The following is a 67,898-nucleotide window of genomic DNA, read 5'->3' on the forward strand; positions in this document are numbered from 1 at the left end:
GAAGGCGCTTATCTCAGTTCGGCAATCGAATCACCAACCAAGAAGGTCCTGAAAGTCCAGTCCATATGAGTGTAGCTTCGAGTATCAACCAACTTCAGTCGGAACCAAAGCCAGCCATCTCGCTACTTTCTAAAAGGCCAAAGTCAAGTTCGACTAAGGTTCTAAGGGCGAATTAGTGCTTAATGACACCACACGGCAGCCAAGCATTTCCTCAGGTCGGATCCCAAGGAACACCAGGACAAACCAATGTGCCACACTAACGATGGCCATCAGATCAACCACATCAGTATACGCTGTGCAGTCTCCTTGATCTCATGCCATATACCTAAGGTACTCAGATCCGGGTTAGGATCTTTCACACAACAGAATACCCAAAACAGCCCTGCAAAATTAAATCAAACAAAGCAAACAATAGAAAACATTTAAATGAATCCTAAACTTTTAAGGTAACCCCTCTTTTATTCGAAAGCATCCCCAGCAGAGTCGCCAGTTCTGTAATACGGTGAACTGACTTTTTATTAATCGGAATGTCGCGGTAAGCAAGAGTCGCCACCGACTTTTATTTTATCCAAACAAATTCGGAAAGGCAAAAAGAAACAGAAAAAAACATTTTTAAAGAAATCTAAGTTCGGGGGGTAATTTATGCAAAGGGAAGGTGTAAGGCACCCTTTGCATCCATGGTTTTCCATGGGCTCTTAATTGCTTTGCTTGCTCGTTTGTCTTTAGAAAAAGTAGATGAAAGAAAAAAGTGGACTTTAGCTCGTAAATGAGCGTAGCCAGTTTTCGAAGAATTGTGAGAAAGAATATTAAAGATGAGCATTGCAAGGCAATTAGGGGCAATTACCTTAAACTTAGATGATAGGTCTCTTTTTAGCCTTTCAGAATGAAAGGGTCTATCCTTGCCATAAGAGGGCAGGAAGCCTTTCGTTTGGAGGTTGAAGGGTCGTCGAAGCATCCTTTGCCATAAGACTGTCCCATGCCATAGAAGGGCAGGTAGTCTAAGGCAAGGATCAGAATAAGCCATTTTTCGTTAGGCAACCAGAAGATACCTCAGCCTTTTTCCGTAGGCAACTTCCGAGGGTCGAGGTCATATTGTGTATCGAAGGCAGCATCATTTAGGGTCGTGACCTTTTTATCGAGGCAACATGGTTGAGGTATCCTCGTATTCGAGGGACTTGGCTTATTCTGCAAAAAACACAAGGCAACAGGCAACAAGGCAACAGGCAACAAGGCAACAGAGAGGTTACCCAAAAGCGTGCGTGTGTGCACCAATCACGTGATTCAATTCAGTTATTTATTATCTTATAAATTAGTGATTCTAGTTAATTCAGAGTTGCACTCCCTAAATTACTAACCACGCAATAATATAAAGCAATAAAGGGGGGCGGGAAATTGTAACCAGCGGATCCCTTATCAGGGTTTGACACAAGTAATAATAATAAAAGGCATAAAATAAAATGAGGTTTAGGGTTACCAACGACGTAGCTTTGGCAATTGATAAACCTGAAAAGGAAAAAGACAAGACAGAAAATATATAGTGAGTGCACTATCAAATTCGAGGGCAAACTTTATTGACTACAGAAAAAAATAGGATAATGAATTAAAAATAGAATAGGGAGAATGTACTTAGCTTGGCATTTGCCTGACAAGGTTGAGGGCAAGGGTTTACTAGAAGTATCGGCTCTGATCATTAGAATAAGCAAAGAAACAAACAAGGCGTGAGTGTATAGGCAGTTCATTGATATTTAATTTTATCCCTAATTTATTAAGAAAACAAAATAAAATAAAAACGATTATTTGAATTAGATACGAGATAATACTTAGCTTTTGAATTTGATTTGATATGGTTGCTAAGGCGCCTTTAGGGTTGATCCTGAAAAAGGCAAGGCAGAAAGGATGAATGCAAAGCAAACCCTAAAAGTAAAATAATCTAAATATAATTTAAATTGAATTAGAATTAAATTACTTAACTTCAAGGTTTGTTAAAGGCGCGCGCTCGGGACGAATCATGTTGCTAACCCTAATAATGCACAGAAAAGAAAATAAAATCAGTGTAGGGCATGATCTTCGTGAACCCTGATTAGGGTACGAAATTAAATAAAAGAAAATGGATGATTTAATTAATTATTGGTCTCGCGACCTAATTAATTAAATTAGAAAATTAAAACGAATATGAAAATATTTTTTTTGGAAAATTTTTTGGAGTTTAAATAAAACAATTATGATTTTCTAAAGATTTAAAGGTAAAATAAATACAAAAAGAAACAAGTATATATGAATTTATTAATTAAAAAAATAAATAAATAAATAGATTAAATAATAAAATAAACATGTAAAAAGTATTATATAATTTTTATATAGTTTTTATATATTAAGAATAACTTTTATTAAAAAAAAAAAGTGTGTAAATATATAAAAATAAAAACAAAAGGCTGTATAATTAAAAATAAAAAAAATTTGCAAAATACTTAGCTTGTGATTCAGTGTGGTGCGCTTGAAGAGTCTATGGTAGACTTGCATATTTGAGCCTTTTGATCTGGCTTTGATGTGAATCTCATGGCCCAGAATTGAAGGTGCTCCGTAGGCGCGATGGAGGTGAGCGCGTTGGATCTGCAGAAGAGAAAAACAAGGGGAAAAAAATATGTGTCGCAGGCAAGTGTTGAACCCACGCACTGCACTTCATAGTGAACGCCCTTACCACTACACCAACTTTGCTTCGTTGTTTACGTATTAACCACCACGTAATATATAAAAAAACATTCAGAATTTAAAATAAAAGAAACGCGCCTTTTACTGTTCACCATCGTCCCCAATTCCCTTCACACGAACCAGGTTTTTACCCACGCTTTTTCCGTCGTAGCCATAGCCCTTTGTGATTCAATCCTGCAAATTAACAACAAAAAACACAAAGAAACAGCCCAGATCGAGTATATATCCCCTCACGGATTGAATGATGTCATTTATGGGATCTAATTTTGCTTAGAACAGAAAACCCTAATTCAAAGCTTTTTACCCCATTCATGGCAAAAACTCAAACCTGCACTCAAAACACATACTAACAACCCAGAAGGCTTGCAAATATAACCAAGAACACATATATGCCATAATAATGCGTTTATGATTCGTGAATTAATGCAATCGACTCTTGAAAGAATAAGACAAACCGTGAGCTATTGAGGATGATTCTGGACGCGGCAACCTTGGAGATTGATCGGGATTGCTTCAAAAGTAAGCCAGGAACGTATTGGAGTACCTTAAATGGCTGGAATCGCACTGTAATGTGGAAACCGAGTTTGGTTGCTTCTAGGATTTTGGAGGTGTGATGCGAGTTCTTAGGCTGCCCCAAAAAATCCCCTTGTGATCTGAATTGCTTGTGTATATATACTAGAAGGATTTAGGTCAACAATTATAGAAGGAATCGAATTGAATCAAAGATTGCCATTAGGGAAAATTTGATTGAGAATTTTGTTCAAGAAGTTTCCAAATTTGGTTCTAATCTCCATCTTTTCTCTTTTCACTTATTTTGCACGAAAATATATATATAAATGAGCATGATTGTGATTTGGATTTGATTCAAAAAAAAATTTCAAATCTTTTTAATTTTCCTTAATTTTATTGAATTTTAAGTGAATGAAATTCTTATAAAATTAATTAAAATCAAATAAATTCGTGGCAAATCATTTATAGGTTCTAGATGGATTATGGATCAAAATTGAATCAAAGTTTCTTAGGCCCATTTGCAAAAATATTTGGATTCCTTCATATTTTTCCCTCCAAAATAACCTAACTTTGACAAGGTCTATCTCCTTCAATTTTTGAGGTATGGAAGTGTTCTAAGACATTTTGGAAACCTTAGAGAGTCCTCTAACCAATGTCTTTGGTCTCACATCAAAATCTTTTTCCATTCTTATTTTATGCCCTTTTGAAAAAAGTATCTTTTTGTTGACTTTTGAAAAGGACCTATAATGTATGAAGCCATATCTCTTAAACCATTGACCTATGAGCTCTGATTCTTGGACCATTGGATAGAGGAATGAATTCCCTTCAAAATGAGCTTTGGTGGGAATTTTTCTGATGAAGTATGAATATTTGGTGAATTTTCAAAGTTTTGGTTGACTTTTTTAGTTCATGCCCAAAATAGTAACTCTTGACTTTTGACTTCTCTGATCTTTCCTTGCATCATCATGATCAACCCTTGCTCAAATGATGATTATTGACTTGAAATGACTGTTTTGCCCTTGGGAGTCGACTGTTGACCTAATCAGGATTTGAGGGACTAAATTTGCTCTGTTTGACTTGAAACTTTATATGGAGATGCTTTGAGATGTTAGTGACCCTATGGAACCATCTTGAGTCATTGATTCAATGATTTCCCATTGAATTAATCAAACCCTAGTTCAGAGCTTTTGTATAGGAGAGTGTGTTTTGGAGCTTTGTCTTTTGTTTTGATTTTATGTGTGGAAAATAACATGGGCAAATTTTAGGGTATGACAGGAAGAAGAAGTCAATTTTATTTTAACTTCCATATTGGAAGTCGTTGTACGTAAGACATTTCCTTGATGCTATGCATATTGAAAAAAATGTATTTGACAGCATTATAGGTACGTTACTCAATATACAAGGAAATTCTAAGGATGGCCTTAACATAAGGAAGGACATGGTAAACATGGGAATGAGAACTGAATTGGGACCCGTGACGAAAGAAAGACGAACATATCTGCCACCTGTTGTTTACACTCTATGAAGGGAATCGTCCGAGATAGAGACAAAGGATTAATATATAATTTGGAATGGAATTCTGAAAACCAAGCAATTGGCCCTAATTCTGCAAAGTTGACAAGCTATATTGGTACACTTGTTCGTTTGCATATTCCAGTCTCCGTAGCTAAATGGAATCTGAAAAGCAAAGAGTTGGACGAGAAAAAAACATGATTTGGGACGAGCTTAAGGTATCATATATGGTTGTTCTTATTATCTTGACGATAATTTGTTTAAATTACTTATACTAACACACTCTATGCGTATGTTTTTTCGTAGAGATCTTTTAACATACCAGATGAGCGTAAACGCTACATACTTTTTGCTTTGCCACCAATCACACTCTTCAATCTCACTTTAAAAACACAAATTTTAAAAAACCAAAACATCAGCGGTTCAGATTTCAAAACAGAGAAGGGATGAAAAAAACAAACAGCTAAGAACTTTTCCATAGGGACCAACGGAAGATTCAAGAACGAATCAAAACATAAAAAGGAAGGAACTTGCCAACAATACCTTGTGTCTAAAGAAGATGAAGATGGTTGTAGAGAAAAAAATTGTGTCTGGTAAAGGGAAGAAAGTGAAGTTGTTGATGAGTATGAGTACAACTGTTTAGGGTTTGATGGAAATGGGGTAGACCAGAAAGAGGGAGAAGTGATATTTGAAATTTTTTGAAAAATGAAATATAGAGGGAAACTTTTGTAAATGGGTTTTAGTTGCCACTTGGCAAAACCCTTAGTTTTTATTGGACACTAAGAGTGTATTTAGTCAATTACGTAAATGTACATTAATTAGTGTAAATGAAATTTGAATTAAAGGGTAATATAGGGTGTTTGGTGGCATGTTATAATCTTAGGTAGGTAGTTGATGTTTAATGTATTTTATTCACCTAATAATAATTTAGACTCATTAATATTACTCATTAATTTGTTAATAATATTTAAATTATTTATTAATATGTCACATAGATAATTAAATGATTTTTTTAATATAAACTTACACCGGTTTTTTAGTTTAAAATGAGTAATTGAGATTTGATTATAATAATATTTTTAAATTAAACCCGTTTTTAGAAAATAGGGTGTATATTGTCACATGATAATGCTTAAAATGATATTTTATTTATAAAATTGTCACCGCATTTCTCATTTACACCCGTTTTCAATATATTGGGTGTAAATTTTAAAATTGTATTAATCTTTTTGCACTAGTGCATTAATAATCATTAAAAAATATATAAAAATCCAATTAACTATCTCTTGTAATAGAATGGAAAAGTAATTGTTAAAAAATCCGTGGAGGTTGAAAAAGAGGTGGAAATAAAGATTGGGTGTAAAAATGTATTTATCTTCTCCTTTTTATTTAAATTGACTTTAAACCATTGATTAAATCATGTGGTGTAATTTTAAGGTCTCGCCGGTGAGGGATTTAATTGCACCCTCACCCTAGACTTCACCGTAAAAAATCTTAGTTTTATTTATTTTTAAATATAAAGAGTGAGAAAAAAAGGCGACAATGGTAAGGGAGGGGTAGTGATGGTGAGAGACAAGTGAGTGAAAGATATTGTTTATGAATTATATATTTAATTTTGTTATCTTTGTAAGTTGTAACTGTTACTTTTGAATGTAAATAGAGCTGAACGAATCTTAGAATGACCAATAAAGGGTGGTGTATTACAAACTCTAATGGAGTTTCCTTCAAACAGGTACTTTGTGGGTTTTTGGTCGATTCTCTATTATGGAAGCGGAAATGGAAGCGGAAGCGTTGGCGTTGAAGGAAGCTATCTAAGAAGCCATCCATTTGAGAATAAATAATATTATTTTTGAAAGTGACTCACTAGTGGTGGTTCATTCTATCAACACTAACTCTTACAATAACTTGGAGTTTAGTATGATTATTTCTAGCATTAAGCATATTCCTACTTCTTACAATGACTTTGAGGTCAAATTTATAAAACGTCAAGACAATTGTGTTGCTCATAATTTAGCAAATTCATTGTCTCGTCATATGATTCATAATTTGTGTCATTCGTATTGAATAATTTTTATTTAATGATATGAATTGAGTTAATGTTGATCAAAACAAATATTCAATATATCACTAGTCTCTTAAATAATACACATATATAATAAATTTGAAGTTTTTCAAATGTAATAAAAGAGATTCAATACATCATAATCACTTAAATAATACACGCGTATAATAAATTTGAAGTTTTTCATATTTTTTTACGGTAAAACTCTTAATTCATTTTCATAGTAATAAGGTGATGGATACATGTCGGTACATCGCTAAAATTTAAAATTATGGAAACTAGCAAAATTTGGAGTCGTCCGAGTTAAAGCGTGAGCAACTTCATTAGTTTGTCTCCTAGTGAACTTAACATGAGAGTTTCTATAACAATCACCTAATTAGCGTTTACACTCCCGAAAAATAGCACCACAATCTGTATAGTTAGAATGTTGACTATTAACACTATCAACTATGCTTTTAGCATCCATCTCAAATTCCACATTATCATAACTAAGCTCGTGCACCCAATTAATCGATGCTAATAGCCCTAAAGCTTCCCCAACAACGACTTCTGTGATGGACAATCTTTTTGATAAAATCGAAATCGCCCATTCCAATCTTTTTGAAACTGATTTTTCCATTTTATGAACCTGTCAACCGTTATAATCCACCCGTTTATTCAATTTTGGGAGGACGAGCGGTTCTTGTCCACCCCTACTATCCGTCATATTTGAATCATCATTCAAATCTGAAAAAATAATATAAAAAAGTAAAAATAGTAAATGTCATGATTTATTTACTCTGTTAAGAAGCTAACTCGTTCTGCAAGAGGCATAAGGCCAACTAAGCTTAAAGAAAAAACCTAAGGCTGGATCGAAAAAAACTTTAGTCAAATCATATCATCATAATAAAAAATATAATAGAAATAATAAGTTTGTTCTTTTAATACTACAAAATTGGTAAATTAGTAATTTAATTTTTAATTCTAATAAAAATCCAAATAATTTTAGTCTCTAGATTGATTATAATAGTACATGTTTATCTTCCTGTCAATAAACAAAGTTCAAAACATATATAGTTCAATTGACATCATATATTTATTTAATTTATATAGTTAAATTAATCCTTAATTTGATTGTTAATTGAACTAATCATCTACGATTGTATGAACAAAATTTTATTTTTAAAAATGGATGTCGAAACATTTTCCCTTTGATAGTGCTAGAAAAATACATAACATACAAATATAGTATGTTTGATTTGCTAAAGAGCGAGGAAATGGACATTACAATTATTTTTTTTTATGATGTTTGATGTAGAAACTGATTATGAGACCGAATAAAATTAATGGCAAAAGATATGACAATAACTTGAAATATTGTCTCTCACTAAAGTTTAGTAACAACTTTTTGTCAAAAAATACAAATTATCAAAAAAATCAAAAAATTATTTTTGAAAGATTTAAATGTATTTTTAATCTCCTATTTAGAATTTTTAATTTTTAACTTTTATTCTCAGTATTTGATATCGACGGATATAACAATCACAACATCAATACTAGATTAAAATACATACTATATTGTTCAAGGAATAAATTGTAACCAGGAGCAGAGATAATAAGCAAAAAGTTGGTTATTTTTTATCATACTTTGTTTCTGCGAATATTTCAACACACTTTGTTTAGCTAGACCGAAATTCGTTCACGAAGTTCTACACGAGTTTGATTCTCAATACATAAGGAAATGAGAAATAGTGAATAAGAAAGCACAATATTTACTTGAGGCAAGAGAGAGGAAATTTTTCTTGGATAACATTGAAAAGAAAATCAACTCCAATATTGATGAGGAAAAAAATGCTCAATATCTACATGTGCAGGGAAAAATTACGACCGGTTTTATTGATGTTTACGACAGTGGAACATCAGTGAGGTATTTAATGAGTTATTTAATTTGAAAAATATTTCTCAAACAAGTCTAGTTCACCGATTAGTAACAAAATCTCTTCACCATTTTGTCACTGACTATTTCTCAAATAACTCAGTTAAAAACCTCATTGAGGTTCCAATACTGTAAACATCAACAAAATCGATCATAATTTTCTGTAGCACATGTAGAACGAGCATTTTTGCCTCATAAATATCATAGTTGATACTTTTCAATGTTATCCAAGGAGAATTTCCTTGCTCTGGCCTCAAGTCAATGTTGTGATTTCTTCTGCACTATTTTTCTTTTCCTTCTGTAATTTGAATCTAACTCTTGTAGAACTTCGTCAACAAATTTCTATCTAGCTAAACAAAACGTGTTAGAAATATTCATAGAAATAAAGTGTAACAGGAAAAACTAAATTTTTGTTTTTTATTTCTCTTCCTAGAAACTATTTAATCCTTGAACAGTATGAATTTTTGTCTTGTATATTGAAATGATAATAATATTGAAATGAGATTACGATATTTGAACCCCAAATTTCATTTCATTTTATGTGTATAAACTAAGTAGTGTATGAAAGAGAAAATGAGTGAATGAGTTGATTTAATAATTAAACTTTGATATGATGAATCTGGGTCCTACTACGATTTAAAATGTTTTTTTTTCAATAAGCAATTGATATAAGAACTCGTACTAGGGGTGCAAGCCTTACAACAGAGGAACACTATAAAGAGTTGAAACAACCATAAGGATATTTATACCAATCATAAAAGCTAGACGAACAAACACGATTTAAAATTTAAAATGCGTTAATGTAACTTAAGGCACAGGCACAAAATTAATTTGGTAGTTAAAAATTAATTAAAAATGAAAGAATAATTAATTTGGTATGTAACTTACAATATAGTTTTAATTTGCATTTCGTTACAACAACAATATCAAAATATTTAAATTTTCTGTAAAACTGCAACGATATCATCGTACCTGCAATTTTATCGGCATTTTGTAGCAATATCAAAATTCGTAGAGAAACCGAGATCACAATTTAAAACTATATATAGGATTCATTCACATGAAACAAGTATAATGTATGATACTTACTTGGAATGAAGATGATTGATGATCATGATCATGTTGATGCTGAAGAGAACCCATTTTTGAAGTGAAGAAAAACAAAATCTATGTTGTTTTTTTGTTTTGTGGAGGAATAGAGCAAAAACGAGGAACTTGGATATGATGCATGTTTGAAAGGTTATTGTAATGAGAAATTTGTGTAGCGCAATTTATAAGAAGCTTTAGTTTTATATATTTCTATATATAATTTAAATGAAGAAAGTAAATTATGTTAAATATGGTATTGATATATCTGTTTCTTTATCATTTCAAAATGTTTATACAAACCAATAAAAATAGGAAAATACATCTAAAATGAGAATGAGATAAAGATGTTTAGGTAATATATATTATAAATTGATGATGTGATAAGAGAAAAATAAGAAATATGGTGTTTGTAGTATTAATATTATTTTCTCATTGAATATAAATATCATTCTTGATAAAAATAAATGTGTGTGTAATATGAAAAATAAATGTTCTAAAGTAGACACGAATACTTTTTATGTAATATATATTATACATTGATGATGTCATAAGAGAAAAATATATGGTAAAATAAGAAAACGGTGTTGTTGAATGAGTAAGAAGAAATTGTTAGTGCGTGAGGCACTTTAGTGAGGAGAGAAAGAGAAATAATAAAGAAAATAAGAATTATATTATTCATTTGAATTATATAAATAAAGATACGACGTATGACTATTTATATACAACTCTAATTGGATTTGGGCTTACACAACTTAGATTATATTTGATATTATTATATTAGATTATATTTGATATTATATTAATAATATCAATCCCACTAATATTATTATTGAAATTGTTAGAGTTCGCATTGAAAATGATAGGAAGCTAAGCATGTACTGTAATGTCTTGTAGGCATGTAGTTAGCTGTGATCTTTGTAGTCAATTTAGCTAACCTGGATCCTATGGATCGGTCTTGTACCTCATTGTTTTTGGAATGAATAAATTCTTTATTTTGCTCCAAAAAAAATCAATCCCACTAATATCTCAAGAAATCTAATAATATTTCAACACACCCCCTATAATCCAAGTTGTCGAACAACTCTAGTCATAGTCGAACTGAACTATTCCTAATTTCTTTCTCAAATTCAGGAATCTGTCGATCTTCAATCCTTTGGTGAAAATGTCGGCCAACTGTGCTTCACTTGAGCAATGCTTAACTTCAAGTTCACGTTGATTCACCTTCTCCCTTAAGAAGTGAAATCTAGCTTCGATATGCTTACTCCTTCCATGCATAACTGGATTCTTCGCCAGATTTATAGCAAACTTGTTGTCGATTTGCAACACAAACGGTTTCTTCACTTCGACTTCTATTTCTTCAAGTAAAGTTCTGATCCAAATTGCTTGACATGCAGCATAGGATCCTGCTATATATTCAGCTTCGCATGAAGACAATGCCACCACAGGTTGCTTCTTCAAAAACCATGAGATTGGGGCACCAAATACTTGAAAGAAATATCTAGTTGTGCTTCTTCGATCTTCCTCATCTCCACGCCAATCTCACATGCAATCACAAAGTTTCAAAATTTAGCTAAAAACAAAACAATTACTGAGTAAAACTGAAATGGGTTTGATGTTGTTTACCTTGTGGAGATGAGAGAGAGGAAAGAGATTCAAAGGCTTGTTTGAAACTCTATCTGATTATAGTTTTGTAGTAGAAATTGAAAACAAAGGAAAAATAGAGCCATACAATACATGAGTTAATAAATAGATACACATCAATTCAAAATATATGCACACATGAATCACATGGATTTAAAAAGAGATTGTTTGACTTATCTTTTACTTCTATATGATTCACATTATTCTGGTGTATCTTCTTCTGGTTCCACTCGTCAATTTCAGAATAATCGTTTCCCATGATTGATTATATGCGAGAGTGAGTCACCATCTCTGTCTTTTACTCGCTGAAATCATAACTTTTGCATATCGGTTTACTCGTCTTGTACAACCTCGGTTGCTGTTTCTTATTTGCTTATTGATAGCATTAAAATCCACAGATGAATAGCTTAACAAAAGGCTCACTATCTGTCAAAAGAACCAATTTTCCAGTAAAAGGCACCAAAAATACAAATAGAGAGAATATCGTTCAAGTGATTGAGTTTATCCTGTGACCGACCTTTCCTCGTAGCCATGTGAAGAGTTGTATTACCCTTCTTATTGCAGTTATTCAATATAGTTGGATCAGCTTGTAATATCTTTTCCACCATTGATGTACTCGGTCCTTTGACATCCATATGCAGTGCAGTTTGACCTTTTCTATCTTTGATGCGGATATTTCATGTATCACGGGCAATAAGCGCTTTAACAATTCGATCATCAACGTAGTTTGCACCTTTCTTAATTAGAATATCTTCTAATAATTACCTGGAACATTTAAATCATATATATAAACAAACCAACACAAATACAGCAAGCACAATATTATCTATGTAAGCCAACCCACCAGCTTTACCTGATATCACATTTTTATGTTATCAATAATGAAAGATACTTATACAATACAACCTTAGTACAATTTTCTCTGAAATGTTAAAATAGATAGTTCAAAGTTCAAACATAAAATTGAAGAGGTGATTAAAAGCTTAATTTGCAATAATACAAATTCAAATCTAACATTGAATCATCATCTGAAAAATTCATTAGATTCATTATCTGAACTGGACTTGCTTCCAATTCCACAGACTTGAAGTTTTAATTATCTCTTCCACCTCTTGATCTGCAACTATATTAACCTACACAAAAATAAAAGCATAAAAAAATCCAAAGTGTCTCACCTAAATCACTAAGAAAATTCAATTCGATATAAAATCAATATAAACATAAGAAAAAACATTTTTTTTTTAAATTAGAAGAAGCCAAACACGGAATAAGACATACACTTGAATCCCCAGAGTCCATCATCAACTTCGTCGTTTTCTTCTCTTCCATCACTTCCCAAACAGCTATATCCAAAACGTCGCATTGCATCACCTTGAATTCAGATTGGTGCGACGGTGAAACCAGAGAAGAGTCGATACCGTTCAAAACTATGTCGTTTAGTGCAAGCTTTGCCTCTCAGTTTCGTAGGGCCTTTTCCACGATTTTGAGATTCAAATCTTGATTGGCTTCTTCATCGTCATCATCGCTGCTGAACATGAGTGATGGCGGGGAAGCACCCTCGAGATTTTGGCTTGTTTCGTTGACTTGTTCGTACCCTGTTGCATTGCCGTTGAGAATCAAGGGAAGATTTGGGATTTCGATTAAGGGAATATTTGGGAAGACCTCATTTCAGAGAAGGTTAGGGTTTCAGTGTTTGAGAAGGAGAATGGAAGATTTGAGAAGAATAAACTCGGATGTAATATAAAATTTATGTTTTCATCGGTGAAAATTGTTGAAAACTGGGTTTAGAAAAGTTTATTGCATTTCACTCCTATGAAATTAGATTAAACGTTCAGCTTTCACAATTCCACAAGAGTTTTGTTCATTCCTATAAAATTAGATTACTCTATTCAGTCTAATAAATTAATATTTACTTATTAATTTGTTAATAATGTTTAAATTATTTTATTCACTTAAGAATTTTAGACTTATTAATTTGTTAATAATATTTAAATTATTTTTTTATATGTCATTTGAGTTATAAAATTAAATAATTTTTTTAATTTATATAAATTTACACCCGTTTTTTAGTTTAAAAGGAGTAATTGAGATTTGATTATAGTAATATTTTTAATTTAAACCCGTTTTTAGAAAATAGGGTGTATATTGTCACTTGATAATGCTTAAAATAACACTTTATTTATAAAATTGCCACCATGTATTTTATTTACACCCGTTTTTTATATATTGGGTGTAAATTTTAAAATTATATTAATCTTTTTGTACTAGTGGTACCTGCAATTTTATCGGCATTTTGTAGCAATATCAAAATTCGTAGAGAAACCGAGATCACAATTTAAAACTATATATAGGATTCATTCACATGAAACAAGTATAATGTATGATACTTACTTGGAATGAAGATGATTGATGATCATGATCATGTTGATGCTGAAGAGAACCCATTTTTGAAGTGAAGAAAAACAAAATCTATGTTGTTTTTTTGTTTTGTGGAGGAATAGAGCAAAAACGAGGAACTTGGATATGATGCATGTTTGAAAGGTTATTGTAATGAGAAATTTGTGTAGCGCAATTTATAAGAAGCTTTAGTTTTATATATTTCTATATATAATTTAAATGAAGAAAGTAAATTATGTTAAATATGGTATTGATATATCTGTTTCTTTATCATTTCAAAATGTTTATACAAACCAATAAAAATAGGAAAATACATCTAAAATGAGAATGAGATAAAGATGTTTAGGTAATATATATTATAAATTGATGATGTGATAAGAGAAAAATAAGAAATATGGTGTTTGTAGTATTAATATTATTTTCTCATTGAATATAAATATCATTCTTGATAAAAATAAATGTGTGTGTAATATGAAAAATAAATGTTCTAAAGTAGACACGAATACTTTTTATGTAATATATATTATATATTGATGATGTCATAAGAGAAAAATATATGGTAAAATAAGAAAACGGTGTTGTTGAATGAGTAAGAAGAAATTGTTAGTGCGTGAGGCACTTTAGTGAGGAGAGAAAGAGAAATAATAAAGAAAATAAGAATTATATTATTCATTTGAATTATATAAATAAAGATACGACGTATGACTATTTATATACAACTCTAATTGGATTTGGGCTTACACAACTTAGATTATATTTGATATTATTATATTAGATTATATTTGATATTATATTAATAATATCAATCCCACTAATATCTCAAGAAATCTAATAATATTTCAACACACCCCCTATAATCCAAGTTGTCGAACAACTCTAGTCATAGTCGAACTGAACTATTCCTAATTTCTTTCTCAAATTCAGGAATCTGTCGATCTTCAATCCTTTGGTGAAAATGTCGGCCAACTGTGCTTCACTTGAGCAATGCTTAACTTCAAGTTCACGTTGATTCACCTTCTCCCTTAAGAAGTGAAATCTAGCTTCGATATGCTTACTCCTTCCATGCATAACTGGATTCTTCGCCAGATTTATAGCAAACTTGTTGTCGATTTGCAACACAAACGGTTTCTTCACTTCGACTTCTATTTCTTCAAGTAAAGTTCTGATCCAAATTGCTTGACATGCAGCATAGGATCCTGCTATATATTCAGCTTCGCATGAAGACAATGCCACCACAGGTTGCTTCTTCAAAAACCATGAGATTGGGGCACCAAATACTTGAAAGAAATATCTAGTTGTGCTTCTTCGATCTTCCTTATCTCCACGCCAATCAGCATCTGAAAAACAATTTACTATTGCTTCTTTTCCTAAATCACATGGGATTCACCTGACTCATGGTGCGGTGGGCTTATGCGAGTCTCTTGACGCGATGTACAGGAGTAACTCACCGAGGGTGTGGTTTATGCAGCCTAGGTAGACAAGCGGATACTACTTCTGGATTCCTCGTACTGGTGTACGGGTCTGCATACTTGTTTGTAATGGCCTTGTGCCGGTTTGTTTGTTATAACCATTGATTAGTTATAGGACTAGTAATGGTGATGTTACCCATATGTGTACTTGTACCTAGCCGTAATGACAACTTGGATTCTTAGCGAATCCATTTTGTTGCATGTTCCCTGTAGAACTGAGCGAACCCGTAGGATAGGGAGACTCACTGAGATTTATTAATCTCACCCCATTCCAACTATTCTTTTACAGGTGGTTCGAGGCAGGATCGTGGAAAGAGTAAGATGACTTAGCTCTGAGTCAGTGTTTCTTGGCGACGTGTTCTTTTGTAGTCATGATCTTTTGTATCTTAATATTTTGTGCCTTGGATATGTATTTGTATTATGTTGGAACTCATGTATTTTGGCCATGACAGTTTGGGCTCTTGTACTCGTACTTATACATTATCCATTTTGCTGCTTATTATATGATTTTAGTTTACCATTTTAATGCCATATACGTATATCCTAGGAAATGTATGTATGGGGTGGTACACTAACATTGATGAAGCTTATAATAAATGCATCTTATTAAACTATTAATGGAGCTTAAGAAATCAGCAATGAAATAACGTGAATCACAATGAACATAAATCAAAATTTGATCTCGTTTACCCGTGTGTGTTCTTCTCTTTCTTCGCCTTTTCCCCTTTCTTCGCTTCTTGCAAGAGTTCTGAGATTTTCTTTTTCAGAGGTTTGCTCTTCAATGTGTAATGATTTTCTCGCGCTCTTATGATTTTATATTACTCATTTTTTTAAATATATTACCATTAATAATTATCACATGCATTATTATTTTTTTGGATAAATGTTATCAGATGTATTTTTTAAAAGAGAAAATCTCAACCCACCGCTTGAATCTCTTAGTCACTTGGTAAAATTTTAATCATGTCATCCGCTTTCGTAGATGCACATTCGGAAGCATTCTTTTTTTCAAAAAATTGTTTATTTTTGTAGGTGCATTTATGGAACAGTCAGCTATATTTTTAAATGTCATACATTTCACTTCTAAACTCAACTTTTATACCAACAATGAAAAACTCAATAACAGTAAATTAAAGTAATACAATTTATAGGCAATCATAAATAGCAGTGTTTTAAAAACCGGACTGGTCATCAAACCGGTAAGGATACTGGGTCACGGGTTCATTGGTTGAACCACTAGATCACTGGTCGAACCGCATGACTAAATCGAATTAAACCGGTCTCTATTGTGATACTATATACTTATTATATCGGTCGAACCAGATGACTTAATCTCTAAAAAATATCACAACATTCGCAAAATTTTAAAATTTTAAAATATCATAATTTCACATGTTTATTCTTTACATTCAGATTCTAAATATAATCATCACTCACAACAAAATATAAATTTAAATAAATTTTAAACCAGGTCTAATTGCAAACAGAGAAAAAATTGTTCCAAATAAAATTTGAATAAAGTCTAATTATATTTTAATTATACTTTTTTAAGAAAAAAATCATGAAAACAACTTCGTTTTGTGCAGAAAAAAGAGCATGCATTTGAACCAGCGGTTTTCTAAAACCGCTGGTTCACTAATTTTTTCCGGTTTTGGCTGGTTCTTACTGGTTCAATAGTATACCTGGTCTAACAATCAGACCAAACCGGTGTCCCCTCTGGTTCCCGATCTGATCGACTGGTTCGCCTTTTAAAATACTGGTAAATCGTACACCAAAAAAATGCATCGTATAAATCGTCAGTCAATAATGTCGAATACATATATCAAAAACTCGTACATAAATGAAATCAAAATACATATATCAAATAAATCACAAGCATCAATGTTGTGTGTGTCGGACATCATCTCGCGCCTCTCTGTTGCCTCTAGCCCCGCTTCCGCCTCTGTGTCCATCGCACCGTCTACTGGCTAATATGCCTCTACCTTTGATTGCCCCACCTGTACTGGCACAATTTCTACGATACAAAAATGCCTCCTCTGCCACCCTAATGATCCCCTCCACAAGACGCAGGCAAGCAAACCCCTTAGGGAATAAACCATCGGCAATGCATGCCCGCTCCATGTCAGCTATCTCACGACACTAAGGAAGAACATCCTGAGTGTGATCCATCTGAGTTTAATGAGTTTGCAAAATCTCCTCATTGGGCTGGTCTGGGCGGTGATCCAGGTGTGGTGGGAAGCATATATTGGTGCGACACTTTGTAGTACCAGGTGATGTACCCGTCGACGCAACTCTAGTCCCTTTCTAATGTGGGCGCCCGAGCCTCGGCAAGAACCACGGGGTGCTCCCTGTCTACAAAGACCTCATCTAGCTTCCGACGGGTCATGACGATAGGAGCGGAGTAAGAAGGATGGCGAGGTATTGTCTGCTAGTAGCTGAACTCACGCATGACGTGCTCCGAAAGATAACGAATAATGATGGTTGAACTGGCAGCCAACCGTTCAGAATATAGTACAATCTCATCAAACAGAACCGTCTTACAGTGATCAGCGTAGCAGTTGAAGTGGATGTTCTCAGCAGCCATGATGTCAAGACAGCGTAACCCGACACCTCTCCACAACCAATAATGTAAGGGAAGTGTTGTAGTATCCAATCTTGAAAAAAACACGGTGATCAAATTTACTATCATAAATATATAATAAATTTTAAGAAAATGTAGAAGGATATAAGATTGTTACCACTAGGAGGTTGCAGCTTCCAGCCATAGTCCTTGCCTTTCACATGCATCCCTCTCCGAGTCTGTGGTAGGTGTACTCTAGTGTAGCCGCTTGCCAGTTGTACTTATGGACACGTGCGATATCAGATAAGTACGTTAGCTAAACAACGTCTGTGTACGTCGAGCTCGTGTCCACAAAGAGGTGAGTGCCTGTCAAACATAATAAGTAACATCTCAACACCCTCTCTCTGTGTATATTCGCCTCTGCCTTGTCACCAGCAGCCTGATGTGTTGCAAAAAGCTCTGCATCATATATCCGCTGCAAGGTGTGAAACCTCACGTGCGCCCCGCGGATCCTCTCCACCTCCTCAAGCGTAACAGCAGGATCAACCCCCATCTCCTCAATCAGCATCCCCATCACTTCCTTCTTCGTCAACCTACCGTGACTAAGGATGGTACCCCTGATAGGTAGATGCGGGAGGCATGCAATTTCGTCCAGAGTGATGGGAATCTCACTGTGAAGAAGATGAAAGGACGAGGTCTCTGGTCGCCACCTCTCTACAAATGCCATCAACATCCCGTTATGAATCGTCTAGAAGCCTACCGTGCAAAGGTCCCTTATCCTAAAAGCTGTGAGTGCATCCCTGAACCACAACTCGTCAGGTTACGCGAGAGCGGAAATCTTCCGGCCGTGGTGGTAAAACCTATGGGAATCCCTATCCTAAAATTTTCCAAAAAAAAAATTGTTATGAATAAGCAAAATCAAAAAATTAAAGAAAAAAAAGTAATAACCAAAGAAAATTTACCCCCTCTCCCAGATATGCCTAACTGAATGATTTACATACCCTATTAACAAAGACGCATCTATAGGATCCCCCGGGTACTAGACATGCTCCGACACTGGATCATCCTCGTGCAGCTCAACAGATGGCGCTGAAGATCCTGCAGCGACCGTCACTAGCACATGTACAGAAGTAGAAGAATTGACCCGTAGACGTCTGCGGATGGTGGGCATCTGTGGCGAACCCTTAGCCTCACCCCGAGGCCTCCGTGATGCAGTAGTAGATGGAGAAGGCCTCTTAATTGGAACATGTATATAAGGCCCCTCAATTAGAACGGATGTAGAAGGCCTGACTGGAACGGGTGTAGCAGGTACATCAGCTCCATCAGTCACCTGTGATACTACATGCATTCGTTCACGCCGCACGGATGCATGTTATGCAGTTTTTCCATGTATAAGTCTTATAAATCTTTTCAAGTAATGGATCAATCCTATCTTAAACATTGCTTATTGAGGTTGATCATTCGGTTGTGGTTAATGCTCTCAACCAAAAAAACAGAGGCTTTCAGATTGGCAAGCTTCCATTAATCTTGTAGGATAATTGCAATAAATGTGTTGACTTCTTAGGCTCTCTGAAACCATTTAACTGAATTTTCTTGACTGAATTTTTATTCCTATTTATTTCATTAGATATCTTGTTAGGTGTCATTCAAACTCCTACCTCAAAATTGTTCATCCAAACATATCTAAAGTGAATATGACTAACAGTGTAGATACAACTAATTGAACTGAAGAAATATTTGATAGATTCACCTTGATATATAAAGCATTTAGAAAAGAGCTACCAACCAAAAAAAACTAGTTAAAATATTGAGATGTTAATCAAATCTTGTGATTCTTGTCATGCCAATTTCCTGTAATCTCTGGTTACGACCAACATATTCCAAAAAAAATAAAATAGTTCTACCTTAACAACCTTAAATTCCAATAAACATTCCCCACATTTTTTTGATAACTACTTCACAATTGTTGCATATATATTATATGTATGTGTTGGAATTTTTTGACTCAATCCTTTGAAAGGTATATATTATGTACACAAACAACTAGCTATCTTTCTAGGATATATGAGGAACAAAACAACAAATCCAATAAATTTTGTTTCATAAGTTTGGTTGCTGCAACTACTCTTCACCTCCAAAAGACGAAAATGCTCCAAAGCCTGCAATCAAGTTGATGGAGTTAGTTCCATAATAGTATATTTATGCAAGGAAAATATTGCTTACAAAACATGATAGCAAGCCACTATGGTTTTAAATAAAGGTCTACAACCGCGATCTGGACTTGGACATAACGTGTTTTTTGACGTTGTTGAAACCAAATAGGGTCAGGATTGAGGCTGCATCAGCCACATTTGATCATGATTCTCCATGCTATAAAAGATCGCGACCGCAATTGTTATCACAAGGTCACAATTGGCAAATGAACAATGTCTGATCAAGATTGGACGGCTCATGTTGACTTTAGTGAATATGATTCACAATATCAATGTTAAATATGAGTCGTCTGATCTTCATCTAACAATATTAATTTGATGACTACAACAACTCTGAGAAACTCGATCTGATAGTGTTACTCATTATGCATACCAGAGGGTGTTCTTTGTACGAAAAAGCATGCCCCGATAACAATATACAAGAGCAAGAGAATAAGGCCTTTCAAGTAGTGAGAAGTTCCATCCTATGAAAAAAGATTTACCAAGAATACTTAAATGTCATTGAACGATTAAATCAAGGTATAACTTAATGAAATCGTTATAGCATAAGTAATTATTATATAAGTGCTTATGTATAAGTTATTTCTATAACAGAAGACTCGGTATACCTGTAATGTGAAACCTGTTGTTATAATTGCCAAAGCAAGAGAACCTGTTTCTAGAAGGTTGAAGTTAAGGTCCATTTTGATGCCAAGAATCCAAGCAACAATTACACACAAGGGAACCTATATAGTAATTAAATTAAATTAATTTTACAATATAGATTTTTTTTATGTGGATGATAATATGGATTAATTCTTACCACAAACATTCCAATTTGAGTTGCAGAACCCAAAGCAACACCCAAAGAGATGTCCTATTGTAATATCAATAGATTAGTTTCAAGAAATTTTGTTTAAAAAAATTGGAAGGATAAAGTTTAATGAAAAAGAAACACTAAAAATTCCAACCAGCTTATTCTTGAAAGCAAATATGATAGCTCCTGCGTGTTCAGCTGCATTGCCAACTATTGGTAGCAAGATTATGGAGAGGAAGCTGATAGATAGACCCCATGAATCCGATGCATCCTGTTTCAAAAGTGTTATAGTCGTCACAATAGAAGCACTCAATTGTCTCCGATAAATAAAAATATGGTTAATTAAGTTGAATAGATAATCATTTCAATTCACATCATCGTTAATTCAGCTGAACAGATCATTAAGTCAATTCACCTTAAAAAATATGGTTAATTCATCGGATTGAATTAATCACAATTTTAAGTATGAATTGGTTTATTCATCTGATCAACTGAATTAACCACATTTTTGCACGTGATTAATTAACCAAGTGTTGCGCATATATATAAAAACTCAATTTAAAAAATAAAACAGTTACCTCAATAGTGTCAACCACATATTCGGACAAAATCGCAATAAACACCGTCATAAAAACAAGCCAAGCAAATCCACTCCAAAATCCAATAACTGCTTTTGAAGCATTTTCATTCTCTTCATCCTCTTCCTACAATAAATTAATGAAACTGACTATTACTAATAAAAAAATATACATAAACAAAGTTAAAGAAAAGTAGAAAACAAAACATACATCTCGAGCTTCAAATAATTGCCGATGCGTCCATAGTTGGAAGATAAGATATACCAAATATGCAATCACCATCAAAATGCTCGCAAATCTTGAGAACTGCAGAGATGAATCTGCATCGATAGCAACCGAAGCCCCACCATATTGGAACAATAAGGGCAGTAAGTGACACAACAATGCCAGAAGAAGCATAAGCAAGTTCATATCTGCCTGTCTCTACAAATCAAACAGCCAAGAAGAAAATTTCCGTAGTATCAAGCATTATGACATTACTACAACAGACAGGGTTTAAAATTTGTTACGGTTAAACCAAGACTAAATAGAGAATTATAAAATATTTGTCACGTTTAAGCCATTACTAAATATATCTCTATTTGTTTCGTCACTTAAACTACGACAGATCTACACAGGGTTTTCAAAAACCTAAGATGGTTTTGACAACGAAAACCTCAATATAGAAATGCAATTAAATGAAATGTAGGAAATTACTCTGTCGAATTTTTGCTCGGCTCGAATATTTGCAATGCCGCCACATAATAGAGAGGTTCCAAGAACAAGAAGAAGGTTGGAGAGGATGGAACCAAGGAGAGAATACTTGACCACATCAATTTTGTTATTGCTAAGTGCAAATATTGCAATGATGAGCTCTGTAGCATTCCCACAAGTTGCATTCAAAAGTCCTCCCACTATTATCCAAAAAACATAATGAAAAATTTCAGTAACAAAATCTAAACAAATTCGAAACCACAATTCCGAAGTTTTTTTTAAGGTCCTCTCCATCAAGGCGTTGTGAGAGTTTAATCTATTCTTTTAGACTTAATTGTCGTTTGTAAGAACTTTTATTTCTAATAGTACAAATTGACATATATAGAAGACCGTTAGTCTCAATAACCGTCTTTTTTTTGGGATTGCAATTTCGGCCGAAACATCATTTTTGCCACGATTCTTCACAATATCAAAGATTGCAACGTGAATAAAAAATAGTTTATAAAGCTTAGTTGTAGAATACCTGTAGGACCTGTGTAATAAGCTATCTCTCTTCCATATTTGAATCATCGCCATTTTTATAACAAAAGAACATAAATCAGAATCATCATTCTTGGCAGAAAAAAGTAATAATAATATTAATAAGTATCATGGTTTCCTTACTCTGTCAAGAAGCTGACTCTTTCTGCAAGAGGGATAAGGCCAAGTAAGCTCAAAGCAAAAACCAAAGGCTACATTGAAAAAAAAAGGCTTTACTTAAGATAAGAAATATAGAAGTAATAATTCTAATAAACTGTATTAAATGTGTTTTATAATACTACAAAATTGGTATGTTAATTATTTTATTTTGATTCTTATAAAAATCCAATTTTTTTTAATCTCTAGTTAATTATAAAAGCATATGATTAGCTTCTAGTCATCAGATAAAAAGTAGTTTGCAACAGACATTGATAAGATTTTTTATTACAATTCACCATTGCAGTACAGTTACATTGCAATTAAATAGTACCTCTTTCAATTAGTTCACCATGTCAAATTGTAATTATACAATTTGATTAGCAAGCAATTGCATGTGATTGTAAATCACAAAAAAAACCGCAATTGCCGCATCAACCCACATCGGACCGCATCACGCCGCAAGAGATTGTGCAATTCTCGTAAAAATTATTTGGTCTATCTTTCTTCTTATTTATATCATAAATTTAAAGTATGTTTTAAAAGGATTAAAATAGATATATTTAAAATGTGGAGTGTATATGAAAATTTATATAAGAAATAAAAGACATATGAAACATAAAATAAATGATAAAATATAATATTTTATATTCATAAAATATAAATTCACGGTGCAACGACCCAATTCGCATAGCAACATTCGCAATAGCTGCAACCACAGTGACCGCAACCGGAATCCAATTTTGCAATAAAAGAGACCTAATCTTTATAATTAGGTTCTTTCCCTTGAGACAACCAATATCCTTGGCATTGATGGCCTTCACTACTGATATTTCTAGAAAAGTGCATAACATGCAAATATAAAATTTGATCTGATGCATCTGGGTCCTACTACAATTTAAAACTCAGAATGCATTGTAACTTACGGCACAGGCACATAAATTAATTGTGTAGGTAAAAATTAATTAAAAATGAAAAAATAATTAATACACACATTTATTATACCGTTTTAATTTGCATTTCGCAACTGCAATTACAGCCACAGTATCAAAATCTTAGAATTTTATATCCAAGACTGCAACAATATCAAGTGTAATTGTGATCACAATTTAAAACTATATGATTCATACACATGCAAAAAGTATAGTGTATAGTATACTTACTTTTGAAAATCCATAGCATTGAGCAAAAATGGCAAAAGGAATCGCTACAAACAGAATAGAAAGCTTTGTTCCAAGAATAACCTCTTGAAAATTAGCCAAAACATTTCCATAACGAGGATTAGAGACAAGAGTGACATTGGATTTCCTACGCAATGAAGATGATGATATGTTATGTGCTGTTCTACCATGTTTCATACTTTCCTTGCTCAATGTTGTTGCCTTTATATTCTCTACATTCTCTATCAAACATGCTTCATAATCACGAACATGATCATGTTGATGGTGAAGAGAACTCATTTTTGAAGTGAAGAAGAACAAAATCTATGTTGTTGTTTGTTTTGGGGATGAATAGGACACAAAACGAGGAACTTGGATATGTTACAATTGCTGTGATACACGAGGGGTTTTGGTAATGTGGCATAGGAATTTGTGTAGTGCAATTTCTAAGAAGCTTTATACATTTAGTTTTATATATTTTCAAAATATAATTTAAATGGAGAAAGTAAATTATCATAAATATGGTATTAGTATATCTGATTCTTTACTATTTCAAAATATTTATGCAAGCCTATGAAAATAGGAAAATACATGTAAAAGAGATTAAGATATCATACACTCATACAATATAATAAAGCAAGATGAGTTATTTGGCAAGTTTGGCAAGTGTCATCTTCTTAGAAACCTTACCATTTCAATTTTTTTTTTGTAAGCAAATTATATTAAATGAGAACGAAAGTTCTACAAACTCGGTTACAAAAGGCGAAGACCGCCGAAACAGAAAATTAATCACCAAATTGAACCTAACTTAAGTAATACAAAGGGTTTTTGCAAAACTCATAGAAGTTGCAATTGGGATGATTAATTTTCCCTACAAAAGACCATCTCCACACAAGCAATTTACAAGACCAAACTAAATCATTAACATTGCAAGAGAAATTTTTGAAGATGATATCATTTCTGTTAAGCCAAAGACTCCACATAATAGTCAACCAAATGCAACCCTCTTTGCCTCTCCTTACTTTCTTTTTATGACAAAAACTACTCCAATTCCAATAACTCTCCATAAAGTCATAAGGTTTTTCAAAATTCATTCCTATCCAAAGAGCCATATTATGCCAAACCGCTTCGGCCATCCGACAATCCAACAACAAATGCTTAGAACTTTCGATAGTCTCTTCGCAAAACACGCAAACAAGATTCGAAGAAGATAGAGATATACCTCGTTTCAAAAGCAAATTTCTTCTTGGAATCCTATTCCTGAAACATCTCTACCCAAAAGCTTTAACTTTAAGGGGAACCTCCACCTTCCACACCTTGGAATAAATGAAATCATAACGGTTTACCGGACCAATCAGACAAGCTAACTTATGCATCTCGCTAAAACAAGAAGCAACCGAGAAGGAACCGCCAACCTCCGGTAGCCACTTAGGCGTATCCGGCCCAGCGCTCCAATAGGGAGAGCCGCTGGCAGCAGCAATCGATTTGTCTTTCTCAAATTACTGGTATTACGATGAATTTGTCTGAAATTGTGTGATTATATATGTTGCGTTTTATTGCTCCGGATTCATTTCGTTTATACTTTGCGTTTTGACAAAAACGCATTATACTGACATTATGATGTCTTATAATATGATCACATGCACCTACTTTTTATAACCACTTGATTTTAATATTTTGTTTAATGGTAAACTACAAACATAAACTATAGTCATGTTATCTACTTTCAAAGAATAAATGAAAGAGGCTCGAGAGCTTTGCTCATTATTTCGACATGTGGAATATTCTTGATGTCAATTTCGTTAATCGTTAAGTGATGAACTTACTAACTTTGTGAATTCGCTATAGGGGTTACTTGTGAAGAATGAAAGTTTGATCATTTTTGTTTAGCTTAATTAAGACATGGATAAGACATGGATGAATTTAAACTGATTTTCGAAAGAGTACGAGAAAGGGGTATGGGAATTCGTTAAGTTTTCGGCTGCGCACGCCGAAGACCCGATTCGAATGGTGTGTCCTTGCTTGGGTTGCTGTTATGGGGTAAGGTTGACGGGAATCAGTTGGCATCGCATTTACTACGGTTTGGAATTGATAGAAGTTATACATGTTGGACAATGCATGGTGAGAAAAGTAACGGGAATGTTGAGTCGAGGTGTAATACGAAGTATGCTTCAAATGACGATTGCACAAACATATATGATTATGATCGAGTCGAAGAGATTGCAGAAGCGCTTGAAGAAGATCTTGAGGATTGTCCTAAAATGTTTGAGAAGTTGGTAAGCGATGCAGAGAAACCGTTGTATGATGGTTGTACAAAATTCACAAGATTGTCTGCGGTGTTAAAGTTGTATAACTTAAAGGCGGACAATGGATGGTCGGATAAAAGTTTCACAGAGTTATTAGCCCTTGTGAAATATATGCTACCAGATGATAATGTTCTTCCCAATCGAACGTATGAGGCCAAAAAGATGTTGTCCTCTATTGGCATGAGCTATGATAAGATACATGCATGTCCAAACGATTGCGTTTTGTTTCGAAACGAGTATGCAGCGTTGAATGAGTGTCCTAAATGCGGTGCCCCTCGATATAAGAAAAAGTTGTCTCCGGCCAAAGTTTTATGGTATTTTCCTATAATTCCGAGATTTAGACGCATGTATCATAGTGAAAACGATTCAAGACACTTGACTTGGCATGCAGATGAAAGAATTATTGATGGAAAGTTGCGACATCCGGCAGACTCACCACCGTGGATGAAAATTGACAGTGATTATCCTGATTTTGAAAAAGAAGCAAGAAACCTTCGCTTGTCATTGTCTACTGATGGAATGAACCCACATCGCATGATATTCAAAGTATCTCGCATAGCACCTAGCCTGTAATTCTTATGGTTTATAACCTACCTCCGTGACTATGTATGAAGCGTAAGTACATGATGTTATCTATGTTAATTTCTGGGCCTAAACAACCAGGGAATGACATAGACGTATACTTGGCACCCTTAATCAAAGATTTAGAGTTTTTGTGGGAGAACGGTGTGGAGGTTTACGATGGGTATAGGAAAGAAAGTTTCAACTTGAGGGCGATGTTTTTTGGAACAATTAATGATTTTCCAGCATATGGAAATCTATCAGGGTACAACAATAAAGGTAAAAAATTGTGTCCTGTTTGTGAAGATGAAACCGATACGACACGATTGGATCTTTGTCAGAAGAATGTCTTTCTCGGTCATCGTAGATTCTTAAATTCTAATCATCACTACCGTGGGTAGAGAAAAGCATTCAATGGAAAGGCCGAACAACGTACAACCCCGCCTTTTTTGACAGGTGATCAAATTTTTGAAAAGGTGAAAGATGTGAGCACTCAGTTTGGCAAGCCTTTTGCACATTCACTTGTCAAGGGTGGGTGGAAGTGTAATACGGTGAACTGACTTTTTATTAATCGGAATGTCGCGGTAAGCAAGAGTCGCCACCGACTTTTATTTTATCCAAACAAATTCGGAAAGGCAAAAAGAAACAGAAAAAAACCTTTTTAAAGAAATCTAAGTTCGGGGGGTAATTTATGCAAAGGGAAGGTGTAAGGCACCCTTTGCATCCATGGTTTTCCATGGGCTCTTAATTGCTTTGCTTGCTCGTTTGTCTTTAGAAAAAGTAGATGAAACAAAAAAGTGGACTTTAGCTCGTAAATGAGCGTAGCCAGTTTTCGAAGAATTGTGAGAAAGAATATTAAAGATGAGCATTGCAAGGCAATTAGGGGCAATTACCTTAAACTTAGATGATAGGTCTCTTTTTAGCCTTTCAGAATGAAAGGGTCTATCCTTGCCATAAGAGGGCAGGAAGCCTTTCGTTTGGAGGTTGAAGGGTCGTCGAAGCATCCTTTGCCATAAGACTGTCCCATGCCATAGAAGGGCAGGCAGTCTAAGGCAAGGATCAGAATAAGCCATTTTTCGTTAGGCAACCAGAAGATACCTCAGCCTTTTTCCGTAGGCAACTTCCGAGGGTCGAGGTCATATTGTGTATCGAAGGCAGCATCATTTAGGGTCGTGACCTTTTTATCGAGGCAACATGGCTGAGGTATCCTCGTATTCGAGGGACTTGGCTTATTCTGCAAAAAACACAAGGCAACAGGCAACAAGGCAACAGGCAACAAGGCAACAGGCAACAAGGCAACAGAGAGGTTACCCAAAAGCGTGCGTGTGTGCACCAATCACGTGATTCAATTCAGTTATTTATTATCTTATAAATTAGTGATTCTAGTTAATTCAGAGTTGCACTCCCTAAATTACTAACCACGCAATAATATAAAGCAATAAAGGGGGGCGGAAAATTGTAACCAGCGGATCCCTTATCAGGGTTTGACACAAGTAATAATAATAAAAGGCATAAAATAAAATGAGGTTTAAGGTTACCAACGACGTAGCTTTGGCAATTGATAAACCTGAAAAGGAAAAAGACAAGACAGAAAATATATAGTGAGTGCACTATCAAATTCGAGGGCAAACTTTATTGACTACAGAAAAAAATAGGATAATGAATTAAAAATAGAATAGGGAGAATGTACTTAGCTTGGCATTTGCCTGACAAGGTTGAGGGCAAGGGTTTACTAGAAGTATCGGCTCTGATCATTAGAATAAGCAAAGAAACAAATAAGGCGTGAGTGTATAGGCAGTTCATTGATATTTAATTTTATCCCTAATTTATTAAGAAAACAAAATAAAATAAAAACGATTATTTGAATTAGATACGAGATAATACTTAGCTTTTGAATTTGATTTGATATGGTTGCTAAGGCGCCTTTAGGGTTGATCCTGAAAAAGGCAAGGCAGAAAGGATGAATGCAAAGCAAACCCTAAAAGTAAAATAATCTAAATATAATTTAAATTGAATTAGAATTAAATTACTTAACTTCAAGGTTTGTTAAAGGCGCGCGCTCGGGACGAATCATGTTGCTAACCCTGATAATGCACAGAAAAGAAAATAAAATCAGTGTAGGGCATGATCTTCGTGAACCCTGATTAGGGTGCGAAATTAAATAAAAGAAAATGGATGATTTAATTAATTATTGGTCTCGCGACCTAATTAATTAAATTAGAAAATTAAAACGAATATGAAAATATTTTTTTTGGAAATTTTTTTGGAGTTTAAATAAAACAATTATGATTTTCTAAAGATTTAAAGGTAAAATAAATACAAAAAGAAACGAGTATATATGAATTTATTAATTAAAAAAATAAATAAATAAATAGATTAAATAATAAAATAAACATGTAAAAAGTATTATATAATTTTTATATAGTTTTTATATATTAAGAATAACTTTTATTAAAAAAAAAAAGTGTGTAAATATATAAAAATAAAAACAAAAGGCTGTATAATTAAAAATAAAAAAAATTTGCAAAATACTTAGCTTGTGATTCAGTGTGGTGCGCTTGAAGAGTCTATGGTAGACTTGCATATTTGAGCCTTTTGATCTGGCTTTGATGTGAATCTCATGGCCCAGAATTGAAGGTGCTCCGTAGGCGCGATGGAGGTGAGCGCGTTGGATCTGCAGAAGAGAAAAACAAGGGGAAAAAAATATGTGTCGCAGGCAAGTGTTGAACCCACGCACTGCACTTCATAGTGAACGCCCTTACCACTACACCAACTTTGCTTCGTTGTTTACGTATTAACCACCACGTAATATATAAAAAAACATTCAGAATTTAAAATAAAAGAAACGCGCCTTTTACTGTTCACCATCGTCCCCAATTCCCTTCACACGAACCAGGTTTTTACCCACGCTTTTTCCGTCGTAGCCATAGCCCTTTGTGATTCAATCCTGCAAATTAACAACAAAAAACACAAAGAAACAGCCCAGATCGAGTATATATCCCCTCACGGATTGAATGATGTCATTTATGGGATCTAATTTTGCTTAGAACAGAAAACCCTAATTCAAAGCTTTTTACCCCATTCATGGCAAAAACTCAAACCTGCACTCAAAACACATACTAACAACCCAGAAGGCTTGCAAATATAACCAAGAACACATATATGCCATAATAATGCGTTTATGATTCGTGAATTAATGCAATCGACTCTTGAAAGAATAAGACAAACCGTGAGCTATTGAGGATGATTCTGGACGCGGCAACCTTGGAGATTGATCGGGATTGCTTCAAAAGTAAGCCAGGAACGTATTGGAGTACCTTAAATGGCTGGAATCGCACTGTAATGTGGAAACCGAGTTTGGTTGCTTCTAGGATTTTGGAGGTGTGATGCGAGTTCTTAGGCTGCCCCAAAAAATCCCCTTGTGATCTGAATTGCTTGTGTATATATACTAGAAGGATTTAGGTCAACAATTATAGAAGGAATCGAATTGAATCAAAGATTGCCATTAGGGAAAATTTGATTGAGAATTTTGTTCAAGAAGTTTCCAAATTTGGTTCTAATCTCCATCTTTTCTCTTTTCACTTATTTTGCACGAAAATATATATATATATATATATATATATATAAATGAGCATGATTGTGATTTGGATTTGATTCAAAAAAAATTTTTCAAATCTTTTTAATTTTCCTTAATTTTATTGAATTTTAAGTGAATGAAATTCTTATAAAATTAATTAAAATCAAATAAATTCGTGGCATATCATTTATAGGTTCTAGATGGATTATGGATCAAAATTGAATCAAAGTTTCTTAGGCCCATTTGCAAAAATATTTGGATTCCTTCATATTTTTCCCTCCAAAATAACCTAACTTTGACAAGGTCTATCTCCTTCAATTTTTGAGGTATGGAAGTGTTCTAAGACATTTTGGAAACCTTAGAGAGTCCTCTAACCAATGTCTTTGGTCTCACATCAAAATCTTTTTCCATTCTTATTTTATGCCCTTTTGAAAAAAGTATCTTTTTGTTGACTTTTGAAAAGGACCTATAATGTATGAAGCCATATCTCTTAAACCATTGACCTATGAGCTCTGATTCTTGGACCATTGGATAGAGGAATGAATTCCCTTCAAAATGAGCTTTGGTGGGAATTTTTCTGATGAAGTATGAATATTTGGTGAATTTTCAAAGTTTTGGTTGACTTTTTTAGTTCATGCCCAAAATAGTAACTCTTGACTTTTGACTTCTCTGATCTTTCCTTGCATCATCATGATCAACCCTTGCTCAAATGATGATTATTGACTTGAAATGACTGTTTTGCCCTTGGGAGTCGACTGTTGACCTAATCAGGATTTGAGGGACTAAATTTGCTCTGTTTGACTTGAAACTTTATATGGAGATGCTTTGAGATGTTAGTGACCCTATGGAACCATCTTGAGTCATTGATTCAATGATTTCCCATTGAATTAATCAAACCCTAGTTCAGAGCTTTTGTATAGGAGAGTGTGTTTTGGAGCTTTGTCTTTTGTTTTGATTTTATGTGTGGAAAATAACATGGGCAAATTTTAGGGTATGACAGCTGCCCCTGTTCAATTATCTTAAACCTGAAGATGTAGAGTGGTCTGTATGCCAGTCGGTATCTGAAGGTGGAAGATGATTGAACACTAGAATACCAAGAAATTTGCCCTATTTGCAGTAGGGACTTTTGTCGGAGATGGGCTTGTAGATGCCATCTAGTAGTTGTTGGAGTATGGATTGTTGCAAAATTTCTGCTTTTGTTGTCTTTTTTTTTTTGAATGTTGAGGAACCGTCAAAGGTGTCGACTCAAATCTGTGTTGGGTTATTTAAGAAACCGTCAAAGGTATCGACTTAAATTTGAAGCATATTGTTGAGGCACCGTCAAAGGTATCGACTCAGATATGCAGACAGATTGTATAAGGAACCGTCAAAGGTGTCGACTTATATCTGAAATGTGTTGTTAAGGAACCGTCAAAGGTGTCGACTTAACTCTTGATGTGGGTTGTTAAGGAACCGTCAAAGGTATCGACTTAACTCTGAAGCATATCATTGAGGCACCGTCAAAGGTATCGACTCAGATATGTAGATAGATTGTATAAGGAACCGTCAAAGGTGTCGACTTATATCTGAAGTATGTCGTTAAGGAACCGTCAAAGGTGTCGACTTAACTCTGAAGCATATCATTGAGGCACCGTCAAAGGTATCGACTCAGATATGTAGATAGATTGTATAAGGAACCGTCAAAGGTATCGACTTATATCTGAAGTGTGTTGTTAAGGAACCGTCAAAGGTGTCGACTTAACTCTTGCAGATAGAGATAGTAATATCCTGAAAAATAGAGGTTAGTTTTCTTATGTCATGATGCATGCGTTTATGTGATGAGTATCTCAAAATAAATGAGAAACTTCGTATGTTATGGATTTATTATATAGTGATGTATGCGATGTATGAATATGTTTGTGTCATATGGTATGCAAATATGATTTATGTTGTCTTATTCGAGAGAATAAATCTCCAGGTCTCTGTGATTTTGATGTTTGATTTCGTCTTGAGAGATGCTCAGCTGGGGATTTATAACTTCTGCTTGGGGATGATCAATAACTTGATGTACCCTGATTGGGTAAAGGGAAACCATGTTGGGGAGCCATGCCTTTGTCGGGGTAGGAGTGTTGGAAGACATCTTCTCAGGGATTACTCTGTGGGGATATGATCTTGCGAAATCAGCTTTGTGGGAAGACGCGGATGTCTTGAATGTTGCCCCTAGTATTATAGTACCTGTCGTTCCTGGACTTTAATTAGGGCACACCACTGAATGTTGATCAAGATGTCAAGCTGGACTTGTATAGATTTGCCCCGGTTAGTAGGAACTTTGGAAAGATTCGTCTCGCGAGGACTTTATGAGATATGAACCATGGGCGACATGCCCCTTAGTAACCATTGGTCCAGGACAATGCCCCATATTGATTGGAAATAGCTTAAGATTTATTTGGATGCATGCCCCTGATTGTTTTTGGCATCTTTGAGAGATTCTCGGAATCTTGACTTGATTTCCCCAGATTGACTGGGAAATAGTTTGACTTCCGCTTGGGATGTATGCTTTTGACTTTTTGGCATTTGAGAGATTCTTCGAATCTTGACTTGATTGCCCCAGATTGATTGGGAGAAACGTGTCATGCCCCTTGTATATGTAGGAGACGTTGCCTATCGGGATAACTTTCTAGTCATTAGTTGTACCCTGTGCAAGTTCTTTCTGATGCTAACATTTGAAATTATGTAGCAGAATCTGTTTAATAATGAATTCATGAGATGCAATGCATACATTTGTCTTGAGTTTTTTTGAAAAACATTAAAACCAAAGATGTAAACGTGTGATGTTTGTAAAAACGTGATATCAACTCGGCATTTTGGTAAACCTTAAGGAGTCGGGATACCTTTTGGTGACAGTATGCTTTCGAACTAACCATGCTTCAGTTAGGGCTTTCAAGGGTTGTAACGTGGCTTGGTTCACGATTTAAGAAACAAAGGATAATGGCTCAAAATTTATTTATACCCATCCCCTTCTCCGTGATGTTCTTCAGTCCTAAGCTCAGTTAATTCAACTTATGCATTCAGGTTCCAAGAGACTTTTGGATTTGCACCTTTGATAATGATGATGGTTCACAAGCAGAGAGAACTTTTGAGATGGCAGTCACTTCTTCCTTTTGGTAACCACAACTTTGAGTTGTTCAAGAATTTATTGACTTCTTTTTTCATCTTTTTGATATCCCTAACTTTTGCCTGAACTGTCTCTTTTGAGCTTACAGTCAGCGGGATGCCTTGATTTTTGCCTAAGTCTCTTTTTTTTTATTTTTGACTTAGCAGGCTTTTCTTTGTATATATGTTTTTTCCATTTTTCTCTTTTTGAAAGATAATGACTGCCTTGTTTGATGATTGATGAACCGTCATTGTCTTTTGATTGACATCTCCAACACTTCTTTGATGTGTGTGGATGAACGCTTGCGATTGAAACCTTTGTTGAAAGGTGTACCGAATGATTCTCTTAAAATAGAATGCATAGCCAAATTAACTGAGAACTACCCTGCCCCAGGTTATGATCAAGGGTTTCCATTAGTGCAAGAAAGAAACTTCTACTTCTTAGGCTCAAAGGGGGTTGACGAGGGATTAACATCCTTATATCTCCACTGTTTAGGAATTGAAACAATGCCTGTACATCGTCAGCATAATCCGTTCGAAAGCATATTGTATGAGATTGCGGTATCGTTTTCGTCATCCTCCCTCAAAAGGCATACAGCTTTAGTAGGAATTGAGTATCATAAAACATATGCAAAGTAAAGATGCAGTTTAGATGAGTGATAGTGAAGTAATTTATTCAAGACAAACATATGCAATGCACTGATGATGATTATTAAAACAGATAATGTCTATCATAAGACGACTGTTTAAACACACAGAAAAGAAACATGCAAATGCAAGTAGATCTAATGATCCAAAGTCCGTCCGTCTAGACGTCAATCAGTCTTGTCATGACTAGGCGTAGGAGCGGTGATTACCACAGGAGTTTCAGGAGAGTTGGATTTGATTCCTCCGTCATTGATCAGATCTTGATCCTTATTCCTTAATGTCCAGCAATTGTTTGTGTAATGTCCAAGACTGTTGAAACGGTACGCGCACCTCGTATTGAGTTTATAGTCAGGAGTGGAGGTGTTAGCATTCTTAGGAGGGTCCCTTAGAGTAATCAATTCGATCTTCAATGGATGTTGTAATGCTTGAGCCAATGACATATTGATCTCGGTGAATTGACGCTTAGGTACGTCTGGCTTTCTTCGTTGTTGTGGGACTTGGTGTAGAGATTCAGAGTATCCGGGGTTCGAGCTTCTGGAATGTGTATCTGATTGAGAAGACCAGAACGGGTCATGCTTTAGACCATATCTGTAGAGGAGTATCAGAACGAGTCATACATTAGACCATATCTGAGGAGGAATATCAGAACGAGCCATACATTAGACTATATCTGTTGAGGAATAGCAGAACGAGTCGTACGTTAGACCATATCTGTTGGAATGTTAGAACGAGTCATACATTGGACTATATCTGTTGAAGGATATCAGAACGAGTTATTCATTAAACCATATCTGAAGGGGAATGTCAGAACGAGTCATACATTAGACCATATCTGATGAATAATTCCAGAACGAGTCATACATTAGACCATATCTGACTGAAGATACCGGAACGGGTCATACATTGGACCATATATGATAGGGAATACCGGAACAGGTCGTACATTAGACCATATCTGATAGAGAATGCTTGCTTGTTAGAGTCGATGAGTTATTTGACGAGGATTTGGAATGTAAAAGGGCTTGTTAGAATGAATCTCCAGCTCGATTATATCTGAGAGGAATGATTGTCGAGGCGGAACCTGAAAACAAAGTTAGAAATATGCGATGTCATGAATGAAAATGCAATGTTTTCAGGGATCTTTAGGAGTTAAGTTAGCAACATTGGAAAGTGATTTGGTCGCATATTTGTTTGAAGAATTCTGACTCTTGTCTTTGAATATCCTTCTTTGAGAATCAAGCTCACCATATCGAGTGGGTCATCGCCTCTGATTCGGGACACTTCTGAATTTGAAGATACATGGCTAGAGGAAAATAAATCCTCTTGCCCCTTGATAGGTACTGAGTCTTTGAATTGGAAGGCATGCGGCTTGAGGAAAATAAATCCTCCTGCCCCTTGATTAGGAATTCAGTCCTTGATAAGAGCACCTGAAATAGTGCGTCCTAAATCCCTAAGATCCTTGAAAGGGTCAGTTAAATCATGTTATGCTTATGATGTCATGATGTCATGCAGATGCAATGCATTAAGTAAAGCATAAGGTCAAATTGTCCTACAGGCAAATCCTGCAAGAAAGTAGAAAGTTAAAGCGTAAGGCAATGAGGACGAAATGTCCTACAAGCAATCCTGCAAGGAAATAGAGAGTTAGAGCATAAGGTAATGAGGACGAAATGTCCTACAAGCAATCCTGCAAGGAAATAGAAAGTTAGATAACAAACAGGTCACACAAGAGTCCTTAGGTTTAAAGGCTTGCATGAAGTTGGTAGGTAAGTACCCCCCACTGAAGTTAAGTTGGTTCAACCTGTCCTATATAAAGATCGGGTTCTAGGGAGCTCATATCATTGACCTTTCTCGAAGGCGCTTATCTCAGTTCGGCAATCGAATCACCAACCAAGAAGGTCCTGAAAGTCCAGTCCATATGAGTGTAGCTTCGAGTATCAACCAACTTCAGTCGGAACCAAAGCCAGCCATCTCGCTACTTTCTAAAAGGCCAAAGTCAAGTTCGACTAAGGTTCTAAGGGCGAATTAGTGCTTAATGACACCACACGGCAGCCAAGCATTTCCTCAGGTCGGATCCCAAGGAACACCAGGACAAACCAATGTGCCACACTAACGATGGCCATCAGATCAACCACATCAGTATACGCTGTGCAGTCTCCTTGATCTCATGCCATATACCTAAGGTACTCAGATCCGGGTTAGGATCTTTCACACAACAGAATACCCAAAACAGCCCTGCAAAATTAAATCAAACAAAGCAAACAATAGAAAACATTTAAATGAATCCTAAACTTTTAAGGTAACCCCTCTTTTATTCGAAAGCATCCCCAGCAGAGTCGCCAGTTCTGTAATACGGTGAACTGACTTTTTATTAATCGGAATGTCGCGGTAAGCAAGAGTCGCCACCGACTTTTATTTTATCCAAACAAATTCGGAAAGGCAAAAAGAAACAGAAAAAAACATTTTTAAAGAAATCTAAGTTCGGGGGGTAATTTATGCAAAGGGAAGGTGTAAGGCACCCTTTGCATCCATGGTTTTCCATGGGCTCTTAATTGCTTTGCTTGCTCGTTTGTCTTTAGAAAAAGTAGATGAAAGAAAAAAGTGGACTTTAGCTCGTAAATGAGCGTAGCCAGTTTTCGAAGAATTGTGAGAAAGAATATTAAAGATGAGCATTGCAAGGCAATTAGGGGCAATTACCTTAAACTTAGATGATAGGTCTCTTTTTAGCCTTTCAGAATGAAAGGGTCTATCCTTGCCATAAGAGGGCAGGAAGCCTTTCGTTTGGAGGTTGAAGGGTCGTCGAAGCATCCTTTGCCATAAGACTGTCCCATGCCATAGAAGGGCAGGTAGTCTAAGGCAAGGATCAGAATAAGCCATTTTTCGTTAGGCAACCAGAAGATACCTCAGCCTTTTTCCGTAGGCAACTTCCGAGGGTCGAGGTCATATTGTGTATCGAAGGCAGCATCATTTAGGGTCGTGACCTTTTTATCGAGGCAACATGGTTGAGGTATCCTCGTATTCGAGGGACTTGGCTTATTCTGCAAAAAACACAAGGCAACAGGCAACAAGGCAACAGGCAACAAGGCAACAGAGAGGTTACCCAAAAGCGTGCGTGTGTGCACCAATCACGTGATTCAATTCAGTTATTTATTATCTTATAAATTAGTGATTCTAGTTAATTCAGAGTTGCACTCCCTAAATTACTAACCACGCAATAATATAAAGCAATAAAGGGGGGCGGGAAATTGTAACCAGCGGATCCCTTATCAGGGTTTGACACAAGTAATAATAATAAAAGGCATAAAATAAAATGAGGTTTAGGGTTACCAACGACGTAGCTTTGGCAATTGATAAACCTGAAAAGGAAAAAGACAAGACAGAAAATATATAGTGAGTGCACTATCAAATTCGAGGGCAAACTTTATTGACTACAGAAAAAAATAGGATAATGAATTAAAAATAGAATAGGGAGAATGTACTTAGCTTGGCATTTGCCTGACAAGGTTGAGGGCAAGGGTTTACTAGAAGTATCGGCTCTGATCATTAGAATAAGCAAAGAAACAAACAAGGCGTGAGTGTATAGGCAGTTCATTGATATTTAATTTTATCCCTAATTTATTAAGAAAACAAAATAAAATAAAAACGATTATTTGAATTAGATACGAGATAATACTTAGCTTTTGAATTTGATTTGATATGGTTGCTAAGGCGCCTTTAGGGTTGATCCTGAAAAAGGCAAGGCAGAAAGGATGAATGCAAAGCAAACCCTAAAAGTAAAATAATCTAAATATAATTTAAATTGAATTAGAATTAAATTACTTAACTTCAAGGTTTGTTAAAGGCGCGCGCTCGGGACGAATCATGTTGCTAACCCTAATAATGCACAGAAAAGAAAATAAAATCAGTGTAGGGCATGATCTTCGTGAACCCTGATTAGGGTACGAAATTAAATAAAAGAAAATGGATGATTTAATTAATTATTGGTCTCGCGACCTAATTAATTAAATTAGAAAATTAAAACGAATATGAAAATATTTTTTTTGGAAAATTTTTTGGAGTTTAAATAAAACAATTATGATTTTCTAAAGATTTAAAGGTAAAATAAATACAAAAAGAAACAAGTATATATGAATTTATTAATTAAAAAAATAAATAAATAAATAGATTAAATAATAAAATAAACATGTAAAAAGTATTATATAATTTTTATATAGTTTTTATATATTAAGAATAACTTTTATTAAAAAAAAAAAGTGTGTAAATATATAAAAATAAAAACAAAAGGCTGTATAATTAAAAATAAAAAAAATTTGCAAAATACTTAGCTTGTGATTCAGTGTGGTGCGCTTGAAGAGTCTATGGTAGACTTGCATATTTGAGCCTTTTGATCTGGCTTTGATGTGAATCTCATGGCCCAGAATTGAAGGTGCTCCGTAGGCGCGATGGAGGTGAGCGCGTTGGATCTGCAGAAGAGAAAAACAAGGGGAAAAAAATATGTGTCGCAGGCAAGTGTTGAACCCACGCACTGCACTTCATAGTGAACGCCCTTACCACTACACCAACTTTGCTTCGTTGTTTACGTATTAACCACCACGTAATATATAAAAAAACATTCAGAATTTAAAATAAAAGAAACGCGCCTTTTACTGTTCACCATCGTCCCCAATTCCCTTCACACGAACCAGGTTTTTACCCACGCTTTTTCCGTCGTAGCCATAGCCCTTTGTGATTCAATCCTGCAAATTAACAACAAAAAACACAAAGAAACAGCCCAGATCGAGTATATATCCCCTCACGGATTGAATGATGTCATTTATGGGATCTAATTTTGCTTAGAACAGAAAACCCTAATTCAAAGCTTTTTACCCCATTCATGGCAAAAACTCAAACCTGCACTCAAAACACATACTAACAACCCAGAAGGCTTGCAAATATAACCAAGAACACATATATGCCATAATAATGCGTTTATGATTCGTGAATTAATGCAATCGACTCTTGAAAGAATAAGACAAACCGTGAGCTATTGAGGATGATTCTGGACGCGGCAACCTTGGAGATTGATCGGGATTGCTTCAAAAGTAAGCCAGGAACGTATTGGAGTACCTTAAATGGCTGGAATCGCACTGTAATGTGGAAACCGAGTTTGGTTGCTTCTAGGATTTTGGAGGTGTGATGCGAGTTCTTAGGCTGCCCCAAAAAATCCCCTTGTGATCTGAATTGCTTGTGTATATATACTAGAAGGATTTAGGTCAACAATTATAGAAGGAATCGAATTGAATCAAAGATTGCCATTAGGGAAAATTTGATTGAGAATTTTGTTCAAGAAGTTTCCAAATTTGGTTCTAATCTCCATCTTTTCTCTTTTCACTTATTTTGCACGAAAATATATATATAAATGAGCATGATTGTGATTTGGATTTGATTCAAAAAAAAATTTCAAATCTTTTTAATTTTCCTTAATTTTATTGAATTTTAAGTGAATGAAATTCTTATAAAATTAATTAAAATCAAATAAATTCGTGGCAAATCATTTATAGGTTCTAGATGGATTATGGATCAAAATTGAATCAAAGTTTCTTAGGCCCATTTGCAAAAATATTTGGATTCCTTCATATTTTTCCCTCCAAAATAACCTAACTTTGACAAGGTCTATCTCCTTCAATTTTTGAGGTATGGAAGTGTTCTAAGACATTTTGGAAACCTTAGAGAGTCCTCTAACCAATGTCTTTGGTCTCACATCAAAATCTTTTTCCATTCTTATTTTATGCCCTTTTGAAAAAAGTATCTTTTTGTTGACTTTTGAAAAGGACCTATAATGTATGAAGCCATATCTCTTAAACCATTGACCTATGAGCTCTGATTCTTGGACCATTGGATAGAGGAATGAATTCCCTTCAAAATGAGCTTTGGTGGGAATTTTTCTGATGAAGTATGAATATTTGGTGAATTTTCAAAGTTTTGGTTGACTTTTTTAGTTCATGCCCAAAATAGTAACTCTTGACTTTTGACTTCTCTGATCTTTCCTTGCATCATCATGATCAACCCTTGCTCAAATGATGATTATTGACTTGAAATGACTGTTTTGCCCTTGGGAGTCGACTGTTGACCTAATCAGGATTTGAGGGACTAAATTTGCTCTGTTTGACTTGAAACTTTATATGGAGATGCTTTGAGATGTTAGTGACCCTATGGAACCATCTTGAGTCATTGATTCAATGATTTCCCATTGAATTAATCAAACCCTAGTTCAGAGCTTTTGTATAGGAGAGTGTGTTTTGGAGCTTTGTCTTTTGTTTTGATTTTATGTGTGGAAAATAACATGGGCAAATTTTAGGGTATGACAGGAAGAAGAAGTCAATTTTATTTTAACTTCCATATTGGAAGTCGTTGTACGTAAGACATTTCCTTGATGCTATGCATATTGAAAAAAATGTATTTGACAGCATTATAGGTACGTTACTCAATATACAAGGAAATTCTAAGGATGGCCTTAACATAAGGAAGGACATGGTAAACATGGGAATGAGAACTGAATTGGGACCCGTGACGAAAGAAAGACGAACATATCTGCCACCTGTTGTTTACACTCTATGAAGGGAATCGTCCGAGATAGAGACAAAGGATTAATATATAATTTGGAATGGAATTCTGAAAACCAAGCAATTGGCCCTAATTCTGCAAAGTTGACAAGCTATATTGGTACACTTGTTCGTTTGCATATTCCAGTCTCCGTAGCTAAATGGAATCTGAAAAGCAAAGAGTTGGACGAGAAAAAAACATGATTTGGGACGAGCTTAAGGTATCATATATGGTTGTTCTTATTATCTTGACGATAATTTGTTTAAATTACTTATACTAACACACTCTATGCGTATGTTTTTTCGTAGAGATCTTTTAACATACCAGATGAGCGTAAACGCTACATACTTTTTGCTTTGCCACCAATCACACTCTTCAATCTCACTTTAAAAACACAAATTTTAAAAAACCAAAACATCAGCGGTTCAGATTTCAAAACAGAGAAGGGATGAAAAAAACAAACAGCTAAGAACTTTTCCATAGGGACCAACGGAAGATTCAAGAACGAATCAAAACATAAAAAGGAAGGAACTTGCCAACAATACCTTGTGTCTAAAGAAGATGAAGATGGTTGTAGAGAAAAAAATTGTGTCTGGTAAAGGGAAGAAAGTGAAGTTGTTGATGAGTATGAGTACAACTGTTTAGGGTTTGATGGAAATGGGGTAGACCAGAAAGAGGGAGAAGTGATATTTGAAATTTTTTGAAAAATGAAATATAGAGGGAAACTTTTGTAAATGGGTTTTAGTTGCCACTTGGCAAAACCCTTAGTTTTTATTGGACACTAAGAGTGTATTTAGTCAATTACGTAAATGTACATTAATTAGTGTAAATGAAATTTGAATTAAAGGGTAATATAGGGTGTTTGGTGGCATGTTATAATCTTAGGTAGGTAGTTGATGTTTAATGTATTTTATTCACCTAATAATAATTTAGACTCATTAATATTACTCATTAATTTGTTAATAATATTTAAATTATTTATTAATATGTCACATAGATAATTAAATGATTTTTTTAATATAAACTTACACCGGTTTTTTAGTTTAAAATGAGTAATTGAGATTTGATTATAATAATATTTTTAAATTAAACCCGTTTTTAGAAAATAGGGTGTATATTGTCACATGATAATGCTTAAAATGATATTTTATTTATAAAATTGTCACCGCATTTCTCATTTACACCCGTTTTCAATATATTGGGTGTAAATTTTAAAATTGTATTAATCTTTTTGCACTAGTGCATTAATAATCATTAAAAAATATATAAAAATCCAATTAACTATCTCTTGTAATAGAATGGAAAAGTAATTGTTAAAAAATCCGTGGAGGTTGAAAAAGAGGTGGAAATAAAGATTGGGTGTAAAAATGTATTTATCTTCTCCTTTTTATTTAAATTGACTTTAAACCATTGATTAAATCATGTGGTGTAATTTTAAGGTCTCGCCGGTGAGGGATTTAATTGCACCCTCACCCTAGACTTCACCGTAAAAAATCTTAGTTTTATTTATTTTTAAATATAAAGAGTGAGAAAAAAAGGCGACAATGGTAAGGGAGGGGTAGTGATGGTGAGAGACAAGTGAGTGAAAGATATTGTTTATGAATTATATATTTAATTTTGTTATCTTTGTAAGTTGTAACTGTTACTTTTGAATGTAAATAGAGCTGAACGAATCTTAGAATGACCAATAAAGGGTGGTGTATTACAAACTCTAATGGAGTTTCCTTCAAACAGGTACTTTGTGGGTTTTTGGTCGATTCTCTATTATGGAAGCGGAAATGGAAGCGGAAGCGTTGGCGTTGAAGGAAGCTATCTAAGAAGCCATCCATTTGAGAATAAATAATATTATTTTTGAAAGTGACTCACTAGTGGTGGTTCATTCTATCAACACTAACTCTTACAATAACTTGGAGTTTAGTATGATTATTTCTAGCATTAAGCATATTCCTACTTCTTACAATGACTTTGAGGTCAAATTTATAAAACGTCAAGACAATTGTGTTGCTCATAATTTAGCAAATTCATTGTCTCGTCATATGATTCATAATTTGTGTCATTCGTATTGAATAATTTTTATTTAATGATATGAATTGAGTTAATGTTGATCAAAACAAATATTCAATATATCACTAGTCTCTTAAATAATACACATATATAATAAATTTGAAGTTTTTCAAATGTAATAAAAGAGATTCAATACATCATAATCACTTAAATAATACACGCGTATAATAAATTTGAAGTTTTTCATATTTTTTTACGGTAAAACTCTTAATTCATTTTCATAGTAATAAGGTGATGGATACATGTCGGTACATCGCTAAAATTTAAAATTATGGAAACTAGCAAAATTTGGAGTCGTCCGAGTTAAAGCGTGAGCAACTTCATTAGTTTGTCTCCTAGTGAACTTAACATGAGAGTTTCTATAACAATCACCTAATTAGCGTTTACACTCCCGAAAAATAGCACCACAATCTGTATAGTTAGAATGTTGACTATTAACACTATCAACTATGCTTTTAGCATCCATCTCAAATTCCACATTATCATAACTAAGCTCGTGCACCCAATTAATCGATGCTAATAGCCCTAAAGCTTCCCCAACAACGACTTCTGTGATGGACAATCTTTTTGATAAAATCGAAATCGCCCATTCCAATCTTTTTGAAACTGATTTTTCCATTTTATGAACCTGTCAACCGTTATAATCCACCCGTTTATTCAATTTTGGGAGGACGAGCGGTTCTTGTCCACCCCTACTATCCGTCATATTTGAATCATCATTCAAATCTGAAAAAATAATATAAAAAAGTAAAAATAGTAAATGTCATGATTTATTTACTCTGTTAAGAAGCTAACTCGTTCTGCAAGAGGCATAAGGCCAACTAAGCTTAAAGAAAAAACCTAAGGCTGGATCGAAAAAAACTTTAGTCAAATCATATCATCATAATAAAAAATATAATAGAAATAATAAGTTTGTTCTTTTAATACTACAAAATTGGTAAATTAGTAATTTAATTTTTAATTCTAATAAAAATCCAAATAATTTTAGTCTCTAGATTGATTATAATAGTACATGTTTATCTTCCTGTCAATAAACAAAGTTCAAAACATATATAGTTCAATTGACATCATATATTTATTTAATTTATATAGTTAAATTAATCCTTAATTTGATTGTTAATTGAACTAATCATCTACGATTGTATGAACAAAATTTTATTTTTAAAAATGGATGTCGAAACATTTTCCCTTTGATAGTGCTAGAAAAATACATAACATACAAATATAGTATGTTTGATTTGCTAAAGAGCGAGGAAATGGACATTACAATTATTTTTTTTTATGATGTTTGATGTAGAAACTGATTATGAGACCGAATAAAATTAATGGCAAAAGATATGACAATAACTTGAAATATTGTCTCTCACTAAAGTTTAGTAACAACTTTTTGTCAAAAAATACAAATTATCAAAAAAATCAAAAAATTATTTTTGAAAGATTTAAATGTATTTTTAATCTCCTATTTAGAATTTTTAATTTTTAACTTTTATTCTCAGTATTTGATATCGACGGATATAACAATCACAACATCAATACTAGATTAAAATACATACTATATTGTTCAAGGAATAAATTGTAACCAGGAGCAGAGATAATAAGCAAAAAGTTGGTTATTTTTTATCATACTTTGTTTCTGCGAATATTTCAACACACTTTGTTTAGCTAGACCGAAATTCGTTCACGAAGTTCTACACGAGTTTGATTCTCAATACATAAGGAAATGAGAAATAGTGAATAAGAAAGCACAATATTTACTTGAGGCAAGAGAGAGGAAATTTTTCTTGGATAACATTGAAAAGAAAATCAACTCCAATATTGATGAGGAAAAAAATGCTCAATATCTACATGTGCAGGGAAAAATTACGACCGGTTTTATTGATGTTTACGACAGTGGAACATCAGTGAGGTATTTAATGAGTTATTTAATTTGAAAAATATTTCTCAAACAAGTCTAGTTCACCGATTAGTAACAAAATCTCTTCACCATTTTGTCACTGACTATTTCTCAAATAACTCAGTTAAAAACCTCATTGAGGTTCCAATACTGTAAACATCAACAAAATCGATCATAATTTTCTGTAGCACATGTAGAACGAGCATTTTTGCCTCATAAATATCATAGTTGATACTTTTCAATGTTATCCAAGGAGAATTTCCTTGCTCTGGCCTCAAGTCAATGTTGTGATTTCTTCTGCACTATTTTTCTTTTCCTTCTGTAATTTGAATCTAACTCTTGTAGAACTTCGTCAACAAATTTCTATCTAGCTAAACAAAACGTGTTAGAAATATTCATAGAAATAAAGTGTAACAGGAAAAACTAAATTTTTGTTTTTTATTTCTCTTCCTAGAAACTATTTAATCCTTGAACAGTATGAATTTTTGTCTTGTATATTGAAATGATAATAATATTGAAATGAGATTACGATATTTGAACCCCAAATTTCATTTCATTTTATGTGTATAAACTAAGTAGTGTATGAAAGAGAAAATGAGTGAATGAGTTGATTTAATAATTAAACTTTGATATGATGAATCTGGGTCCTACTACGATTTAAAATGTTTTTTTTTCAATAAGCAATTGATATAAGAACTCGTACTAGGGGTGCAAGCCTTACAACAGAGGAACACTATAAAGAGTTGAAACAACCATAAGGATATTTATACCAATCATAAAAGCTAGACGAACAAACACGATTTAAAATTTAAAATGCGTTAATGTAACTTAAGGCACAGGCACAAAATTAATTTGGTAGTTAAAAATTAATTAAAAATGAAAGAATAATTAATTTGGTATGTAACTTACAATATAGTTTTAATTTGCATTTCGTTACAACAACAATATCAAAATATTTAAATTTTCTGTAAAACTGCAACGATATCATCGTACCTGCAATTTTATCGGCATTTTGTAGCAATATCAAAATTCGTAGAGAAACCGAGATCACAATTTAAAACTATATATAGGATTCATTCACATGAAACAAGTATAATGTATGATACTTACTTGGAATGAAGATGATTGATGATCATGATCATGTTGATGCTGAAGAGAACCCATTTTTGAAGTGAAGAAAAACAAAATCTATGTTGTTTTTTTGTTTTGTGGAGGAATAGAGCAAAAACGAGGAACTTGGATATGATGCATGTTTGAAAGGTTATTGTAATGAGAAATTTGTGTAGCGCAATTTATAAGAAGCTTTAGTTTTATATATTTCTATATATAATTTAAATGAAGAAAGTAAATTATGTTAAATATGGTATTGATATATCTGTTTCTTTATCATTTCAAAATGTTTATACAAACCAATAAAAATAGGAAAATACATCTAAAATGAGAATGAGATAAAGATGTTTAGGTAATATATATTATAAATTGATGATGTGATAAGAGAAAAATAAGAAATATGGTGTTTGTAGTATTAATATTATTTTCTCATTGAATATAAATATCATTCTTGATAAAAATAAATGTGTGTGTAATATGAAAAATAAATGTTCTAAAGTAGACACGAATACTTTTTATGTAATATATATTATACATTGATGATGTCATAAGAGAAAAATATATGGTAAAATAAGAAAACGGTGTTGTTGAATGAGTAAGAAGAAATTGTTAGTGCGTGAGGCACTTTAGTGAGGAGAGAAAGAGAAATAATAAAGAAAATAAGAATTATATTATTCATTTGAATTATATAAATAAAGATACGACGTATGACTATTTATATACAACTCTAATTGGATTTGGGCTTACACAACTTAGATTATATTTGATATTATTATATTAGATTATATTTGATATTATATTAATAATATCAATCCCACTAATATTATTATTGAAATTGTTAGAGTTCGCATTGAAAATGATAGGAAGCTAAGCATGTACTGTAATGTCTTGTAGGCATGTAGTTAGCTGTGATCTTTGTAGTCAATTTAGCTAACCTGGATCCTATGGATCGGTCTTGTACCTCATTGTTTTTGGAATGAATAAATTCTTTATTTTGCTCCAAAAAAAATCAATCCCACTAATATCTCAAGAAATCTAATAATATTTCAACACACCCCCTATAATCCAAGTTGTCGAACAACTCTAGTCATAGTCGAACTGAACTATTCCTAATTTCTTTCTCAAATTCAGGAATCTGTCGATCTTCAATCCTTTGGTGAAAATGTCGGCCAACTGTGCTTCACTTGAGCAATGCTTAACTTCAAGTTCACGTTGATTCACCTTCTCCCTTAAGAAGTGAAATCTAGCTTCGATATGCTTACTCCTTCCATGCATAACTGGATTCTTCGCCAGATTTATAGCAAACTTGTTGTCGATTTGCAACACAAACGGTTTCTTCACTTCGACTTCTATTTCTTCAAGTAAAGTTCTGATCCAAATTGCTTGACATGCAGCATAGGATCCTGCTATATATTCAGCTTCGCATGAAGACAATGCCACCACAGGTTGCTTCTTCAAAAACCATGAGATTGGGGCACCAAATACTTGAAAGAAATATCTAGTTGTGCTTCTTCGATCTTCCTCATCTCCACGCCAATCTCACATGCAATCACAAAGTTTCAAAATTTAGCTAAAAACAAAACAATTACTGAGTAAAACTGAAATGGGTTTGATGTTGTTTACCTTGTGGAGATGAGAGAGAGGAAAGAGATTCAAAGGCTTGTTTGAAACTCTATCTGATTATAGTTTTGTAGTAGAAATTGAAAACAAAGGAAAAATAGAGCCATACAATACATGAGTTAATAAATAGATACACATCAATTCAAAATATATGCACACATGAATCACATGGATTTAAAAAGAGATTGTTTGACTTATCTTTTACTTCTATATGATTCACATTATTCTGGTGTATCTTCTTCTGGTTCCACTCGTCAATTTCAGAATAATCGTTTCCCATGATTGATTATATGCGAGAGTGAGTCACCATCTCTGTCTTTTACTCGCTGAAATCATAACTTTTGCATATCGGTTTACTCGTCTTGTACAACCTCGGTTGCTGTTTCTTATTTGCTTATTGATAGCATTAAAATCCACAGATGAATAGCTTAACAAAAGGCTCACTATCTGTCAAAAGAACCAATTTTCCAGTAAAAGGCACCAAAAATACAAATAGAGAGAATATCGTTCAAGTGATTGAGTTTATCCTGTGACCGACCTTTCCTCGTAGCCATGTGAAGAGTTGTATTACCCTTCTTATTGCAGTTATTCAATATAGTTGGATCAGCTTGTAATATCTTTTCCACCATTGATGTACTCGGTCCTTTGACATCCATATGCAGTGCAGTTTGACCTTTTCTATCTTTGATGCGGATATTTCATGTATCACGGGCAATAAGCGCTTTAACAATTCGATCATCAACGTAGTTTGCACCTTTCTTAATTAGAATATCTTCTAATAATTACCTGGAACATTTAAATCATATATATAAACAAACCAACACAAATACAGCAAGCACAATATTATCTATGTAAGCCAACCCACCAGCTTTACCTGATATCACATTTTTATGTTATCAATAATGAAAGATACTTATACAATACAACCTTAGTACAATTTTCTCTGAAATGTTAAAATAGATAGTTCAAAGTTCAAACATAAAATTGAAGAGGTGATTAAAAGCTTAATTTGCAATAATACAAATTCAAATCTAACATTGAATCATCATCTGAAAAATTCATTAGATTCATTATCTGAACTGGACTTGCTTCCAATTCCACAGACTTGAAGTTTTAATTATCTCTTCCACCTCTTGATCTGCAACTATATTAACCTACACAAAAATAAAAGCATAAAAAAATCCAAAGTGTCTCACCTAAATCACTAAGAAAATTCAATTCGATATAAAATCAATATAAACATAAGAAAAAACATTTTTTTTTTAAATTAGAAGAAGCCAAACACGGAATAAGACATACACTTGAATCCCCAGAGTCCATCATCAACTTCGTCGTTTTCTTCTCTTCCATCACTTCCCAAACAGCTATATCCAAAACGTCGCATTGCATCACCTTGAATTCAGATTGGTGCGACGGTGAAACCAGAGAAGAGTCGATACCGTTCAAAACTATGTCGTTTAGTGCAAGCTTTGCCTCTCAGTTTCGTAGGGCCTTTTCCACGATTTTGAGATTCAAATCTTGATTGGCTTCTTCATCGTCATCATCGCTGCTGAACATGAGTGATGGCGGGGAAGCACCCTCGAGATTTTGGCTTGTTTCGTTGACTTGTTCGTACCCTGTTGCATTGCCGTTGAGAATCAAGGGAAGATTTGGGATTTCGATTAAGGGAATATTTGGGAAGACCTCATTTCAGAGAAGGTTAGGGTTTCAGTGTTTGAGAAGGAGAATGGAAGATTTGAGAAGAATAAACTCGGATGTAATATAAAATTTATGTTTTCATCGGTGAAAATTGTTGAAAACTGGGTTTAGAAAAGTTTATTGCATTTCACTCCTATGAAATTAGATTAAACGTTCAGCTTTCACAATTCCACAAGAGTTTTGTTCATTCCTATAAAATTAGATTACTCTATTCAGTCTAATAAATTAATATTTACTTATTAATTTGTTAATAATGTTTAAATTATTTTATTCACTTAAGAATTTTAGACTTATTAATTTGTTAATAATATTTAAATTATTTTTTTATATGTCATTTGAGTTATAAAATTAAATAATTTTTTTAATTTATATAAATTTACACCCGTTTTTTAGTTTAAAAGGAGTAATTGAGATTTGATTATAGTAATATTTTTAATTTAAACCCGTTTTTAGAAAATAGGGTGTATATTGTCACTTGATAATGCTTAAAATAACACTTTATTTATAAAATTGCCACCATGTATTTTATTTACACCCGTTTTTTATATATTGGGTGTAAATTTTAAAATTATATTAATCTTTTTGTACTAGTGGTACCTGCAATTTTATCGGCATTTTGTAGCAATATCAAAATTCGTAGAGAAACCGAGATCACAATTTAAAACTATATATAGGATTCATTCACATGAAACAAGTATAATGTATGATACTTACTTGGAATGAAGATGATTGATGATCATGATCATGTTGATGCTGAAGAGAACCCATTTTTGAAGTGAAGAAAAACAAAATCTATGTTGTTTTTTTGTTTTGTGGAGGAATAGAGCAAAAACGAGGAACTTGGATATGATGCATGTTTGAAAGGTTATTGTAATGAGAAATTTGTGTAGCGCAATTTATAAGAAGCTTTAGTTTTATATATTTCTATATATAATTTAAATGAAGAAAGTAAATTATGTTAAATATGGTATTGATATATCTGTTTCTTTATCATTTCAAAATGTTTATACAAACCAATAAAAATAGGAAAATACATCTAAAATGAGAATGAGATAAAGATGTTTAGGTAATATATATTATAAATTGATGATGTGATAAGAGAAAAATAAGAAATATGGTGTTTGTAGTATTAATATTATTTTCTCATTGAATATAAATATCATTCTTGATAAAAATAAATGTGTGTGTAATATGAAAAATAAATGTTCTAAAGTAGACACGAATACTTTTTATGTAATATATATTATATATTGATGATGTCATAAGAGAAAAATATATGGTAAAATAAGAAAACGGTGTTGTTGAATGAGTAAGAAGAAATTGTTAGTGCGTGAGGCACTTTAGTGAGGAGAGAAAGAGAAATAATAAAGAAAATAAGAATTATATTATTCATTTGAATTATATAAATAAAGATACGACGTATGACTATTTATATACAACTCTAATTGGATTTGGGCTTACACAACTTAGATTATATTTGATATTATTATATTAGATTATATTTGATATTATATTAATAATATCAATCCCACTAATATCTCAAGAAATCTAATAATATTTCAACACACCCCCTATAATCCAAGTTGTCGAACAACTCTAGTCATAGTCGAACTGAACTATTCCTAATTTCTTTCTCAAATTCAGGAATCTGTCGATCTTCAATCCTTTGGTGAAAATGTCGGCCAACTGTGCTTCACTTGAGCAATGCTTAACTTCAAGTTCACGTTGATTCACCTTCTCCCTTAAGAAGTGAAATCTAGCTTCGATATGCTTACTCCTTCCATGCATAACTGGATTCTTCGCCAGATTTATAGCAAACTTGTTGTCGATTTGCAACACAAACGGTTTCTTCACTTCGACTTCTATTTCTTCAAGTAAAGTTCTGATCCAAATTGCTTGACATGCAGCATAGGATCCTGCTATATATTCAGCTTCGCATGAAGACAATGCCACCACAGGTTGCTTCTTCAAAAACCATGAGATTGGGGCACCAAATACTTGAAAGAAATATCTAGTTGTGCTTCTTCGATCTTCCTTATCTCCACGCCAATCAGCATCTGAAAAACAATTTACTATTGCTTCTTTTCCTAAATCACATGGGATTCACCTGACTCATGGTGCGGTGGGCTTATGCGAGTCTCTTGACGCGATGTACAGGAGTAACTCACCGAGGGTGTGGTTTATGCAGCCTAGGTAGACAAGCGGATACTACTTCTGGATTCCTCGTACTGGTGTACGGGTCTGCATACTTGTTTGTAATGGCCTTGTGCCGGTTTGTTTGTTATAACCATTGATTAGTTATAGGACTAGTAATGGTGATGTTACCCATATGTGTACTTGTACCTAGCCGTAATGACAACTTGGATTCTTAGCGAATCCATTTTGTTGCATGTTCCCTGTAGAACTGAGCGAACCCGTAGGATAGGGAGACTCACTGAGATTTATTAATCTCACCCCATTCCAACTATTCTTTTACAGGTGGTTCGAGGCAGGATCGTGGAAAGAGTAAGATGACTTAGCTCTGAGTCAGTGTTTCTTGGCGACGTGTTCTTTTGTAGTCATGATCTTTTGTATCTTAATATTTTGTGCCTTGGATATGTATTTGTATTATGTTGGAACTCATGTATTTTGGCCATGACAGTTTGGGCTCTTGTACTCGTACTTATACATTATCCATTTTGCTGCTTATTATATGATTTTAGTTTACCATTTTAATGCCATATACGTATATCCTAGGAAATGTATGTATGGGGTGGTACACTAACATTGATGAAGCTTATAATAAATGCATCTTATTAAACTATTAATGGAGCTTAAGAAATCAGCAATGAAATAACGTGAATCACAATGAACATAAATCAAAATTTGATCTCGTTTACCCGTGTGTGTTCTTCTCTTTCTTCGCCTTTTCCCCTTTCTTCGCTTCTTGCAAGAGTTCTGAGATTTTCTTTTTCAGAGGTTTGCTCTTCAATGTGTAATGATTTTCTCGCGCTCTTATGATTTTATATTACTCATTTTTTTAAATATATTACCATTAATAATTATCACATGCATTATTATTTTTTTGGATAAATGTTATCAGATGTATTTTTTAAAAGAGAAAATCTCAACCCACCGCTTGAATCTCTTAGTCACTTGGTAAAATTTTAATCATGTCATCCGCTTTCGTAGATGCACATTCGGAAGCATTCTTTTTTTCAAAAAATTGTTTATTTTTGTAGGTGCATTTATGGAACAGTCAGCTATATTTTTAAATGTCATACATTTCACTTCTAAACTCAACTTTTATACCAACAATGAAAAACTCAATAACAGTAAATTAAAGTAATACAATTTATAGGCAATCATAAATAGCAGTGTTTTAAAAACCGGACCGGTCATCAAACCGGTAAGGATACTGGGTCACGGGTTCATTGGTTGAACCACTAGATCACTGGTCGAACCGCATGACTAAATCGAATTAAACCGGTCTCTATTGTGATACTATATACTTATTATATCGGTCGAACCAGATGACTTAATCTCTAAAAAATATCACAACATTCGCAAAATTTTAAAATTTTAAAATATCATAATTTCACATGTTTATTCTTTACATTCAGATTCTAAATATAATCATCACTCACAACAAAATATAAATTTAAATAAATTTTAAACCAGGTCTAATTGCAAACAGAGAAAAAATTGTTCCAAATAAAATTTGAATAAAGTCTAATTATATTTTAATTATACTTTTTTAAGAAAAAAATCATGAAAACAACTTCGTTTTGTGCAGAAAAAAGAGCATGCATTTGAACCAGCGGTTTTCTAAAACCGCTGGTTCACTAATTTTTTCCGGTTTTGGCTGGTTCTTACTGGTTCAATAGTATACCTGGTCTAACAATCAGACCAAACCGGTGTCCCCTCTGGTTCCCGATCTGATCGACTGGTTCGCCTTTTAAAATACTGGTAAATCGTACACCAAAAAAATGCATCGTATAAATCGTCAGTCAATAATGTCGAATACATATATCAAAAACTCGTACATAAATGAAATCAAAATACATATATCAAATAAATCACAAGCATCAATGTTGTGTGTGTCGGACATCATCTCGCGCCTCTCTGTTGCCTCTAGCCCCGCTTCCGCCTCTGTGTCCATCGCACCGTCTACTGGCTAATATGCCTCTACCTTTGATTGCCCCACCTGTACTGGCACAATTTCTACGATACAAAAATGCCTCCTCTGCCACCCTAATGATCCCCTCCACAAGACGCAGGCAAGCAAACCCCTTAGGGAATAAACCATCGGCAATGCATGCCCGCTCCATGTCAGCTATCTCACGACACTAAGGAAGAACATCCTGAGTGTGATCCATCTGAGTTTAATGAGTTTGCAAAATCTCCTCATTGGGCTGGTCTGGGCGGTGATCCAGGTGTGGTGGGAAGCATATATTGGTGCGACACTTTGTAGTACCAGGTGATGTACCCGTCGACGCAACTCTAGTCCCTTTCTAATGTGGGCGCCCGAGCCTCGGCAAGAACCACGGGGTGCTCCCTGTCTACAAAGACCTCATCTAGCTTCCGACGGGTCATGACGATAGGAGCGGAGTAAGAAGGATGGCGAGGTATTGTCTGCTAGTAGCTGAACTCACGCATGACGTGCTCCGAAAGATAACGAATAATGATGGTTGAACTGGCAGCCAACCGTTCAGAATATAGTACAATCTCATCAAACAGAACCGTCTTACAGTGATCAGCGTAGCAGTTGAAGTGGATGTTCTCAGCAGCCATGATGTCAAGACAGCGTAACCCGACACCTCTCCACAACCAATAATGTAAGGGAAGTGTTGTAGTATCCAATCTTGAAAAAAACACGGTGATCAAATTTACTATCATAAATATATAATAAATTTTAAGAAAATGTAGAAGGATATAAGATTGTTACCACTAGGAGGTTGCAGCTTCCAGCCATAGTCCTTGCCTTTCACATGCATCCCTCTCCGAGTCTGTGGTAGGTGTACTCTAGTGTAGCCGCTTGCCAGTTGTACTTATGGACACGTGCGATATCAGATAAGTACGTTAGCTAAACAACGTCTGTGTACGTCGAGCTCGTGTCCACAAAGAGGTGAGTGCCTGTCAAACATAATAAGTAACATCTCAACACCCTCTCTCTGTGTATATTCGCCTCTGCCTTGTCACCAGCAGCCTGATGTGTTGCAAAAAGCTCTGCATCATATATCCGCTGCAAGGTGTGAAACCTCACGTGCGCCCCGCGGATCCTCTCCACCTCCTCAAGCGTAACAGCAGGATCAACCCCCATCTCCTCAATCAGCATCCCCATCACTTCCTTCTTCGTCAACCTACCGTGACTAAGGATGGTACCCCTGATAGGTAGATGCGGGAGGCATGCAATTTCGTCCAGAGTGATGGGAATCTCACTGTGAAGAAGATGAAAGGACGAGGTCTCTGGTCGCCACCTCTCTACAAATGCCATCAACATCCCGTTATGAATCGTCTAGAAGCCTACCGTGCAAAGGTCCCTTATCCTAAAAGCTGTGAGTGCATCCCTGAACCACAACTCGTCAGGTTACGCGAGAGCGGAAATCTTCCGGCCGTGGTGGTAAAACCTATGGGAATCCCTATCCTAAAATTTTCCAAAAAAAAAATTGTTATGAATAAGCAAAATCAAAAAATTAAAGAAAAAAAAGTAATAACCAAAGAAAATTTACCCCCTCTCCCAGATATGCCTAACTGAATGATTTACATACCCTATTAACAAAGACGCATCTATAGGATCCCCCGGGTACTAGACATGCTCCGACACTGGATCATCCTCGTGCAGCTCAACAGATGGCGCTGAAGATCCTGCAGCGACCGTCACTAGCACATGTACAGAAGTAGAAGAATTGACCCGTAGACGTCTGCGGATGGTGGGCATCTGTGGCGAACCCTTAGCCTCACCCCGAGGCCTCCGTGATGCAGTAGTAGATGGAGAAGGCCTCTTAATTGGAACATGTATATAAGGCCCCTCAATTAGAACGGATGTAGAAGGCCTGACTGGAACGGGTGTAGCAGGTACATCAGCTCCATCAGTCACCTGTGATACTACATGCATTCGTTCACGCCGCACGGATGCATGTTATGCAGTTTTTCCATGTATAAGTCTTATAAATCTTTTCAAGTAATGGATCAATCCTATCTTAAACATTGCTTATTGAGGTTGATCATTCGGTTGTGGTTAATGCTCTCAACCAAAAAAACAGAGGCTTTCAGATTGGCAAGCTTCCATTAATCTTGTAGGATAATTGCAATAAATGTGTTGACTTCTTAGGCTCTCTGAAACCATTTAACTGAATTTTCTTGACTGAATTTTTATTCCTATTTATTTCATTAGATATCTTGTTAGGTGTCATTCAAACTCCTACCTCAAAATTGTTCATCCAAACATATCTAAAGTGAATATGACTAACAGTGTAGATACAACTAATTGAACTGAAGAAATATTTGATAGATTCACCTTGATATATAAAGCATTTAGAAAAGAGCTACCAACCAAAAAAAACTAGTTAAAATATTGAGATGTTAATCAAATCTTGTGATTCTTGTCATGCCAATTTCCTGTAATCTCTGGTTACGACCAACATATTCCAAAAAAAATAAAATAGTTCTACCTTAACAACCTTAAATTCCAATAAACATTCCCCACATTTTTTTGATAACTACTTCACAATTGTTGCATATATATTATATGTATGTGTTGGAATTTTTTGACTCAATCCTTTGAAAGGTATATATTATGTACACAAACAACTAGCTATCTTTCTAGGATATATGAGGAACAAAACAACAAATCCAATAAATTTTGTTTCATAAGTTTGGTTGCTGCAACTACTCTTCACCTCCAAAAGACGAAAATGCTCCAAAGCCTGCAATCAAGTTGATGGAGTTAGTTCCATAATAGTATATTTATGCAAGGAAAATATTGCTTACAAAACATGATAGCAAGCCACTATGGTTTTAAATAAAGGTCTACAACCGCGATCTGGACTTGGACATAACGTGTTTTTTGACGTTGTTGAAACCAAATAGGGTCAGGATTGAGGCTGCATCAGCCACATTTGATCATGATTCTCCATGCTATAAAAGATCGCGACCGCAATTGTTATCACAAGGTCACAATTGGCAAATGAACAATGTCTGATCAAGATTGGACGGCTCATGTTGACTTTAGTGAATATGATTCACAATATCAATGTTAAATATGAGTCGTCTGATCTTCATCTAACAATATTAATTTGATGACTACAACAACTCTGAGAAACTCGATCTGATAGTGTTACTCATTATGCATACCAGAGGGTGTTCTTTGTACGAAAAAGCATGCCCCGATAACAATATACAAGAGCAAGAGAATAAGGCCTTTCAAGTAGTGAGAAGTTCCATCCTATGAAAAAAGATTTACCAAGAATACTTAAATGTCATTGAACGATTAAATCAAGGTATAACTTAATGAAATCGTTATAGCATAAGTAATTATTATATAAGTGCTTATGTATAAGTTATTTCTATAACAGAAGACTCGGTATACCTGTAATGTGAAACCTGTTGTTATAATTGCCAAAGCAAGAGAACCTGTTTCTAGAAGGTTGAAGTTAAGGTCCATTTTGATGCCAAGAATCCAAGCAACAATTACACACAAGGGAACCTATATAGTAATTAAATTAAATTAATTTTACAATATAGATTTTTTTTATGTGGATGATAATATGGATTAATTCTTACCACAAACATTCCAATTTGAGTTGCAGAACCCAAAGCAACACCCAAAGAGATGTCCTATTGTAATATCAATAGATTAGTTTCAAGAAATTTTGTTTAAAAAAATTGGAAGGATAAAGTTTAATGAAAAAGAAACACTAAAAATTCCAACCAGCTTATTCTTGAAAGCAAATATGATAGCTCCTGCGTGTTCAGCTGCATTGCCAACTATTGGTAGCAAGATTATGGAGAGGAAGCTGATAGATAGACCCCATGAATCCGATGCATCCTGTTTCAAAAGTGTTATAGTCGTCACAATAGAAGCACTCAATTGTCTCCGATAAATAAAAATATGGTTAATTAAGTTGAATAGATAATCATTTCAATTCACATCATCGTTAATTCAGCTGAACAGATCATTAAGTCAATTCACCTTAAAAAATATGGTTAATTCATCGGATTGAATTAATCACAATTTTAAGTATGAATTGGTTTATTCATCTGATCAACTGAATTAACCACATTTTTGCACGTGATTAATTAACCAAGTGTTGCGCATATATATAAAAACTCAATTTAAAAAATAAAACAGTTACCTCAATAGTGTCAACCACATATTCGGACAAAATCGCAATAAACACCGTCATAAAAACAAGCCAAGCAAATCCACTCCAAAATCCAATAACTGCTTTTGAAGCATTTTCATTCTCTTCATCCTCTTCCTACAATAAATTAATGAAACTGACTATTACTAATAAAAAAATATACATAAACAAAGTTAAAGAAAAGTAGAAAACAAAACATACATCTCGAGCTTCAAATAATTGCCGATGCGTCCATAGTTGGAAGATAAGATATACCAAATATGCAATCACCATCAAAATGCTCGCAAATCTTGAGAACTGCAGAGATGAATCTGCATCGATAGCAACCGAAGCCCCACCATATTGGAACAATAAGGGCAGTAAGTGACACAACAATGCCAGAAGAAGCATAAGCAAGTTCATATCTGCCTGTCTCTACAAATCAAACAGCCAAGAAGAAAATTTCCGTAGTATCAAGCATTATGACATTACTACAACAGACAGGGTTTAAAATTTGTTACGGTTAAACCAAGACTAAATAGAGAATTATAAAATATTTGTCACGTTTAAGCCATTACTAAATATATCTCTATTTGTTTCGTCACTTAAACTACGACAGATCTACACAGGGTTTTCAAAAACCTAAGATGGTTTTGACAACGAAAACCTCAATATAGAAATGCAATTAAATGAAATGTAGGAAATTACTCTGTCGAATTTTTGCTCGGCTCGAATATTTGCAATGCCGCCACATAATAGAGAGGTTCCAAGAACAAGAAGAAGGTTGGAGAGGATGGAACCAAGGAGAGAATACTTGACCACATCAATTTTGTTATTGCTAAGTGCAAATATTGCAATGATGAGCTCTGTAGCATTCCCACAAGTTGCATTCAAAAGTCCTCCCACTATTATCCAAAAAACATAATGAAAAATTTCAGTAACAAAATCTAAACAAATTCGAAACCACAATTCCGAAGTTTTTTTTAAGGTCCTCTCCATCAAGGCGTTGTGAGAGTTTAATCTATTCTTTTAGACTTAATTGTCGTTTGTAAGAACTTTTATTTCTAATAGTACAAATTGACATATATAGAAGACCGTTAGTCTCAATAACCGTCTTTTTTTTGGGATTGCAATTTCGGCCGAAACATCATTTTTGCCACGATTCTTCACAATATCAAAGATTGCAACGTGAATAAAAAATAGTTTATAAAGCTTAGTTGTAGAATACCTGTAGGACCTGTGTAATAAGCTATCTCTCTTCCATATTTGAATCATCGCCATTTTTATAACAAAAGAACATAAATCAGAATCATCATTCTTGGCAGAAAAAAGTAATAATAATATTAATAAGTATCATGGTTTCCTTACTCTGTCAAGAAGCTGACTCTTTCTGCAAGAGGGATAAGGCCAAGTAAGCTCAAAGCAAAAACCAAAGGCTACATTGAAAAAAAAAGGCTTTACTTAAGATAAGAAATATAGAAGTAATAATTCTAATAAACTGTATTAAATGTGTTTTATAATACTACAAAATTGGTATGTTAATTATTTTATTTTGATTCTTATAAAAATCCAATTTTTTTTAATCTCTAGTTAATTATAAAAGCATATGATTAGCTTCTAGTCATCAGATAAAAAGTAGTTTGCAACAGACATTGATAAGATTTTTTATTACAATTCACCATTGCAGTACAGTTACATTGCAATTAAATAGTACCTCTTTCAATTAGTTCACCATGTCAAATTGTAATTATACAATTTGATTAGCAAGCAATTGCATGTGATTGTAAATCACAAAAAAAACCGCAATTGCCGCATCAACCCACATCGGACCGCATCACGCCGCAAGAGATTGTGCAATTCTCGTAAAAATTATTTGGTCTATCTTTCTTCTTATTTATATCATAAATTTAAAGTATGTTTTAAAAGGATTAAAATAGATATATTTAAAATGTGGAGTGTATATGAAAATTTATATAAGAAATAAAAGACATATGAAACATAAAATAAATGATAAAATATAATATTTTATATTCATAAAATATAAATTCACGGTGCAACGACCCAATTCGCATAGCAACATTCGCAATAGCTGCAACCACAGTGACCGCAACCGGAATCCAATTTTGCAATAAAAGAGACCTAATCTTTATAATTAGGTTCTTTCCCTTGAGACAACCAATATCCTTGGCATTGATGGCCTTCACTACTGATATTTCTAGAAAAGTGCATAACATGCAAATATAAAATTTGATCTGATGCATCTGGGTCCTACTACAATTTAAAACTCAGAATGCATTGTAACTTACGGCACAGGCACATAAATTAATTGTGTAGGTAAAAATTAATTAAAAATGAAAAAATAATTAATACACACATTTATTATACCGTTTTAATTTGCATTTCGCAACTGCAATTACAGCCACAGTATCAAAATCTTAGAATTTTATATCCAAGACTGCAACAATATCAAGTGTAATTGTGATCACAATTTAAAACTATATGATTCATACACATGCAAAAAGTATAGTGTATAGTATACTTACTTTTGAAAATCCATAGCATTGAGCAAAAATGGCAAAAGGAATCGCTACAAACAGAATAGAAAGCTTTGTTCCAAGAATAACCTCTTGAAAATTAGCCAAAACATTTCCATAACGAGGATTAGAGACAAGAGTGACATTGGATTTCCTACGCAATGAAGATGATGATATGTTATGTGCTGTTCTACCATGTTTCATACTTTCCTTGCTCAATGTTGTTGCCTTTATATTCTCTACATTCTCTATCAAACATGCTTCATAATCACGAACATGATCATGTTGATGGTGAAGAGAACTCATTTTTGAAGTGAAGAAGAACAAAATCTATGTTGTTGTTTGTTTTGGGGATGAATAGGACACAAAACGAGGAACTTGGATATGTTACAATTGCTGTGATACACGAGGGGTTTTGGTAATGTGGCATAGGAATTTGTGTAGTGCAATTTCTAAGAAGCTTTATACATTTAGTTTTATATATTTTCAAAATATAATTTAAATGGAGAAAGTAAATTATCATAAATATGGTATTAGTATATCTGATTCTTTACTATTTCAAAATATTTATGCAAGCCTATGAAAATAGGAAAATACATGTAAAAGAGATTAAGATATCATACACTCATACAATATAATAAAGCAAGATGAGTTATTTGGCAAGTTTGGCAAGTGTCATCTTCTTAGAAACCTTACCATTTCAATTTTTTTTTTGTAAGCAAATTATATTAAATGAGAACGAAAGTTCTACAAACTCGGTTACAAAAGGCGAAGACCGCCGAAACAGAAAATTAATCACCAAATTGAACCTAACTTAAGTAATACAAAGGGTTTTTGCAAAACTCATAGAAGTTGCAATTGGGATGATTAATTTTCCCTACAAAAGACCATCTCCACACAAGCAATTTACAAGACCAAACTAAATCATTAACATTGCAAGAGAAATTTTTGAAGATGATATCATTCCTGTTAAGCCAAAGACTCCACATAATAGTCAACCAAATGCAACCCTCTTTGCCTCTCCTTACTTTCTTTTTATGACAAAAACTACTCCAATTCCAATAACTCTCCATAAAGTCATAAGGTTTTTCAAAATTCATTCCTATCCAAAGAGCCATATTATGCCAAACCGCTTCGGCCATCCGACAATCCAACAACAAATGCTTAGAACTTTCGATAGTCTCTTCGCAAAACACGCAAACAAGATTCGAAGAAGATAGAGATATACCTCGTTTAAAAAGCAAATTTCTTCTTGGAATCCTATTCCTGAAACATCTCTACCCAAAGGCTTTAACTTTAAGGGGAACCTCCACCTTCCACACCTTGGAATAAATGAAATCATAACGGTTTACCGGACCAATCAGACAAGCTAACTTATGCATCTCGCTAAAACAAGAAGCAACCGAGAAGGAACCGCCAACCTCCGGTAGCCACTTAGGCGTATCCGGCCCAGCGCTCCAATAGGGAGAGCCGCTGGCAGCAGCAACATAAGCAGTGGCAGCAATGATAACGCTATGTCACTTCCCAAGTATGTACATTTGGGTGAATAGCCAACAGAGTGGACGACATACTTTAGGAGGGGCGACGCATCAAGAAAATGGACGTTCGATCCAGAAAATAGGCGACCAGAAAACCTATATTTAATTTATGACAATGATGTCATCGAAGAAATCGACGTATAATTATTGAATGAGCCATGTCTTTTTTTCTTTTAAAATTATATAATCTATTCCATCGATTTTAGTTGAAAATCGATGGTTAAACTAATTTAGAGTACCTGCTTCTAATCCCAACAGCTTCAGTTTATGTTTATATTTCATTAAAAGTAACCACTTCCTGCCTATTTTATTTTTAATCCATAAATAAACCCCTTTTCACATCGGTTATATTTTTCAACCGAGGTGAAATTTTTTTCATATATATATATATATATATATATATATATATATATATATATATATATATATATTAACATTCAATTTTACTTGCCTAAAAATAACATACTAAAAACAATAGAGACATGACCCTAAGAAAGAGCCCTAAACAACGAGAAATTTAAACATTTATCATCTTCAATACAATGATGATATGTGTTTGGGTATCTTGCTTGGTACTTACCAAAATGAAAAATCTAAATCATTTGTTTCACCTCTTCTTCACAGATCTGTTTCGTTAAACATCATTACTCTATTTACATTAATATTGTTGTTGTTGTCGTTGTTGTGATTGTTGTTGGTGAGATCCAAAATCCTAGAGGCTTAATTTTTTTTTTTTTTAAATTGAGATTGATGTTTTAGGTTTATGGTTGATGTTGTTGTAGTTTTGTTGAGAAACTGATGTTATAGGTTTATTATTGATGATGTAGTTTTGTTAAGAGATTTGAAACCATATATGTTCACTATGCCAAATTTGTCTTTTAGCAGCACCCCTACGAAAGCGCTTTTAGGAAAAAGCGTTGGTATAGGTTTCGCTAAAAACAAAATTAAAAAACACGCAAAAAAAGCGTTCTTATAGGGGGGTTACGAAAGCGCTTTCAAAAAGCGCTGGTAAAGGCATGGGTACTAAAGCACTTTTCAAAAGCGCTCTTATAGGGGGGTTAGGAAAGCACTTTCAAAAGCGCTGCTATAGGGGTGGGGTACAAAAGCGCTTTTACCCTAAAAAGTGCTGGTATAGCCATGTGTACTAAGACGCTTTTCAAAAGCGCTTTCATAGATGTTTTAAAATTAAAATTTCTGAAAACAAAATTAGACAGAACGCGCGTTTGTCCCTCACAAATCCCTAATTCCCTCTTTCTCTCATAGAACCCGGAATTCTGTCGGAGAAGAAGACCAAGACCGTGAGCCACCACTTCGTTGCCACCATTCCAAATCAGAAAACCGTGAGCCACTGGAGAAGAAGACTCAATATATCGTTTGGTTCTGTTGTTGTGGAAGAAGATTCACCATCTCAGCCACGTTAGAGGTATGTTTCTTAAGGATTCTAGTTGTTATTACTGTTGTTGTGGTTTTGTTGTCTTTGTTGTGGTTCTGTTGTAGTTCAATGTTGTTGTCATTACTCCAGTAGTTTTGTTGAAAGATTGCAATGTAAACGGTCAAATTTAACACAAATTGAAACAATAGGGAAATGAGGTCCATTACCATACCTGCAATTAGTTTATAAAGCTTAACAGATCAATATGAGATACGAAGATTGCAATGTAAACGGTCAAATTTAACACAGATTCATGAATAAAATATATATTGAAGCCTTCCTGTTATCTTTTAGTTTCATGAAACAAACAAAAAATAGTGACCAAGTTAAGCATTCCAAATAGAAATTATTTTCTTCTAATAGTTTCCATGTATTATCAATAATAATATTATAGTAAGATAACTATTTTACCGACTATTATGATATCAGCTGAAATGCATAAAAAGCTGAGTATTACTAATACATGTTTAGAAATTGGTTTATACATGTATAGATTTTTAAATTCTTATTGATGTATGCGAATAGTTTATAGAATATCTTTTTTATATTTGATATGCTAATACTTATATGGTTTGAAGTTAGACTGATTTATGAAACATCTATCTTGTATGATGTTATTAATAAGATGGTTTCAAGTTAGACTAATTTTTGAATGGTCTTGGTAACTCTATTTTTCTAGTTATGAAATCAGAATTAACTCTAATAGTACATTTGTGCAGTATGAAAATAAAATTTGATTACTTACTAATTCCCTTCTTTCCTTTGAATTAGTAGCGTTTCCCGGCCTAGTTGGACGTACAACGCTCATTCTCTGTGTTTTCTTGAGTTCGGTAAAATCCGAGGTAAATTTCTTTCTCAAATTACTTGTATCTGCAACACAAAGTTCCACAAACATATACACTAATTAATTTCTTTCTCATATTTCTTTGTCTTTTGCGGGTTCTTTTGTAGCTACAGGTTCATTGGCTCTTATATAGCTCCTCTGTTGAAAGGTGAGTTATTATTGATATCTTGTATTTGCTTTGTATTTGTTTTAACAGTTTACCTTGTAAAAATATATTTTTTTATAATAGTGATGCTTAATCGATTATAATTCTTTTTCAATCGATTATACATATAAATTTATTTTTGTTGGATTGAAAATTAAAAGGAAAGTTAGTATTTCAAATTTCTTTCAATCGATTTTGTCTTTCTCAAATTACTGGTATTACGATGAATTTGTCTAAAATTGTGTGATTATATATGTTGCGTTTTATTTCTCCGGATTCATTTCGTTTATACTTTGCATTTTGACAGAAACACATTATACTGACATTATGATGTCTTATAATATGATCACATGCACCTACTTTTTGTAACCACTTGATTTTAATATTTTGTTTAATGGTAAACTACAAACATAAACTATAGTCATGTTATCTACTTTCAAAGAAAAAATGAAAGAGGCTCGCGAGCTTTGCTCATTATTCCGACATGTGGAATATTCTTGATGTCAATTTCGTTAATCGTTAACTGATGAACTTACTAACTTTGTGAATTCTCTATAGGGGTTACTTGTGAAGAGTGAAAGTTTGATCATTTTTGTTTAGCTTAATTAAGACATGGATAAGACATGGATGAATTTAAACCGATTATCGAAAGAGTACGAGAAAGGGGTATGGGAATTCGTTAAGTTTTCGGTTGCGCACGCCGAAGACCCGATTCGAATGGCGTGTCCTTGCTTGGGTTGCTGTTATGAGGGTAAGGTTGACAGGAATCAGTTGGCATCGTATTTACTACGGTTTGGAATTGATAGAAGTTATACATGTTGGACAATGCATGGTGAGAAAAGTAACGGGAATGTTAAGTCGAGGTGTAATACGAAGTATGCTTCAAACGAAGATTGCACAAACACATATGACTATGATCGAGTCGAAGAGATTGCAGAAGCGCTTGAAGAAGATCTTGAGGATTGTCCTAAAATGTTCGAGAGGTTGGTAAGCGATGCAGAGAAATGGTTGTATGATGGTTGTACAAAATTCACAAGATTGTCTGCGGTGTTAAAGTTGTACAACTTAAAGGCGGACAATGGATGGTCGGATAAAAGTTTCATAGAGTTATTAGCCCTTGTGAAATATATGCTACCAGATGATAATGTTCTTCCCAATCGAACGTATGAGGCCAAAAAGATGTTGTCCTCTATTGGCATGAGCTATGATAAGATACATGCATGTCCAAACGATTGCGTTTTGTTTCGAAACGAGTATGCAGCGTTGAATGAGTGTCCTAAATGCGGTGCCCCTCGATATAAGAAAAAGTTGTCTTCGACCAAAGTCTTATGGTATTTTCCTATAATTCCGAGATTTAGACGCATGTATCGTAGTGAAAACGATTCAAGACACTTGACTTGGCATGCAGATGAAAAAATTATTGATGGAAAGTTGCGACATCCGGCAAACTCACCACAGTGGATGAAAGTTGACAGTGATTATCCTGATTTTGGAAAAGAAGCAAGAAACCTTTGCTTGTCATTGTCTACTGATGGAATGAACCCGCATGGTATTCAAAGTATCTCGCATAGCACCTGGCCTGTGATTCTTATGATTTATAACCTACCTCCGTGACTATGTATGAAGCGTAAGTACATGATGTTATCTATGTTAATTTTTGGGCCTAAACAACCAGGGAATGACATAGACGTATACTTGGCACCCTTAATCGAAGATTTAAAGTTTTTGTGGGAGAACGGTGTGGAGGTTTACGATGGGTATAGGAAAGAAAGTTTCAACTTGAGGGAGATGTTGTTTGGAACAATTAATGATTTTCCAGCATACGAAAATCTATCAGGGTACAACAATAAAGGTCAAAAAGTGTGTCCTGTTTGTGAAGATGAAACCGATACGACACGATTGGATCTTTGTCAGAAGAATGTCTTTCTCGGTCATCGTAGATTCTTAAATTCTAATCATCACTACCGTGGGTAGAGAAAAGCATTCAATGGAAAGGCCGAACAACGTACAGCCCCGCCTTTTTTGACAGGTGATCAAATTTTTGAAAAGGTGAAAGATGTGAGCACTCAGTTTGGCAAGCCTTTTGCACATTCACTTGTCAAGGGTGGGTGGAAGAAGAAGTCAATTTTTTTTTGAACTTCCATATTGGAAGTCGTTGTACGTAAGACATTTCCTTGATTTTATGCATATTGAAAAAAATGTATTTGACAGCGTTATAGGTACGTTACTCAATATACAAGGAAAGTCTAAGGATGGCCTTAACATAAGGAAGGACATGGTAAACATGGGAATGAGAACTGAATTGGGACCCTGTTGAATGCAGCATAGCGGCAAGCAACAAAAGATTTGGAAATATTGATCTGGGATTTATCGTCCTCAGAGATGGAGAGATGCCATTCAACAGTTTCTACGGTTTCGAGCTGGGGTTTGAATGAGCAAAAAGTAAACAAAGATATAGATAGGAAAATAATAAACACATTCTTAGAAGAGAAATAACTTATCATGAATGTAAATATACCCACTCTTCACAAACATACACTTACCAACCCATTATACTCAACCTACGATACTCATCTATGTTATCACGTATCTCTCACATAAGCGTCCATCTCTGGAGCACAAACGAGATCATCTCACAACTAAGGTTATCTCTAACGCGAAGTCACGAGAGCATCCGTGTTCTCGCGTCGGCGATCTCTCGCGCGCCGCTCAAACACGAAAGCATTAAGAACATATACAAACGGTGAATGCTAGCTCTAAATCTATCTCTAGAGTTCAGAAACTAACAGATAATCATCCTAGATAAGGATTCAAGAAGTTTATCTCTAAAGCACCCCAAATCCCCAACATAGAGCAAAAATCCAGGATAACATCAACACAGATTCGTAAAGCAAGTTAAATATAACATTATAATCGGTAAATATACATAAGATTCAAGTAGATATACAAACAAACCCAACCAAAGAGAAATACACAAAGAAGAAAAGAAATGAACCGAAAATCTCCCGGTTTTTCAGCTCCGTTCGATGCTTAATCCACCCCCGATCATCCTTATGCAACCTCCGAAGTTGTTTTCTAAGCCAATTTTACTCTAAGAATGAAGTTGATGGTGTTGGGACTCAAAAATACCCAACCCATAACCTAAAAATGTGATTTTTGCCCCTTTTAACAAGTCTGAAAATCCGCAGGTCCGCTGAGCGGAACAGAGTCCGCTTAGCGGAGTCTGCTAAAAATCAGATTTTGTTTTCGCCATAACTCGAGAACCGTAACTCCGAATTGCGCCCGGTTCGAAGCGTTGGAAAGCTTATTCAATGCTCTATCCAATAATGAATGAGTGGAAACCAAAATGATGATTTTGGTCATCCTTATTTTGATTCTTTGGAAGTCCGCTTGACGGTGGCTAAGCGGGCTTTCACCGAAATTGCAAATTCGAAGCCGTGCCTTTGACACTTTATTCCTCAAGGCTCCAATAAGCATGAATACATATAAAAACAAAGGAAAAACTATCAAATGGTATAAAAGTATATGAAAATATAACTATTCATAAAGTATACGTATTTATACACAAAACGGGGAATTATTCAAACGGTATTAACAAAAGTATCGATAAGTGTCACTATTTACATACACAAAATAAGTACATTTTGGCACTTATCAGACCCGTGACGAAAGGAAGACGAACATATCTGCCACCCGCTGTTTACACTCTATGAAGGGAATCGTCCGAGATAGAGACAAAGGATTAATATATAATTTGGAATGGAATTCTGAAAACCAAGCAATTGGCCCTAATTCTGCAAAGTTGACAAGCTATATTGGTACACTTGTTCGTCTGCATATTCCAGTCTCCGAAGCTAAATGGAATTTGAAAAGCAAAGAGTTGGACGTGAAAAAAACATGATTTGGGACGAGC

General features: G+C 34.2%; 4 protein-coding genes and 2 long non-coding RNA genes across 8 annotated transcripts; all 6 read right to left on the reverse strand.

Moving 5' to 3' along the window:
* Positions 1 to 11,490: 11,490 nt before the first annotated feature.
* Positions 11,491 to 13,241, reverse strand: LOC131606279 (uncharacterized). Of its 2 annotated transcripts, XR_009284793.1 has the most exons (4): positions 12,717 to 13,241; positions 12,454 to 12,571; positions 11,956 to 12,203; positions 11,491 to 11,864 (listed from the first exon to the last, which is right to left on the reverse strand). It is a non-coding gene; the product is annotated as an uncharacterized LOC131606279 (long non-coding RNA). The 2 variants fall into 2 exon arrangements; XR_009284792.1 differs by lacking the exon at positions 12,454 to 12,571 and having other exon boundaries at positions 11,492 to 11,864; positions 12,717 to 13,226.
* Positions 13,242 to 18,180: 4,939 nt separating this feature from the next.
* LOC131604220 (protein MAIN-LIKE 1-like) lies at positions 18,181 to 18,591 on the reverse strand. Its single transcript, XM_058876678.1, has one exon. The coding sequence runs from the start codon at positions 18,589 to 18,591 to the stop codon at positions 18,181 to 18,183; it is 411 nt and encodes a 136-aa protein (XP_058732661.1).
* A 1,214-nt stretch (positions 18,592 to 19,805) lies between these two features.
* LOC131606280 (vacuolar cation/proton exchanger 3-like) lies at positions 19,806 to 24,386 on the reverse strand. The gene is made up of 11 exons (XM_058878529.1): positions 23,983 to 24,386; positions 22,808 to 22,875; positions 22,668 to 22,696; positions 22,148 to 22,344; positions 21,662 to 21,874; positions 21,452 to 21,577; positions 21,028 to 21,144; positions 20,880 to 20,933; positions 20,686 to 20,802; positions 20,451 to 20,541; positions 19,806 to 20,023 (listed from the first exon to the last, which is right to left on the reverse strand). Exons 1-11 carry the CDS (start codon positions 24,277 to 24,279, stop codon positions 19,986 to 19,988), a joined length of 1,347 nt encoding a protein of 448 aa, XP_058734512.1. The 5' UTR covers positions 24,280 to 24,386; the 3' UTR covers positions 19,806 to 19,985.
* A 23,158-nt stretch (positions 24,387 to 47,544) lies between these two features.
* On the reverse strand, positions 47,545 to 49,292 carry LOC131606281 (uncharacterized). 2 transcript variants are annotated; one of them, XR_009284795.1, is made up of 4 exons: positions 48,770 to 49,292; positions 48,507 to 48,624; positions 48,009 to 48,256; positions 47,545 to 47,917 (listed from the first exon to the last, which is right to left on the reverse strand). It is a non-coding gene; the product is annotated as an uncharacterized LOC131606281 (long non-coding RNA). The 2 variants fall into 2 exon arrangements; XR_009284794.1 differs by lacking the exon at positions 48,507 to 48,624 and having other exon boundaries at positions 48,770 to 49,278.
* A 4,941-nt stretch (positions 49,293 to 54,233) lies between these two features.
* Positions 54,234 to 54,644, reverse strand: LOC131604221 (protein MAIN-LIKE 1-like). Its single transcript, XM_058876679.1, has one exon. It carries the CDS (start codon positions 54,642 to 54,644, stop codon positions 54,234 to 54,236), a length of 411 nt encoding a protein of 136 aa, XP_058732662.1.
* A 1,214-nt stretch (positions 54,645 to 55,858) lies between these two features.
* LOC131606283 (vacuolar cation/proton exchanger 3-like) lies at positions 55,859 to 60,439 on the reverse strand. The gene is made up of 11 exons (XM_058878530.1): positions 60,036 to 60,439; positions 58,861 to 58,928; positions 58,721 to 58,749; positions 58,201 to 58,397; positions 57,715 to 57,927; positions 57,505 to 57,630; positions 57,081 to 57,197; positions 56,933 to 56,986; positions 56,739 to 56,855; positions 56,504 to 56,594; positions 55,859 to 56,076 (listed from the first exon to the last, which is right to left on the reverse strand). Exons 1-11 carry the CDS (start codon positions 60,330 to 60,332, stop codon positions 56,039 to 56,041), a joined length of 1,347 nt encoding a protein of 448 aa, XP_058734513.1. The 5' UTR covers positions 60,333 to 60,439; the 3' UTR covers positions 55,859 to 56,038.
* Between the last annotated feature and the right edge of the window lie 7,459 nt (positions 60,440 to 67,898).

The sequence above is a fragment of the Vicia villosa genome, linkage group LG5 (assembly GCF_029867415.1).
Source record: "Vicia villosa cultivar HV-30 ecotype Madison, WI linkage group LG5, Vvil1.0, whole genome shotgun sequence".
In the NCBI taxonomy this organism is placed as follows: domain Eukaryota; kingdom Viridiplantae; phylum Streptophyta; class Magnoliopsida; order Fabales; family Fabaceae; genus Vicia; species Vicia villosa.

What these genes read in the sequence shown, in the direction of transcription:
- LOC131604220 (XM_058876678.1), bottom strand. Translation starts at nt 18,591, where the DNA reads ATGGCATTTGTAGAGAGGTGGCGACCAGAGACCTCGTCCTTTCATCTT.
- LOC131606280 (XM_058878529.1), bottom strand. Translation starts at nt 24,279, where the DNA reads ATGAGTTCTCTTCACCATCAACATGATCATGTTCGTGATTATGAAGCA. An exon ending in TTATTACACAGGTCCTACAG is followed by an intron (nt 22,345 to 22,667) that starts GTATTCTACAAC and finishes TTTGGATAATAG; the next exon opens with TGGGAGGACTTTTGAATGCA. An exon ending in TTGCTTTCAAGAATAAGCTG is followed by an intron (nt 20,934 to 21,027) that starts GTTGGAATTTTT and finishes ATATTACAATAG; the next exon opens with GACATCTCTTTGGGTGTTGC.
- LOC131604221 (XM_058876679.1), bottom strand. Translation starts at nt 54,644, where the DNA reads ATGGCATTTGTAGAGAGGTGGCGACCAGAGACCTCGTCCTTTCATCTT.
- LOC131606283 (XM_058878530.1), bottom strand. Translation starts at nt 60,332, where the DNA reads ATGAGTTCTCTTCACCATCAACATGATCATGTTCGTGATTATGAAGCA. An exon ending in CCGAGCAAAAATTCGACAGA is followed by an intron (nt 57,928 to 58,200) that starts GTAATTTCCTAC and finishes TTTGATTTGTAG; the next exon opens with AGACAGGCAGATATGAACTT. An exon ending in CAACAGGTTTCACATTACAG is followed by an intron (nt 56,595 to 56,738) that starts GTATACCGAGTC and finishes CTTTTTTCATAG; the next exon opens with GATGGAACTTCTCACTACTT.